Genomic DNA, 72089 nt, shown 5'->3' on the forward strand with positions numbered 1-72089 from the left:
AACCCTCATCCCACCAAGCCTCATCCCCTTCATCTGGAACCCCTAGCAACCAGATCCTTCCCCACTGCGGAACCCCATCCCCAGATTCCCCCTGCATCCAGATCCCCACAGATGCAGCTAGACCACCCCTTGCTGAGCCCCCCCAATCAAACTCCACCCCAATGAACCCCACCCCCTGCATCTGGACTACCCTTATGAACTCCTTGAACCCCCATTCCACTGAGCCCCAACCAGCTGCCCCCAGACCTCCACACCGCCAAGCCCCACTCCAGCACCCAGACCCCCCTGCTGAGCTCCCCACACCTATATACCCCCTGCCAAGCCTCATCTCCCCATACCCAGACACCTCCCCTCCCCCTGCTGAGCCCCAACCACCCTCATCTGGACCCCCTGCAGAGTTCCATTCTCCCTGCACCCAGAACCCCACCATCCCAAAGAGCCCCTGTGCATCCAAATCCCTCTGCAACCAGACCCCCAACCGAGCTGCCCACACCCAGATTGCCCCTTACAGAACCCTCTCATCCGACCCACGACTCCCTTCACTCACCCATGAAATGCAGTCATTGCTATAGTGGAAGACAGCAAACCAGCATATTGCACAACGGCGGATGGGAGAATAGTTCTGCTGAGAACCCTGAGACAGTCTCTTTTTCTTGTGAGAAGGGCCATACTGGTTCCCTGACAGCTACTGATTGTGTCAGAGCAGAGCATTTTCCTGCACTCCTACCTTGCTTCTCAACTGCTGCCCTTCCCACACAACTCTACACTTGAGGACTTGGAGCTCCCCTTCAGAACCGTTTTCTTCTCGAGTGAAATAGCTGCTTCATCTTCAATACCTTTATTTTTATACCCACCCATTTCTCTCTCCCTCAAAATTAAAATACATAGAACCAAGGAGAGACAAGGTGGGTGAGGTAACATCTTTTATTGGACCAACTTCCGTTGGTGAGAAAGACAAGCTCTCGAGCTTACGCAGACCTCAAGAAAAGTCCTGTGTAACCTTGAAAGCTAGTCTCCCTCACCAACCGAAGTTGGTTCAGTAAAAGGATATTACCTCACTCACCTTGTGTCTCCAATATCCTGGGATCAACACAGCTACACCACCATTGCATACATACACCCAAAGACCAGCATTTGTTCAAGACCTTTTAGGGCTGGTGGAGACAGGGACCCAGTGTGCAGCTGGATTCAGGTCACCATACACTGGGTTTCCCAGGCAACCAGGATGCTTAAGGTCCAGGTGGCGGTTACAAGGAGTAATAGTTTTTGAAACCAAAAATATACATATTTTGTTAATTAGCATCGGGATTTCTCTTGAGACAGATGGGTGGATCAAAAGGAAACTCTGTGGAGGGTTGATTAGTCTGTATGTAAACAAGGTAGGCTAGGGACTACGATGAACATACTCTGCTACTTGGGGACTTGCACTATTTTTCTAAGCTCTTATAATAATTTTTCTAGAACCATCTTTCATCTAGGACCTTAAAGCGGTATGCAAAAGAGTAATTAAGACACACAACACCCGAGGAGATGATCAGATATCACGGCAATAGGAAGGAAAGTAAATGGTGTCGGACCTACTCTACAATTGGGGAAACTGGAAGCAGGGGCACATGACTTCCCTCTGGCTATCCTGTGAGCAAATGGCAGATTGAAGATAAGAGACACCCTGTAATTCAGAACTCTAGGATTCTAAACTGCTCAAACCAATAGATAATACTGATTCCCTGGCTAGTCTTTTCTGTAATGTTTTGTGGGTCTTATGGCCAAATTTATCCCTGTGCCAGAATCAAGCTCAGCAGAGAGACAGAGGCGTGTGTGTGGTGACGGTTTACATTACCTTTGTGCCTCACCTATCATGGGCTGGCTGCCTTGTGCCCAGCTACCACAATCCATAACAGCTCTATTGGTAACTAGGAGTAACTAGGACATTGGATGATGCTGGCCATACCTCCCTGCCAACTCCCTTACCCCTGTCATCCCATGCTCCACCCCCTAAAGAGAAGGTTCCTACAGAAGGTGGCCCAGAGCCAGCTATGCCTACCAGGGACTTCCTCGGGGTAAAAGTGAGCCTGTAGGGGCCAGTACTCCATACCAGTAAGAACCCACACTGGCACATACCCTGCCCACATTAAAGTGCTGCCATGGCAACACTTTAATGTCTCTGTCCCTTTTGCCTCCTCTGTCGGGGACCCTGCTGGTAGGGTCTGTACTGGCAGGGTCGCGGACGGGGGAGGCAGGGGGAGGAAGGGAAGGAGCAGCAACGTTAGGGTGCTTTAATGTTGCTATGCTCCCCCCTCCCCGTTGGCGGGGCTGCCGATGGGGGGGACAGCAACATTAAAGTGCTGCTGCGGCAAAGGACCCTGCAGCGCTTTAATGTCCCTGCCCCTTTTGTCCCCCACAGCCGCTAATGGGTGGCGGGGGGTGGGGGGCAAAGGGAGCAGCTGCCCTGCAGCCGGCAATTTAAAAGGGCCCAGGGCTCTTGACGCCATGCAGCAGCCATCTCCGGAGCTCCAGGCCCTTTAAATCAACACAGGAGCCCTAGGGGGTGCAGGCCAAAGGCTGGCTGGGGGATGCTGACCCCCCAGCCCTGTACCAGTAAGTGTCCAGTTACTTTCAGCCCTGGACTTCCTCCTAGGTCAGGAAAAAGGCTGTTTTCCAAAGTGAAATTTCCCTTCTATTCTCAAACAGTTACATGGGTGCAAAGATCCAACCTCTAAATAACACTGGCATAACAGGTTTACTCACTTCTTCCTGGAAGAGGAACAAAGGTGTGAGGTGTGTCTTACAAACCAGGAAGTTTTTAACACAAGCCTCTGAGACTTACAGACAAAGCATTGCTGCGGTGTGGGCCGAAGGTGGCTGTAGCAATCAAACATGTCCATGTTTATTCTCCCCCACCAATTTTTTGCCTCAGAGAAGCTGGACCATGGAGCTGTGCATGTTCATCTTCTCAAAATGGAACTTCTGCATTTTGTTTCACAGCAAAGTTGTTTGGAAATTGATTATAATATTGTAATAAAAGGAAAAAAGTGAGAATTGGGAAAAAATGTTTTATGTGTTGATCAAATTGAAATGTTTCAATTAACATTAAAACAGCATTTTTGGAGTTTCATTTCATGGGAAAATTTAGAAGTTTTGTATGATCCAGAGTGAAGACAATTTTCAAAACATTTCCAATCAGAGATAGTTAAAATGCCTAGCATGTCAAAAAGCTGGCGGCGCTGAACATGTGAAGATGTAGCACTTTTGGACGTTGTCAGCCTCAGCAAGAAAGATAAACAGGCTCTGCGCCCTGTTTGTTCTGCAAATAAACAGGAGCTGAAAGTAGGGATGGGGAAAGCAGCTGGGAAAGCAGTTTGGCAGACAGTAAGACTCCCCTTTAGCCTAGTAAATACTTCACTGTGTAGTACCACAGGCAACAGCGGAGTCTGCAACTTCTCCTTGGAAACAACTGAGATAACTTTAACAGTCTCCATCAGAGAGGCTGTTCTCATGATATTTTGAGATGGTAATGAAGTGCCAGAATTCCCAACAATAAGCCTGTTCTCCAGAGATTCCATCCAACGTAGCTATAATGCTCTGAGCACCCTTGGTTCTGGGACAGAAGAAGTTTGGACAGTTTGGAGGCACATGCCAACAATCTAAGATAAACTCTGAACAGGACCGGACTTAGGGAAAATAGCGCCCTGAACCCAGCTGCCTCCCCACCCAGCCCCCATTGCCCCTGGCCCCCATTGCTTCCCACAGCCCCCCACCCATCCCCCATTGCTGCTGGCCTCATTGCCTCCCATAGCCCAACATTCATCCCCCATTGCCCCTGGCTCCCATAGCAGTGCTTAATTTGTGCCGCGACTGAGCCCTGGCATCTCTAGGCTTGGCAGTTCATAGCCCCAGCACTTTGGGCTCCTGGCCAGTTGTTTGCCTGCCCCCTGCCCCCATTGCCCTGAGCTTCCTTCCATGACCTCACACCCCAGGCCCATCCTGCTCATTGCCTCTTGACTATGGCGCCCCCCTGACCACAGTGCCCTGGGTGGTTGCCCACATTGCCCAACCATAAGGCTGGCCTGACTCTGAACTTATTGGGGTTCACCCATCACAAGCAGGAAGTGCTGCAGAGCTGAAGTGTTATAGTGCTAGGCGAGAGGTAGATAGCATTAGTGAACTTTGAAGAGAAAAGGACTCATTTATGGCTCCTCAACAAGATGGAAGTTTAATCCAGTGTGAGGGACCCCAAGGGAAGCAAAGGGCACCTTCCCCCAACTGCTGGCAGCTATCCAGAAAAGTACATTAAAAGACCTTTGCAATGTGTCCAGGTGACCAGACTCTGGACAGGCACCTTAGTATCAGAATAAGGACTAGAGAGATTTTTGTTAAGGGCATGCACCGTATTCCCACTGGAGAAGTGGAGTAGGATGGGAATGGATCAGGTGTTCAAGTCCCATATCCTGACGGCCACTGCACAGATCACATCAAAGCCAGCAAACAACGTAGGAAGTGCAATTTCCTTAGAGCTAGCCCCCCCAGTTAGTAATTAGCTCCTACTTAGAAACACAGGCCTTAAAAAAGTCCTGTCACACCCAATTCTGAGCACCTGTATGACCCGACAACCATAATCTCGCTTGAGCAGCTTCAGCAGAGTCAGGTGGCAAAGTAAATACCTCAGCAGCAGCAGAGGATTATCAGTCTCTCCCTTGGAGTTCAAACCATGGCATCAAGGCTGGAGGAGCTTTTTATAGATGTTATTAAGTGAGAGTTCTGTAAGGGTATGTCAACATTGCAATTAAACAGCTGCAGCTGGCCATGCCAGCTGCCTCGGGCTTGCTGGGCTCAGAGTTAGAGGCTGATTAATTAGGGTTCAGATGTCAGGGCTCAGGCTACAGCCTGAGCTCTAGGATCCTCCCGGGGTTCTATAGCCCAGGCTCTAGCTCAAGCCTGAACATCTACACCACAAATACAGCCCTCTACTCTGAGTCCCATGAGCCCAAGTCAGCTGGCATGGGCCAGCTGCTGGTATCTAACTGCAGTGTAGACACACCCTAAGTGAATCCAGACAGAATCTGAGTCCAAGCAAAGTGTCACAAACGGATACCATTTAGATAGGAAAGATTAAAACCAAGCATGGACCAGGATTGCATCAGCCTCCCCTGAAAAGCCTCTTAACAGCACCTTGTTCTTACCAATGTCAGGCTCCAATTAACAGTATGCATCAGTGATAGAGGGGTCTGCCATTTAGTTATTTTCTTCATGCCTTAGAAGTCAGGTCTGCACACAGCGATTTGTAGCACAGGACTAATAGTGATACTTTGTGCTTCTTAGCCAAAGAACCATAAAAGTGCACGGCAAACATTAACTGTAACTGCAGCTACCACTGTAAAATACTATTACCCCAACTAACAGATAGGCAAGTAGGCATGACCAGCTGAGATGGCATACCAGCTAGGGTTCCTCCACTCTAGTCACTAATATGCCCTATCACAAGTCTTAGTACCAAGGACATGGACCTGCTTTGTAATGTCTGAATACTATGTGACCTGGCTAACAGCATTGTTACTGCATGGTTATATAGTTATTGGGGTAGTTACTGTGTGAGTATATTGGGTGAAAATCAGCAGGGCTGCAAGGAAACAGGAAGGCAAAATAATGACTCTAGATAAGACACTCCCAAACAATGAGGAGGGCTTTTACAGGACAGTGGGAGAGTCATTGGTGCTAAGGAGACCAGCTTAGCCTCCCTGTGAGCCCATCAAACTGGTTTGGACAAGCAGGGCAAAGAGGCCAGGAACCCCTACGCTGCAATTAAAAACCTGCAGCTGGCCTGTGCCAGCTGATTTGGTCTCATTGGGCTCAGGCTACAGGGCTTTCTAATTGCAGTGTTGATAGGGTGACCAGACAGCAAATGTGAAAAATCAGGATGGGGATGGGGGTGGGAGGGGGAGTAATAGGAGCATATATAAGAAAAAGATCCAAAAATCAGGACTGTCCCTATAAAATTGGGACATCTGGTCACCCTAAGTGTAAATCTCTGGGCTCATGCTGGAGCACAGGCTCTAGGACCTTGCAAGGTGGGGCTGCAGCCTGAGCCTGGAAGTCTACACTGCAATTCAACAGCCCCTTAGCCCCAGCCCTGCTAGCCCGAGTCAGCTGGCACAGGCCAGCTGCAGGTTTTTAATTGCAGTGTAGGCATACACTGAGAAAACAAAGGAACTCTGGCTGGATACAAAGAGAGGGACTGTCAGCTGTGTTTATAGACACAGTTCTGTTTAGAGGGGGAAAAGTATAAACAGCATTTACACAGATCATAAAAAGATTAGCTTACTTAGAACTTAAAAAACTCTTCAATCTGTGTTCACTCTAGGGAGGCTCAGGGCTGTGTTTCCCAAGTTTCCATGCTGATGCTGCAGAGTGGGACAGAGAGTGAGGGGAAAGGCTTGCTTGGCCACCGTTGGAGAAGCAAAGTGAAAGACAGGACTATTGAGTCCCTGGCAGGCAGGAAAAGAACTCACTGTGTGATCTCAGGCAAGTCACTTTGACACTCAGGCAATTTATTCCCATCTTATAGATGTGGACAATGATCCTTCCCCCTCTCTGTGAAGAACTCTGAGATCCAATTGAAAGGCACTGAAGAGGAGTTATTTTTATTATAACTCCTTCTGAGTCATGTTCTCCACTGGCACAGCAGAAGCAGTAGGTGGCATCAGCAGATTGCCCTCCTCCTGGTGTCTTCAGCCAAGGGATTACTGCCAGGCTGCCTACTGACCATTCCCCAGAGAAGGGGAGCTGGCCTCCAAGACTGATTCCAGAATGGAGTGGAAGAGAGGCTCTCTAGGGCACCCCAAAAGGGGGAACTGTTTTTCCACAGACTGCCCCCTGAACAAACCTCAAGAAAGTAACAATAGCAAGCCAAGGGATCACAGGAACTGCCAAGGGGCAGGAGGGGCAATTCTTGGTGATCCTTCTAAGGATTTGAATAGGCAGAGGTTCACCTAACTCTCATATGGCTCACCCCAATCCCTCTCCAGTCATACTCTTCCTTTCTGCCTTTCCCAGGAAGTCTCTCTCTTCTCCCTATAACTTCTTCAGTCTGGTTTTTCCAACTGTAACTCATTCTCCTGCCATGATATGGCTGGTTGCTAGAAAGCCTATTCCCTTCCTTCCACTTCAGTTTTTTTCCTATGGTAGCATCTCCCCTTCCATCTTTGTGCAGCTTGTTGCGATAGCAGCAATCCACCTTCCTTCCCAGGGCACTTTGTTGCCATGGAAACATCTCCTGTTCCCTTCTGCAACTAGCAAGTTGCTGTGGCTCATAAGACTACAATTGCCAAACTTCTCAGTTACAGCGTCCCGCTTCCCGTTGTCTCTTCGTCGTCTCAAACCACCCACAATGCTGCTTGTAGCATTCCTGTTCCCCAGCTCTTCTTCTCAGCCCTCCATGGCTGCTCTGCTCCCTCCCTCTCAAAATATTGGTGCTAAAGTGCCCACAAATGCTATGGCTAGTTTACACCTTATCTTCCACTGCCTGTCATGGTGTTAGACCAGCTGCCCTAAGCTAGATTTACTTGCTGTCTAGTAAGAAGGAGTGACTCCACCTCGCATAGCGTGGTGGGTACACACATATTAGCATCACCAACAGCAAAGGATGCTGATGGAGACACCCACCACTTTAATGGAAATGGTACAAAACTTTGGGTACTTCCAGGGCATGTGCAGGGAGGAACGGCCAGCCTTTCTGGAGCTTCTTGTCATCCTGGTCCCCACACATCTACTTCTGGTCAGTTGGCAAAATGCCCATGGGAAGCCACTTTCTGAAACAGGTTTGCAAAGGAAGGAAATACATTGCAGAACAGTGATGGTGGTGTAGAAGGACTCAATGCAGGCAGGCAAGAGGCAAGTGAACTCTGCAATACATGCAGTGCTGTTTGCCCAGGTAAAAGGTTTTCAAGGCATTTGCCCCCAGGAGTAACAGACCTTCACACAGAGTTCCTGCCAGCATGATGGCAACTGCAGGGATGGAGCTCTTGGTGTCCCTGCAGTGCAGTTTTACCAGTGGCAGAAGACAGCGTTCTCTCTCTGCAGACTTAAGGCAGATTATAGTATGAATATCAACTGAATCAAAACTATACTTTTCTTTCGCTAGCTCATTTCTTCCAAGGATCGCAGAACACTTTATGCAATTCTTGCAATGAAACTATTCTGGGTAGTCTACACTCTTATTTTATTGTATATGGCATCTAGATAGCGCCATGACTGGCATCCCAGAAACACACAGATAAATGTAAACATAAGAATTGCTATATCACATCTGACCAACAATGCATGTGGTCCAGCAGCCTGTCTGACAATAACCATTACCAGATGCTTCAGAGAAAAGTGCAAGTAACCCTATTATGGAAACTTTCTTTGTAACCCCATCGTGTAGCAATTGATTTATGTTGTGATACATGAGGGTAACAGGCACTATAGAAATACCTGAACGTTAAATTCTGTTTATTACATTTGCTATTTGTTCTGTTGATCACAGAAACGAGATCTGGTGGCGGTGAGTTTCACAGGTTAGTTACGTATTGGGTTGTGGCGCATGGCTAGAAAGAGTTAAACATTCTGCAAAATAAATAACCCTCAAAAGACATGTGGGGAGATAATGTTTGTGTTTTTGTATATTTATATTCATATGAGTAGGGTTCCACAATGTAATCTACGGTCCAGGTCTATGCTGTATTCTGTTATTATTTAAATGAATTGTAAACACCGGATATCTCTATATTTATCTCTCTTTGAAATGTGCTATGAATGGTGGAGGAACAAGCAAATGGCCTTATGTTAATTCGTATAGCTAAGTACTGGTGATGGACCTCCTTCAAAGTCATTCTAATTACCTTTTGTTCCCTGAGGAAATCCCAACTTCTCAAAGAGGACATGAAATTGTATAAAAGATCCTTGGGCCCTGATGCTGTCATCTCACATCCACTTAGACTTCATCAGGGGAAGTTTGAGTCAAGACTGAGGTCCCAGTTATGCTGGTACACCCTGAATAGGATATTTGGACATTGGACTTGACCTATGAACTGAATTCTAAAGGAACTCTTTGCAACCACAAAGCTCACCATCTCTGCTATGAATCTGCTCCTCAATGAATTGAACTCATGTCAGTATGCATATAGATCTTTTAATCACTTAATACTCTCTCTCTTTTGTTTTTTAATAAATTTTAGTTTAGTTAATAAGAATTGGCTATAGCATGTATTTGGATAAGATTTGAAACATTCATTAACCTCGGAGGTAACGTGTCCGATCCTTTGGGATTTGTAGAACTTTCCTTTCATATGATGAAATAAGATTTACAGAAATGTTCATCATATTTGACATGGTACCTGGATGGAGGCCTGAGGCTGGATCACTTTAAGGGAACTGTGTTGTTTGGACTGCTGAATGAGGTAATAAAGAAGCTGTCTATGCTGGCTTGGTAAATATTGGAATATCCAGCAGCTTTGTGGGGTTTGGCTGCATCATTCTTTGCAGTTCACCCTAATTAAGTGACCACAGCTGGCTCCCCACTAGGACCACGGTCACACAGGTAAACTAATATTTCCTCCCCCCTTAGTTTTGTGGTATTAAGATGGTAAATAGTTGGCCCCTGATTTATCTTCTATCTTCCATTTATTTTGTTTAGCTCTATATCCCCTCAGTTTTCTTTCTAAACAGTCAGTCTTTTCGCTCTCTCTCTCTCTCTCTTTATATGGAAGTTTCTTCTTGCCTCATGTCATTTGTGAACCTCTGTTTATGAACTTCTGTTTCTGCTCTAAGAAACTTCTGTTTCTGTTACTGTGCACAGTATCGCAGATGGGAGCGGGGAAGGAAGGGAAGGCACCCCATCAATTTATGAAGTAGCAGGACAATATTTTCAGTATCATTTTCAGTCCCATTTCTTATACATCCTGCCATTTGTTTATTTTGAGCCAAAGTTTTCTCTGAATAGTCCACAAGGATGCCCAGGTCTTAATGACTATATATAGTTAATTTGGATCCCAATGGAGGGGTCATATCACTTCTGTATTTCCCTCCAAATGTGCATTACTTTGTGACTGACAATACTGCATCTGCCACGATGGTGCCTATTAACTTAGCTTGGTTAGGTCATTTGAAATTCCTCCAATCTTCTCTGGTCTTGACTAACCTAAATAAATGGTTGCAGTGTTGTTGTAGCCGTGTTGGTCCCAGCATATTAGAGAGACCAACTTCAGTTGGTCTAGTAAAAGATATTATCTCACCCACCTTGTTATCTACACGTTTTGCAACCTCAGTGTTCCCCCTTTTCCTAAACAATATGTTAGACTCACTGTGGAAGCTTGGCTGCTCAGAAGTAAAGCCCTCCCCCCCGTGTGGATTCACACAAAAAGGTTCTATCACCAGGGCACTTCTGAGTCTCCTCTTGTGCCTATTTTATAAACACATGAAGGAGGATCCGAGACTAGTGACACAGATGAGGTCATACAGGAAGTCTGGGGTAGAGTAAGGAATTGAACCCATATTTCCCCACTCACAGGTTTACCACCTGGCCATCCATCCCGTCCCATAGTCAGTCTTCGCAGAAGGGTCTACTACCTCTCTAGTGAAACTGCTAACAAGAGGACGAAATAACAGCGGTGGCTTCTGATGTGCACATCCATCCACAAGTGGCTGGGTTGGTACCGACCAAGATTTCACATAGGCCAGCAGACATCAGAAGGCAACGCCTTTCGGTCATTACCAATCAAGTCTGGATTTGATCCTGAGAAACAAGCCAGTATATTCTTCTACCAGTCCCCTGAGCCATTGGTCACTGCAGTACTCACTCAGTTTCTCTTTTATATGACAGCTGACCCACTGCCCTCGTGCAGTCACCTGCCCTACTTTCAGAAGTGCCAGGAAGCAGCATGCTGGCTGGAACCCTCTTGTCTGACTTCAGACAGCTCATGGTTAATGAATTGAAGCCATTTCCAACAAGTTCTTTTACGTTCAGTCACCAACATACTGTGGCTGGCACGAGCAATAAGGGACTGGCCTGAAAGCTAGTGTATTATAAATGATTTATTGGTCTAATAAACAGTCTCAAATTATCCACCTCCTTCCCCTCCCCCTCACCCCAAGGACTAATACAGCTACTGTACAAACATTTTGTGCCTCACATTATGTAATGTTACAGAGAAGAAAAACAAGAATATGGCCCCCTCGAGATTTTCTAACGCTGACAAGTTCCCTTCCCCCATCCATCCAGCCTGCCTGCCAGTTAAACAACAGCGTTTGAAAGTATGGCAGACACATTTTAGGCAGATCTCAGACACGAACAGATTGCTCCATTCTCTATCATGGAAAACATTTTGCAGCTATTCTCTTCTTGGTAATGCTTTTTCCTCAGGCATCACAGAGAACGCATTAATTACCTTCCTTCCACCCACTGCCCTCTCCTGGCCCTGCAGTTTTGCTCCTTTAGGGGTTTATTTGCCAGTTTCTCACTATGTCTTGCCTTGCAATAGCTAGAAACAAGGCAGACAGACAGTCTGAAAAATAGCCTCTCTGCATTCTAGAGCACTTACTAACTGGGCATTCCTTGCCTGTAATATGGTGCCTCACTGGGGAACTTGCTGTTCACAGTTTGTTCCACTGTAGTGTTGCACTGGGGGTGAGGGGAAAGAGAAAGACATTGTCAGTTGTAGAATGTTGTCCTACTAGATAAGATTTGTGGGCCTAGTAGTCTCAAATCCTGCCTCCTACCCCACCAGAACAGATATTTGGTCCATCTAATCCAGACCCCCAGATGCCTCACCCTATTGGACAAGGCCTTTGATTAATCTAGTCCAATATCCCATCACCTACTGTGCTGGATCAGATTATTGGTCTATCTAGTCCAGTAGCAACCCTCTTGTCTTCTATTTTCTGTAATTCTCCACACTTCAGAAGAAGGCAAAACTTGTTCCTAGGACAGCTATCCAAACAAGCAATCCTGTGCATGGACAGGGGCTAAAGTACCTTCCATCCTGACATACACTCATCTAATGACCTGAAACAGGTTTATGATTAGAAAGAAGTATTCAGTGGTTAAAGCACAGAAAAGTCAGCAGAACTCCGTTCTCTTTCCAGCTACAGCACTGACTCACTTGAGCAAGTCACCATCTCTGTGCCCAAATTTCCCCACTTGTAAAATGAGAATAATAAACCTATTGCAGATGGTCTGAGAGAGTTACCTTATTACCATTTTTAGGTTGCTCTGAGAGCCTCAGGCCAGAGTACAATAGAAAAGCAGAGTACTATTACTAGAGATCTTTATCCTGAATGCTAAGAGGTATGACCGGATACCAAGCTATGAGCTGCCCTAAATATGTGTCCCAGATTTAACCATTTTTGAGCTTTGAAAAAGAGCTCTGGTCACTTTGTTTCCTCCTCGCATTGTGCAGTCTAGCCTCAATTCAAACATTAGCACAAGTGCCAAAACACCAACACAGCCCATTCCCTGTTCTATTTCCAGCTCAGCCAGGCAGTTTGGGTAATGTCACCAGAAAGGCAGATGCTGGAGCTCATGAGTGCAGTTTGCTTACCAAAGAGGTTTGGGCAAGTGTGTGTGTGTCAAAATCTAAAGTCCAGGAAGTTTGTCCAACTCAACCTTTGGAATAGGATCATCTTGTGACAATAGGACCAACAGATCCTGCTTACCTAGCTAAAAGGCGACTAATGTGTTTTGAGGCTTATGGACTAATGAACTCTTAGGGTTTGTGTACACTATGGAGTCTATGCTGGCATAGCTATGTTGGCATAGTCCCATAGGATAAACTCTGTGTACTCTGACAGAAACAAGTGTTCTAATGCTGCAAGAACACCACCTCCTCAAATGATGTTAGCTGTGTGGACAGAAGCACTCCTCCATCAACATAGCTGTGTCTGCAATGGGGCTTTTCTCAATGTAGCTGGGTGTGTGTTTTTTTCATACCCGTGACCTATGTAGCTATGCCAACATAACTTTTAAGTTAGACCAAGCCTTACTATGGCAGAGTCCTGAACCACTTAGCCATTATGAAGAAAGGATCAAACATTCTTTTGTTTATACAGTCCTGCATTGTCTCAAGGTTGCTCTGTTTACAGACTAGTACTGCTTGAGTGAATACAGTTACTGGAAAAACCTGGTAAAGATTCTTCTAAAACAGCCTGGAGTTTTCCCATGTATGAAGTGAAAAGTACAGAGACTGAAGGTGACTGCAAAGCGGTCTTCTACTTGGTGTGTGTTTCATACATGTCCACCCTTCACTCAGTAACCACATAATCTCAGGGATGTTTGTGACTTTTCACTTACCTTTGCTCTGAAGGGATTCAGCTGTGTGTCAGTTTCCCTCTCAGGGGTAGGAGTCTCTCTTTCCGGCTAAGCAAAGGACTCCACCTCCTTGGGCATAAGGAAGAATCCAAATAAAAGAAGAGTCCAAATGAGAGTTGAAAACCTTCGTCCAGTTTCTTTTGGTGGCTCACCTCCTTCTCCAAATTATAACAGTCTTTCTTCTCCCACTTGCTACAGGGAAGCAGAGGGAAGCTTACTCTCAGGAGCTGAGACAAAAGCCCCAGGTCTTGGGCCCCCCCAAAAAGGAAACAAGCACCTGATGTTCCCAAGTTCTTTACACCATCTCTTGCCCTGCTGCACATTTTGTCTCCCTTCAGGATCCTCTCACAAACAGCCTCAATAGCAACCTTCCATCCCTAGGCTTTTCCTTTTCTAGCCACCTGGATCTCTATGAGACTCTTCCAGTAACTGGCCAGACTCCTCCTAGGGCTCTAACACTTTCCCCCAAAAACCCCTATAACAAAACACCACCTCTCATCTTAATCTCAACTAGGGAGGAAGGGGTTGCTTATATCCCCAGACATGCCTTCCCAGCATTCTTTCCTATCACCTCTAACTCCCTCATATGCCTTGAAACTGCAACTTCAGAAATGTTCCTGTTCTGGTCAGAAATCCTAGTCTGCCTTAAAGGGCCAGTACACCATGTTACCATGTAGCCCCTGCCCTTTCCCCTCCCCCTCACCACTCATTCTACTTCCTTGTTACCCCCTTATTGCATCACCTCTGAAATCAGTTTGTAAATTCCTTGGGGCACGGACCATGACTTTTTATTTGAATTGGTTGGTGCTTAGCAGACATTTGGGCAAATTGTTAAAACAAGAATAGGTAGTGGTCTGCATTTCCCAGGTGGTTAAATCACCTGGCCCAATAACACCAATAAGAGTTGATTGCCCAGCCCAGGTACTCACTGCCTGCTTTGCCACGTTTACAAATGAAATTAGTGTAGGTGAGAAGTGTTGGATTGGACCCAGAAGTATTCTGTTTATCCATAGAGCAGATACACCGAGTGGAGCCTTCTGCCGCCCATAGGCCTCAGTATAGGTGGAGTTCACCCGATTTGTTGGGACGGGGTGGGGGAGATGCTTAAATTCCACCTACCCTCAGAAACACCTGATTCCTTCCAGACCACAGACACTCTTACCTCAGTGCAGGCTTCAAGAGGATTCTTCCCTCAGGGAATGTAGACAGACAGGGGTGGGTTCCTTCTCTATTCACTCTAGAGCCCTGACCACCACTGCCTGTGTTCCCAGCTCTCATCTGCTATTGATATGTCAGCTCCTACCTCCGATCAGGCCATGACTACCCACTTGTTAAATTTTCAGATGAGCACCTTTATGCTTTCTCCCCTGCTGCCCTCACACATGGGAAGAGCTCCATGTAGATGTCCATAAAGCTAGTTCATTATCCATCTCCTTAAAACTCTTATTTTCCTTGATGATCCCAAAACAAGTTTCAAGTTTATGGCTGACTTAGAACAATGCTTCCTCAGTTCTCGTCCCCTAGCGCCCCTCCTCTACTTGCGCTACATTGATGACATCTTCATCATATGGACCCATAGGAAGGAGGCCCTTGAAGAATTCCACCTGGATTTCAACAATTTTCACCCCACCATCAACCTCAGCCGACCAGTCCACACAAGAGATCCACCTCCTGAACACTACAGTGAAAATAAGTGATGGTCAAATAAACACCATCCTAAACTGGAAACCTACTGATGCTGTACTTACCTACGTGCCGCCAGCTTCCATCGAGGACACATTACACGATCCATTGTCTACAGCCAAGCCTTAAGATACAACCAGATTTGCTCCAGTCCCTCAGGCAGACACAAACACCTACAAGATCATTATCAAGCATTCTTAAAACTACAGTGCCCACCTAGGGAACTGAGGAAACAGATTGACAGAGCAAGATGGGTACCCAGAAATCACCTACTACAGGAGAAGCCGAACAAGAAAAATAACAGAACACCCCTGGCCATCACATACAGCCCCCAGCTAAAACCTCTCCAGCATATCATCAACAATCTACAACCTATCCTGAAGGACAATCCCCCACTCTCACAGACCTCAGGAGGCAGGCCAGTCCTCGCTTACAGACAGCACCCCCAACCTGAAGCAAATACTCACCAGCAACTACACACCACACCATAGAAACACTAACCCAGGAACCAATCCCTGTAACAAACTCTATTGCTTGCTCTGTCCCCGTATCTACTCTAGCGACACTATCATAGGACCTAACCACATCAACCACACCATCAGGGGCTCATTCACCTGCACACCTACTAATGTGATGTATGCCATCATGTGTCAGCAATGCCCCTCTGCCATGTACATTGGCCAAACCAGTCTCTACGTTAAAGAATAAATGGATGCAAATCAGATATCAGGAATGGTAACATTCAAAAGCCAGTAGGAGGACACTTCAATCTCCCTGGACATTCAATAATAGATTTAAAAGTAGCCATCCTGCAACAAAGAAACCTTCAAAAACAGACTTCAAAGAGAAATTGCAGAGCTACAATTAATTTGCAAATTTAACACCATTAATTTGGGCTTGAATAGGGACTGGGAGTGGCTGGCTCACTACAAAAGTAATTTTCCCTCTCTAGGTATGGATATCTCCTCATCAGTTATTGGGAGTGGACCCCAATAACTGACTGCTCTGACGTCCACCCTGACTGAATTGGCCACATCAACACTGGTTCTCCACTTGTTAGGTAACTCCCTTCTCTTCATGTGTCAGTATATTTATGCCTGCATCTGTAATTTTCACTCTGTGCATCTGAAGTGGGTTTTTTTACCTATGACAGACCTATGCCCAAATAAATCTTTTAGTCTTTAAGGTACTACCAGACTCCTCGTTGTTTTTCCAAAACAAGGTGACAACAATTAGCCAGCTGGTGTGTTGAGATCACTGCCTATCACGCTAACCAATATCGTCTCATTGACTCCTTTGTACTCCCCCAGATGTCAGTCTGCAGACAGCCATTGTCTCTTGTCTTATAGTTAAATTGTAAGCCCTTTGGGGCAGGGACCATCTTTCTGTTCTGTACTTGTACAGCACCTAACACAATGGGGTGCTGGTCCATGACTAGATCTCTGGGGCAATATGGTAATAGCCATTGATTAATAATAACTCACTCCTGTCCACTTTCTCTCCTGGCACTCCCGCATATTGTACTAAGTGGGGAAGGGTGTGGGAACAGCGTCGGAGGAATGAATACGGTGCCGCTGCTATTTAGTAGCCACAAGCACGGAGTCTAGTGGCCAGAGGACAAAATAGAGCATGATAAAACTTTTTGACCCCTTCACTCCCTCTCATGGGAAGGGGAAAAGGAACTCAGTTGAAAGGCAGCTGGCTCCAGGGCCTCATTCACCCCTGCCCTGCAGTCTTTTACATTAGGGCAAAGAGACTGCTAAGTTGGTGCAAAATGCTACCAACCCAAGATGGCAGCATATTACCTTCTTGTTGTGCAGGTGTGTCAGCACCAGGTGCTGTAGAATCAGGCCTGAGAGCAAAGGCGAGACAGCACAGCACAGCAAGATGCTCCCACTTACAACAAATGTTCCTATCTAAACTAGAGGGACACTATACCCACCAAGATCCACCACTGCTTCCAATAATAATGGCTAAGCCCATGAGCTGGATGTTTCAGCTACAATGATTAGCCGTGACGGATGTTGACATTTCTCTTCAAAGTCAACAGCACGTGAGGTGGATAGGCCAGTTCACACCTCTCAGTGCTATTGTTTCAGGCTATCTGCAGACTCAGGCATCCAAATCAACAACCTATAGGCAAACAGCCCTGAAAAGCCATTCTCATGCCTTCCCAGTAACCCCTATTGTGTCTTATTGTTTAATGACAGCCCTCTGGCAACTCTCATTAAGAGCTGGGGCTGTGGATGTGAAGCCCAAAATTGGAATGGGAGATTTTTATCTGAAACAATTTTAATTGGCACAACATTGAATAGCAGTTCTGTAAATAGATGCATAATGGAAGCTGCAGGATGGTTGTTATTATATGCACTTCTGTGTTTATGCTTTTACCAGGAGGGCATCTATCATGTCATGCTCTCCTTGAAGTCCCTCCCACTTCACTAGCAAAAGAGTGTTCGCCTGTATTCATATTACCTAGTGTCACGCTGAATTATGTCACCTCCCGCGATGCTATTCGACATGCTGAACAGCAGCAGAACACAATGCAATGGACCCCCAACACAAAGGAACGTCATTCTTCACTGCACACATATGGCCAGATTTGCTACCCACAAGAGGCAGGTATTCCAGCTAATTGGTCTGTTTTGTGACAGCTGGAATCTTAATGCTCACTTTCCTTTACATAACTCATTCACTATGAAACCCTCTACAGCAGGCCTGGGAGACCTCCTGCAAGCACTGACGCTAGTTTATTAGTATGATTGTTATTATTTATTTGTGTTATAGTAGTGCCCAGAGGCCCCGATCAGGATCAGAGTGCCATTGTGCAGAGTGTTGCACGCACATAGCATGGGATATTAGTTTTAATGGAAGCTGAGTGTCTAAACCCCTTAGTCAGCAGTGATACTCTCAGCCATGAATAAAAGCTAGCCTCTGGCCTCATGAGTTTACAATCTGACCCTCTGCCTTCTTTTGCTAAATTCCCATGGCTTACAGAAGGCACCACCCTAGAGTGTGCCCACTCATTCCTGGAAGGGCTGCAGCTCTGAAGCCAAGTAGACAGTCCTTTATTTTCATTTAACCCCGCCTTTCGGGAGCTCCAAGAGATATTGGCCTTATATACACAGTCTCAGCATCAAAAGACAGCCTAGAAATCCTGGCGCTGGTTTAGGGAAACCCATCTCTAAATTAGTGGGAACTCTAAAACTGGAGCAGGCCTCAAGTTAATAGTTAGGCCCTGATTCTCCCCTGTGAGCCTCTCCCTTACATTGCTCCAGTAGCACCAAGAAGGCAGAAGGCTGGTGAACATGGATGCTGGGGAATATCCCCCTCTCGAGATCATCTTAAGTGTGCTAGGAGAGCCCCTACTGTCTGGCCCCAGCACAGAGGACATGTCAGGGAAGGGAGAGAGCATTCTGAGGGAATGGAGAGAGCATGCTGCCCTCTGGCTATTCTCTGCTTCCTGTGGCTCCCATAAGGGCCTTAGGAAGCAAAGCTGCAGCCCTGAGGTTGCTCTAATTTACACCAAGAAGACGCCGGGATCGCTCAAGAATACCAGAAGCAAAATGTGATTGATTTAACAACACACAACAGCGCCACACTGGTTTAAAAAATGAGGGGACAAACACTGTTTTCCACTATCATTGTTCTTTAATATTTGTACAGCACCATTGGTGTACAGGGCACTTTATAGCACATTGAGAAGGCAAGGTTCTGCCCTGAGGAGCTCAATGTCCAGTTCAGACATAAACAACAAGGATTACAGTAAACAGCACGGGTGTGGTATTGGATTGCTCCTGAAATGGCAATGGGATTTGATGTAAATAGAATGTAATTACACAAATTAGAATTTGACATGGGCTAATATCATTATGCATCAAACATTTACTATGGGATTGTTAATGACCAGCAACATTTCCTGTGAGCTACTGCAGCGCGCCAGTAGCACAATGCCCCTACTAGCAGGCTGGGACACTGATCAAAGGGAAGAGCCCCACCTACCGAATCACTAACAGAACATCCCATAGCAAACTGGCTTTTTCCTTGGCTGTCTCTCCCATCCAAATACTAACCCACCCCTGATTAGCTTATGAGAGCTAATGAGCTCATAGGCTGAGGTGAGAAACATCTGAATTTTGTGGCTTTTTTTTGCCATATGTAACCCAGACTATTTTGTGGTTCCCCCATCAATATGTAGAACTCCCCTCTACCTTTAAGAAGTCCAGTTGTGCCAGTGCAAGCAAATAAAGCTGATCTGGCTTCATTTCTAATGGCTGTCTGTATCATAAAAGTCCCATTTTGCACTCCCAGGACATGCACTCTGGGACTAGTGTATACCTCTATAGTGCAGACCATTATGAAATGTTTAACACTGGGATCTACCAAGCAGGAAAAAAACACCACTGACCTGCTAGGGTCCTTGCAGGATGGACTTTGCAGGGCCGGGACATTCAAAGTGATCCAGCAGGAGAAGGACAAGCTGCTGGCATGGGGGAAGGGAACCCAATATCCATCCAAACTGAGGTTTCCATAGCTTCCCCTGTCCATGAACCTTAGCTGAGACTGTGCATTCAGCTTTCAGCCAGCCAGTTTCAGCATGGACTAAATGAAGCTCACTGGATTCAAAGAGACATTCTCAAGGGTTTCATTTAATCTCTTCCATGCTTGTTATGTCCACATAACAGTTTGTGAGCAGCATTTCTTTCCCCCTCAGGTGTTGCTCTTTTCTTTTCAGCAAGCATCGATTGCCACCCCCCTTGTTTCTCTAACGGAGCTTGAAATTATAACACAGTGATTCAGCTGCCGTCTGTGTCTGCCAGGATGTCAGTGGCACAGCACTGGGAATAGAGCTCACTAGTTAGCTTGTCTTTCCTCAGCTGGCTCTCCAGCAGCATATGTGCACTTAAAAGGAAGGGGGTGACTGTACCACACTCTCTTTGGGCTTCCACAGTGGCAAAGGAGGGCTCATTTCCCATTCATGTTAGTGTACCTCATGTCATGCTGAATTATAGCTCCCTGGGTGATGCTATTCAACAAGCTGAATAGCACCAGAACATAATGCAATGAACTACGAACACAAAAGAATGCTGTTCCTCATTGCTTACACACACACACACACGGATTTGCTACCCACAATAGGCAGGTCATTGGTCTAGTATTGAGATAAGTGTTATTGTATAACTCACTCTTCGTTGCATAGCCTGGTATAGTAATTGTAGCCAAGTTGTGGCAGGCCCAGAACCTGAACCCATCCCCTTCTGCCTCCTGAAGATCTCTACAATCACCAGGGATCTGTGCCCAGGAGGCTTGTAGCGCTGAAACCAAAATATTTTTGACCCTACATAAACAACGGGCAGTATTGTCTTTTATGTCTTTTTAACGTTATAGTGAAAGGCTGGGGGGATGTTTCCATTACAAAATCTGAAGAAAATTCCTTATTCAGCTGAAAGGTCAGTCCTTTTCAAATGTTTGGTAATGAATGACAGTGTATTGTGTGCATGTGGAAAACTGTCCCAGCCTCTCCACCTCTGGGGCTCTGCACCTGACAACCTTCCCACCTCCTGCACTGCCCCTTCCCCCTTTCTATTCTCTTCCCTCTCAAAGTCCTGCTCCAGCTCCAAAAACCTCTCTCCCGATGCAGGACCCCTAGCTCCCTTTCCTAGCACTCACATGAGTCTAGTCCCCTCCCGCTGACATAGTAAACCTGTAGGAGTACACTTCAACCTCCCTGGCCACACTATAGCAGACCTTAAGGTGGCCATCCTGCAGCAAAAAAACTTCAGGACCAGACTTCAAAGAGAAACTGCTGAGCTTCAGTTCATCTGCAAATTTGACACCATCAGCTCAGGATTAAACAAAGACTGTGAATGGCTTGCCAATTACAGAACCAGTTTCTCCTCCCTTGGTTTTCACACCTCAACTGCTAGAACAGGGCCTCATCCTCCCTGATTGAACTACCTCATTATCTCTAGCTTGCCTGCATATATATACCTGCCCCTGGAAATTTCCACTACATGCATCTGACGAAGTGGGTATTCACCCACGAAAGCTCATGCTCCAAAACGTCTGTTAGTCTATAAGGTGCCACAGGACTCTTTGCTGCTTTTATAGTGTCTGCTATGGCCCTTGGCTTCTCTCATTCCCTCAGAGGTGACATCTGTGTCTGCTCGCTAATCCTGCTCCCTCTCTCTCCTCCTCTGTCCTATCACTCGTTCTTTTTATGATCGCTTGTCAATTGACTAGCTACTCTTAGCCGTCTCCATCCCCCACTTCTATTGATTCGAAGGTCTCTATGTGTGTGTGCCCCAACCATGCTCTCTCAGTGCTCTATGTGCCCTCTAGTTCCCAGCCTCGACTCCCTCCCCAGTTCCATTACCTTCATTCTCATCCAGGGTACTGTCGAAGGAAGCCTATGGTTAGCCACAGCATTTTTTGTTGTTGCTTTTAAGCAGCTTAACTTCTCCTCATTGCCTAACTCTTATGCTACCATCTCTTCTTTACCTTTGAGTCTCTTTGACTGACAAACCCTTACCTAAGCCCTACACCTCAGCTCAGATAGGTCCCCCTTAAAAAAAAAACAAAATGGCTACTACCATGAAGAAACCTCTTTTCCCATCCCTGCCTCTCTCCCAAAACTAATTCCACCCTTCCATCCTTGCCTCCTTCACCCTAAACTCAGATCCTGTGGTCTCCTTTCTAGATGACTCTGCTAAGCATCATCTCTTATCACCGTCTCTTCACACCTCTCTCTTTCTTCCAGCCCCTCCCTCTGCCTTACCTTTTGATGCTCTGGCTCCTTTCCCTTTGCCTACAAGTTTGCTCATGTCCCAGATCGTGAGAAAAGTTTTCTGTGCCCCCACTTGCCTCTCTAACTGCCATTTTAGCTCCCAGCTACCCTTCAGCTGCAGAATCCTAGAGTGTGTTGTCCACTCACACTCCTACCTATTCTATACTGCTAATTCTTGCTGTGCTCTCAAGAATAACTTCACAGAGAGAGGCACTGCTTCCTCTTCCCTCTCCCCCCTGAACGTTTTGAAACAGACTGGAGACACTTTGGCCTTTGGTCTTTCCAATGGTCTATAACTTAGGATGGTACATATTTGCTATGGGACGACTAGACAAGCCACCTTCATGCTTGCTTGCTTCACTGCAGTTCAGAGACACTTCCTTTTAGACCCCAGGCTGAATGAAAATTGTTAGGACTAGCCATGATAACTTCTGTTTATTGCCCATTTACTTTTAATGAGAGTTATGCCTGTCAGCAAGCGTGCAGTGCCATGAGCATGAATGGACAGGCAGTAGATGTGTGGCTATGATGGTCACCATCTTGGCTGACATAGGGCCTTGAAGCAGGGCCCACCAGAGCTGAAAGCATGAGCTTTCATGGCTTGAGCGAAAAAGTCAATGTCTTTAGCAGCAAGTTGTAATAGACTCAGAAGCTGTGACTCAGGCACAGAGGGGGAATGTAACGTACACTGGCCGGGGGATTAGCTGTGCATGTCTGTGTGCAATTGTGTGTGCACATGTACAGCAGTGAGCATCTATTTATGTCTGTGGGTATGCAACGGGGCACGAGTGAGGAGGCAGTGAGGGTGGTAACTCGGGGGTCTATCAACACGGCAGCGAACATGTGAGGGGACAATGAGGGTGGCTGTGCGTACTATGGCTTTATGCATTGCTCTGGAGTATTGCAGAGTGTGCATGTGCATGCTTAGCTCTGTGTGTGTATGTAGTTTGGCCTTTCAGGTTAATTGATTTAGGAAGTAATTAGGCTTTGCCTCCATTAGTGAGACAACAATTCTTCCCTAGGGCTTATCAAGGGACACTTTCCAGTAACTCTTCAGATAGTTCATGCATCATTTATTGCTAAAGTCACTACATCAATAAGTGGAGGTTGTATTATAAACTGCAGCTATATGAAGAAAGAAAGAAAACTGATTCATAAAAGCAGGCTCCTCCTTATTCAGTTAGCACGCGTCAGATTTCTTCAGTACACTTGGCATAGTTATGAAGCAAGGGTAGGCACTCCATGGTTGCTGCTGAGTGTCTGTTAAAAACCGGACTTTAATCCCCCCATTTGAAAGCCATAAAAGAGTTATACTGGCTTTAAAATGGATAGCTCAGCTCAGGCATTGAGGTAGAATTTTTCTATCTGTAGTGGGTAGTATCCCTTTAAATAGTTTGTGAGACCTGTAGTGGTGCTCCCTGTGACCTGGGATCCGCCAGAAGCCTGCAGAGTAGCAGTGTATATGTAGCTAGGCCTTGGCTTAAAGTGAGTAAATTTGATCATGTGGACTCCTCGGTACATGGGTGGTTCCTTCATATTACATGGCTGAGTAAAGAGCAACAGCCACACCACTATCTCATTTGAAGTGAATCAGACAAGGGATCTGTAGTTATGAGACCCTAAAACTAGATTGGTTAAATGGAGATGCCAAGTCCTCTCAAGTTTTCTTTCCCTTCGTTATAGCAAAAGGAAAAAAACAAAAAAAGGAAAGTCTAATGCTTTCCCTGGACTCCCCTTGTTGAGCTCTAGGGCTGAAGCTCAACATCTCAGTCACTGGAAAGGAGGTTAGTGTAGATACTCGTATGGTTGCTGGAAACTGAATCCTCAACTGTTTGAGGGAGTTGCACCAGTTTAACTTTACTTATACCAGCATAAACTGCTCTGTGGTATACAGGAGCGGCGCCAGAGTTTCTGGCACCCTAGGCAGAATTCTGGAGGCGGCTTTTTGTGCGCTCTTCACGGGGCGCATGGGAGTTTCCAGTTCCACTCCCATCACGCTGCCGAAGAAGGACCCTCCGCCAAAATGCTGCAGGCGACAGCGGCAGTCATTGAGCTGCTCGATTATCTGCCGCTGTTTTCCGCAGCACGTTGGCAGAAGGTCCTTCTTTGATGGCGCGACAGGAGTGGAACCGGAAGCTCCCGTGGGGAGCACACAAAATGCCGCCCCTTGAATCCTGGCACCCTAGGCAACCGCCTAGGGTCACCTAATGGAAGTGCCAGCCCTGGTAGTATACACAAATTGTCCATACATAGTTAGAGCTCTCTTCTTACATCAAAATCATCAGCTTGAGCACTCACCAGGTAATCTACTCCCTAGACTTCCCAATGGAAACAAGAGAACCTTGCAACAAAAATGCTTGCAGGGCTGGGGTCTATTAGCCTCCCATAGTTCATGGAGACCTCTCCTGTCTTGCACAGCTCAGCAAGTCCTCAGGAAGGGCAAAATGCTCCCCGATCCCCAATGTTCCCTGTTCACCCTGTTCTGACCCAAACCCAGTCCTCTGAGGGCGGTAGGAAGAGAGTCCAGCTGCTCCAGATCTGAGGGGATCTGCAGTGAATGTGACTGGAAGCAGCAGGGGCTTTGTGGAGATACCATGAGAGCAACCTGCTCCTTCCTGTGAGCCCACTGGGAAGGAGAACCCTCTGTTTCCCACTCACTGTGAAAGACTCATTGTTGGGTAGCATGTGCTATTGTGACAGCACAGGTGCAGTCTCTCCTTCATACACCCTTTATTCTCCTCCCACCTTTTCACACTGCTGGGGCTTCCCTCCGGCCCCATCAACTGCTAGGACTGTCTGGTGTCCTCCCCAATAAAAGATAAGGAGCTGATCAACAGGTAAGTCGCTCAATCACAGTTCACCTCTTCCCCTGTTCCATTGCCTGTTGCCTTCTGACGACATTCCTTCCCTTTCTCTTCCTCTCTCATTCCCCAGTGCCATTGACATTGCCCCCTCCCTTCTTCCCCTCCTCTCCCAGGGTGCAAGTGTGGAGAGCTGGGGGGATTGGTTGTGACATCAGAAGAAACCCTCCTCTTGACCAGCACTCCAGAAAATCTGATTGCTGGTGCGTGATGCTTTTCCAGGTTCCACAGTGTTGACATATTTTAGCCCCTGCCCACGTGGAGTGTTTCCATACTAAAGTGACAGGAGACCAGTTCTCATAGGTATTTGGAGGTTCCTCCATAGAGAAACTGCTTACACTGTTTGGTGCTGCTGTTCTCTTTTACTCCACCTTGCACATGTCTGCCATACTCTAGTGAGTTTGCATTGCCCTGTACTAACTGAATTTTTATGTTAGAAGACTGAAGGCCAGATTCTCAGGTGAAAAATTTGCCAGAACTCCACAGACTTCAGTGGAGCTAGGCTGCTCCATACTATCTCCGGTTCTGGGCCTTTAGCCTTGTTGTAAATGTGGGATGATCTCCCAAGTCCCAGGCAAGCTTTGCTGAGACTCTCTCCATGTACTGAAGGTCAGTGAGTGCTTGTACATTTCCTATTCCTGACAACCCATAACACTATTGCCATTTAATCTTTAAATAATTTTTCATGCCTACAATGAATGTGGCAGTAGAAAGTGGGTGTGAAGCTATTGACCAATATATTACTACTCTCTGTGAATTTTTTACAGCGCGTTAGAGGTATATGTCAGATGAGATGAACTGAGACTAGCTCATGGAGAAGACATCCTTACCACGTAAGCAATTATTACTGAACCAGAACTAACTTTATAGCAAGCTGTACTTATTGCTAGTCAAATAGAGTCTGCAATGGCAGAGGCTAAATTAATTTCTCAGGGGGCCTGCAGACTAGAGCGAGACAATAATGCACAGAAAGTATTTGTGAGCATTCATTTGACCAAGAAATATGGATTTGCTTTGATGATGTTCCCAGCCTTTTAATTACTTTTCGATGAATATTCAAAGGAGGTAGGTTTGTCTTTTTCACCAGCACGTTTGCAAAAGCAAAAGCAAAAGCCCCTGCTTGTGAGAATGTGGTCACCTGAAGGGGCGGGGCAGAAGAGTGGACAAAGGATGTTAAATTAGGGCACTGGCCTGGGACTCAGAAGACATAGGTGAAATTCCATGCTGCGCCGTAGTCTCTGTGTGTGACCGTTGCCATGTTGGGGAGTAACTGAGGAACAATCTCTTCCTGAGCTTCCTCTGTGGCAAGGAGGCTTCTCACTAATCCCAGTGCAGGGCTGGGGCCTGCAACATTCACTCTCCTGTGTGAAATCACAAGGCCAATGCTCACACACTTCCTTGAAGGCAATGAGGTTGCCTCAGTGTAACAGAAAGAATTTGGCCCATTGTCCCTGATGCTAATGCCCTGAGTGTTAGGCAACTGCAGTTCACCTCACCCTGTTTATGAACTGTTTTGCTCTGCTGACATTTGCACTGCTGGAGGACAGGCATACCCAGCTGAACTGATGCTAGAGACCAGCTGTAGCATTTTGGCTTGAATCTACTTACAGCTCCTGCACTAGTTTAAGAGTGCCCAGCCAGCAGATGGCTTACGGTTGTGGCTTATTTGATGAAAGCAATCATTGAGCTTGGTTAGCCTCTTGCACTAATGTTGACGCCATCCATGCAGTTCTGTACTGTAAAACCTGGAAGCCCATTCTTTCAATAGACCTTTTTATTGGTTGTTAATGGATAGTGTTCCTTCCATAGTTCCACAGAACAACACTGCTCATTTCATCTTGGCCTCCACGGGATGCATTGCGTCCGACACACAGGGCCATGAGATAGACTAAGATGGGGAGTGGCTTACATGCAACAAAAGTTCTGACAACTGCCTTTGTAACTAAAGCTGTGCCCAGGAGCTATAAAAACCTGAATCTGATAAAAAAAGATGCAGTGTAATCCAGCACAACAGACTCTATAGGACACAGTTTAGCCAAAGCAAACGGCACACAAACCAGCTCTGTAACATGAACACCATCCAGAATTCCAGTTTGAGCTGCTTTTGTAAGAGTTTTGTGAACCCAGGTTGTATAAAATAGACTACACGGGGGATTGTCAAAGTGGAACACCTCACTTCAGACTGCAGAACTAAAAAAACCCTCTCCACATATAAGTTACCAGTTGAGAAAAACTTGAAGTGCTAGATATATTGCACCTGTAAATCTGCCACAAAGGGGCAGTGTTCCTGATTCGCTTTTTGGACTAAACAAACTATGATGTTGTCTCATAAGCTACAAATGTCCCACAGCAAAATTAACTTGGACCACAGAAGTCTAGCGTCATTATTTGTTTACATGGGCCAACATTTTCAAAAGTGGCCTCTCATTTTGGGTGCTTAACCTGAGACAACATGGGACTGTTTTTCAGACCTGCTGAGTGCCCACAACTCCAACTAAAGTCAATGGGCTCATCAGGTGCTCAGCACCACTGGACACCAAGCTTAATGGGCCTGGAACTGGGCATACAAAGCCAGAGGCCACTTTTGAAAATGCTGGCTGTAGTGCCAGAGTGTGCTAGTGTTTGTATGGACAAACAAGTAGATGTAGTCCTTGCCACAAAGAAGGGCTTAGTGTCAGAACACAAAGAGCACCTATATGGACCAGGGATTAGATTATGTAGTCCAAGACTGTAAATGCCTAGGAACAGTCTGGCTGGATTACTGTATTCATGGTGCATTTACTGCATTAGGCTGCTTTAACCTTAGAAACAATGATTTTGGCAATTTGTAACTATATACTGATGGCTATTATTGTGCTAAGAACTGTTCTTTCAGTGAGGACAGATGTAAATTACATTGGGAGCTGGTTAGATGGCACTAAGCACTTAAGACGTCTGTTGCTATATTAGTGTGACTGTCTGGAGTACAGTCCTACTTATTAGTTACACATTCCTACCATGAAGTAGATCTTTCAGCTATAAAGTGCTGTTATGCTATTTTAGACCTTGTCTGTATGATAAGTGTTTTGTAGTATAACCCCAGCTATGAATTTAAAGTGCTATATTTATACTGGTACATCCCATTGTATAAACAAACTTTTTCCAGAATAAAAGAGTGCCTTTTCTTTAGGTTAGGCTTTCCTTGCTTGGGAAGAGATTTAAGCTAAACAAAACACTGCTCTTATACCGGAATAAGAGCTCTTGGCAAATTTTAGCCATTACTATCGTTGGTCTTCCTCATTTGCACCTTTTCATTTCTGTCATCCTCTATTACAAGACTGTCTACCGAGTCATTGATTTGAGGTGCCGTACACAATGAAGGTTCCAGGGTACTGTGGGCTTGGAGGACAGAGAGCAGCTGAAAACCAGGAACTCCTGGGATCTATTCTAAGCTTTGTCACTGACTTCATGTGTGATCTTGGACAAGTGACTCAATATCCCCACCCATCCAGGGAAGACACTAATACTAACCTACCTCCCAGGGCTGTTGTGAGCGTTAAGTAACAACTGTACAGTGACACTGAACTGCTCAGCATTATCATCATAATTGTTTTACATTATACTCTTTGATGCCGTGTGAGATTTGACATTGAACCCCTGTTGCCGTGCCTAACAGAGTCCGCCCACGGTCCCCTGCCAGAGTCGACTTTCAGGGGGCCAGCTGTCATTTGTTTTACATTCTTCCTTTCAAGAGGCAGATGTAACAGAGCATAGCAGCAAAGGCAAAAAAGGGCATCCGGAGAGATGGAGCAGTACCAAGGCAGCGAGGAATAGCAAGGGAGGAGAGTTCTTCAAAGAGGAACATCAAAGCACCAGAGAGACAGGGAAGAGCTGGGAATGACAGATCTGGTTTAAAGAGTCATCTATCTCCCAGCTCTTGCTATGTAAATTACACTTGCTTGCCTGACTCCACCACTGCAGCAGTAATTGTGAATGTTTTTTGGAAGCAATTCCCCACTGCCAGGGCGTTGGGCTCTTCCATGGACATGTTCCTTTGCCATGGGGATGGCACCTTGGCAGCCATGCATCTAGGGCTTTGGTGCTGGCACTCGGGCTGAGACTAATGGACAGTTAACCTGAGCAGACTACTCATTGCCCGTGATCTGATCCCCAAACCCCTTTCTCCTTCTGCCCCCTCCTGCATCCCAGCCTTCTCCCTAGACCCCTTTCCAGTCTGCTGGTCTCCTGTCCCCTTCACACAGCTCTCTTTTCAACTGTCCTCCCTCCTGCCCTCCCACTACCACCAGGCCCCTTCTACATCTCATTTCTTCCCCGGATCCACTGCCAGCCTGTCCCCTTCCCAAATTTTCTGTTCTCTTTTTCTCTAGCCCGCTCTCCATCCTACCCTTCCCCCCCAGCACCCTCTCCCCCAGGCCCTTCGCCATCCCATTCCTCAGAAAATGCTACAGTGAACGTACAATTGTCAGGCAGCAGGTCCTGCAGCAGAGTCAGTCTCCTGGCAATCCAGCAAGCACAGCTGGCCTGCAGCAAGCTACCTGAGGGACTGCACCATCTGATTGGTCAATAAGGGCACCTGGCTGGCTTTTCAACACAACAGCAGCTCTGCAGCTCTGTGCAATGTGTATCATGCTTGCAGCTGTGCTTGTCCTTGTTCCAGCCACTGCTCTGCTCCAGCTCTGGTTCCCCTTCAGCTCCTGCCTCTCTGGTACTGATCCTCAGCTCCACCCTGGCTTGCAACTCTGGCTGATCCTCTGTCTTTGGCAGTTGGCATCTGTGTCTCTAGTATTGATGCATGGCTCTGCCTCTGATCTATGACTTGGCGTCTGTCCCTCTGGCACTGAGCTTTGACTTGTTTCTGGACTCTGCCTACTCTGGACCCAGCTCTAACTGGTAGATGGAACTCTTGCTTTAGGGCTTGTCTACATCAGAAAGTTGCAGCGCTGGTGAGGGAGTTACAGCGCTGCAACTTTGAAGGTGTACACATCTGCAGGGCACCACCAGCGCTGCAACTCCCTGTTTGCAGCGCTGGCCGTACTCCCGTTTTGTCTCGGGTGTAGAGGATCCAGCGCTGGTGATCCAGCGCTGGTAATCCAATGTAGACAGTTACCAGCGCTTTTCTTGACCTCCGTGGAAGGAGGAAGCCTCTGGTAATCAAGCTGGTTTCCTTTCCCGGTTTGCTCTCTCGGTCCCGGAACCCCGAGCAAGCAGGTCTCCTTCCCTGCGGTTTGCTGGCTGGCTCCGGGACCGAGAGAGCAAACCGCGGCGTTCCCGGTTTGCTCTCTCGGTCCCGGAACCCCGAGCAAGCAGGTCTCCTTCCCTGCGGTTTGCTGGCTGGCTCCGGGACCGAGAGAGCAAACCGCGGCGTTCCCGGTTTGCTCTCTCGGTCCCGGAACCCCGAGCAAGCAGGTCTCCTTCCCTGCGGTTTGCTGGCTGGCTCCGGGACCGAGAGAGCAAACCGCGGCGTTCCCGGTTTGCTCTCTCGGTCCCGGAACCCCGAGCAAGCAGGTCTCCTTCCCTGCGGTTTGCTGGCTGGCTCCGGGACCGAGAGAGCAAACCGCGGCGTTCCCGGTTTGCTCTCTCGGTCCCGGAACCCCGAGCAAGCAGGTCTCCTTCCCTGCGGTTTGCTGGGTGGCTCCGGGACCGAGAGAGCAAACCGCGGGGAAGCTGGTTTCCTTTCCCGGTTTGCTCTCTCGTCCCGGAACCCCCCTTGAAGCCGCCCAACAGCGCTGCAGTGTGGCCACATCTAACACCACTTGCAGCGCTGGTTGCTGTAAGTGTGGCCACTCTGCAGCGCTGGCCCTATACAGCTGTACTAATACAGCTGTAACAACCAGCGCTGCAAAATTTTAGATGTAGACATGGCCTCAATCACTAGACTAGACCGCCCACAGCAGTTCTCTAACAGCAATCTCATGCTAATTGGCGGGGTGAGGGGGGCAGGGAAAGCAGGAAAGACTAACTAGCAAGTCCAGGTCCAACAGGATTGAGATGGAGGAGCCGGGGAAAAGACCTGCCACACTGTTTGGATTGACAGCTCTTGGGATCCAGTTAAAATGGAGGTGGAACATTGTGTTCTGTGTCAGTGCTGGACGTAATTTCAAACACTCAGCACTTTGGGATTTCTCAGCCAAGCTGCATTCCAAATGCCAGAGCCTCCTGCCCTCCACAGACAGCTTGGTGTCCTAGAAATGATGCTGCTTTGGAGCGAGCTAAGCACACAGAAGGCACCGGAAAGATCTCTTGTCCCTTCAAACACTGAGTGGGAGTAAACTCAGTTCTGGGCCAGTCCCTATTCCTTCCTGCAAAGATCAACACTGAGATTTCCCCTTCCATGTCTCTAGCATCCCCACAGACCCCATCGCCTGTGCTGAGCAGCCAAAAAACCCTCCCCATTCCCAGCTTCCCCAGCAGCCTAATGCCTGCACGCTCCCAGCACACCATGCCTTGGCCCCCTCCATGCCTGAAGCTGCTCTAGGATCAGTGTCGGTTCTTCCCAGATTGACCTGGATCTCTCCTCATACACCACTTAACCCTCTGCACCTGCTGGCTCTTGTCCCGAGGGAGAGTTCAAACCAGCAGTGAGGATAGTGAATGGAGAGCAGGGGAAGGGAGGGGTGCTTGCTGTAGAGGGCACTAGAAGCATTAGCCCTGATTTACCCAAGAGTCCTGACCCATCTGTGACAGTGTACCCCATAAGGCTTTATGGGGGGTGCTTATAAATGTATGTATGATATAACTGGAATAGAGTTTTGCTACATATGCCATCTAACACATCTATGTAAAGGTTATAATCTACTGGTTATGTTCAACCTAGTTGTATGCAGGTACCATTTGTGTGTTCAGAGTTATGAACATTGGCTGTATAATTGCTTGATTTTTAAGTAGCCTTAGTTAGAACATTTGGTCACTTCTTGGGAAAGGAACGTGCAAGTTAAGTGCTCAATCAGGAAGCACTTAAGGGACAAAAGAGCTTGAAAGACTCCAATCCACATAAGAAGTTTACCTGAGGATGTTCAAAGTAGCATGTGGGTAATGGCTGCTACATGCAAGTCTTGAATCATGCATGGGCATGTGACTGCCCATGTGATTCCGAATCTACATTTTGTGACTGGATTCTACACAGGGGGAGGGAGGGGTGTCTACCCAGAAGAGAGAGTCTATTTAAAACCTGGGGAGACCCCTCTATTTTGTCTTCAGCTGGCTAAAGAGGGAGCCTCTCCACCTCCCAGGATACTTAAAAGGAACTGGAACAAAGGACAGTAACTACAGGGGGTGTGAGTGATTGCTGGACCCAGGCTAAAAGGAGATTAGCCTGTAAAAGGGAGCATTCTGGAACTGGTGAGGATCTTATCTGTATTCAGTTTGATTAGACATAGATTTGCACATTTTATTTTATTTTGCGTGGTGACTTACTTTGTTCTGTCTGCTACTACTTGGAACCACTTAAATCCTACTTTCTTTATTTAATAAAATCACTTTTTACTTATTATTAACTCAGAGTATGTATTAATACCTGGGGGGGGGGAGCAAACAGCTGTGCATCTCTCTCTATCAGTGTTATACAGGGTGAACAATTTATGAGGTCACTCTGTATAAGCTTTATACAGGGTAAAATGGATTTATTTGGGTTTAGATCCCATTGGGAGTTGGGCATCTGGGTGTTAAAGACAAGCACACTTCTGTGAGCTGCTTTCAGGTAAACCTGCAGTTTTAGAGCAAGTAATTCAGATCCTGGGTCTTTGTTGGAGAAGACACGAGTGTCTGGCTCAGCAAGACAGGATACTGGAGTCCTGAGCTGCCAGGGAAAACAGGAGCAGAGGTAGTCTTGGCACATCAGTTGACAGCTCCCAGGGTGGTTTCTGTGGCCCAACCCATCACACAAACCCTACTAGAAGAATGTCCCTCCTCCATCCAGTCCTCTAGGAAATTTAGCTACTTCGCAGACAACAGCCAGCTAAGGGTTAAAGTATCACTATTTTTTTCACGCTCAGCTCACTCAGAAAAGAACCCTGAAATTCACCTTTTGGGCAGAAAAGCAGCATGGGAAATTGCAGCCCAAAGGGTGAATGTTTCAGTAATGTCTAAGTGCCTGAAGCCAGGGGCTCGGCGTAAACCCTCGCAGCAGCAGTGCTGTAATCAAGGTGCTTTTCATGTAAGCGACCTATTTCCAGGGAAGCCAGATCTCCGAGTGCAGAACTGGAAAATGACTAGTGCAAGAGTTTCTTTCTTTAATATGTTTCCATTCTCTGTGAGCAACAAGCAGCTACTGTACCTGGAGGACTGAGGACCTGTCTGCTTTCATCAAGGGAGCCTGCATCCTGGTACCCAGTTGCAACAGGACAGGTGGAGGAAGGAGTGGCTGACTGGGTGGGGCTCTGCACAAACCCGCACCCGGGAGCCCTGAGGCAGAGATTTCCCTAAATGCTCTGCTGGAAAAAAAAGATCTGCCTTTTGGTGCTTTTGCCAGCCGCCCCACCGCCCCCTGCTGTGTACCTGCTACAGACACTGCCAAGAGACTGTGCTAGGACATGGTGACAAGGTGACTGCACTCACCAGCTGGGTCCCGAGCTGCACTGAGGGGAAGGAAGAGGCATGGCTGTACAGAGCCATGGGCATGCTGGCTGTGGGGAAGGTGGAACAGAGTCCAGGTTGGGGTTCCTGGAGGGGTTGAGGGGATGGTTATGGTGGGGTGAAGGGGAGCAGGTTAGTGATGGCAGGTAAAGCAATACCCCTAAGAGGTCAGACAGAAATAGGTAGGTGCACTTTGAGTTCATTACGTGTTTCAGTGCAGCACAAGCGCCAGCTGTAGAGGGATGGGTCACAGGTGTTAAGTGAGCGCTCTGGGAGGAGGCCTTAATGAGCTCCCAGACACTGCATTGCTTACAGGGACACCAGAACATCAGACTCCCACCAAAAAAGATTCTGAAGGCTCCTTATTCAGAGGTAGCTGCCCCAGGGACTGAACTGTGAGGGCCACTTTCCAAAGGTACTGAACCCCTGCAGCTCCGCTGATTTCATGTGAAGGAATCTGAGGAATCAGCCCCTTGCTACCTACTTCTAAGTAAAATGACTCAGTAACAGTGGTATCGACCACGAATACCATGGACCCAATTCCTCCTGAGTGCAATTCCACTGAAGCTACACCAGGGATGAGTTTGGCATCTCTTGGTCAATGGCAGCAATCCCACATAATGCTCAAGACAAGCAATTGTTCATAAAAAGTTAGCTAGTGAGAGACCCTGCTGGAGCCCCGATCCATTCCCACAGCCCTGAGAGGACTGCTACCAAGAGAAAGAGCTGTGTGAAACTGCACTGGAACAGAAAACACTTGGAATTCGCTCCTTTCAAGTGTGTCACTTGCACGGTGTTGCTGTGAAAACCTTGCAGCATTTCTGCTTGGGATGTCCTCGGCCTCTGTGACACTTACAGTGAATGTGGCACAGCATTTTGTCACTGCCTGCTTGCTGCAGAAATGTCAGCTCAGCTTTTTGTAGTGCACTGTGGAGTTGCAAGCTGTGTGGATTGGGACGGGTCACATGGTTTAACTCACAAGCTATTGGTTCTGGTTCCCTGAATGGTCCAGTAGCTCCCATTTTGACTCTCTAACTCTGAAGAAAACTGTATAGTTAGGCTGCTCCCTTTTGAGGCTCAAATTGGAAAAAATGTATTAGTGGTGCTCTCCTGAACATTGCCCAAAACATATGTACCATGCCCTAGTGAGGCTGACATGGGAGATGCCATTTATAGCAGGTTGTGGAGATCATTTTTGATTATTCTCCTCCCTGGAGTGAAGGGTAACTACATTAACTCTCTGTAGGTCTGTGTCCCCTGCTAGTAGCTGGACCACTAGCCTCCAAGCAAAGGTCCTTTGGCTTAAGCAGCTGAAACAGATGTTTTTTGATTCAAAAATCCCTGGTTCAGTCCCTGCAGAGGATCTAGCCAGGGACGTTGTTTCACTTTAAGCAGCAATGAAATCGTTAACAATCTTAACATTTTAATCCTCAACCTAAGGCTTCCGAGCACCTTCAAGATGAATGGGAGCAGTCAGAGCTCTCTCAGCAGCGCCATTTCAGGCTCTCTGCAGACAGCACTGCAGGGATTACATGGTTCACATTTTGAAGGTTCTCTTTGCTAAAAACTTGTATTAATATTGAAAGCGGAGATTCTGGCACAGAACGTGTGTCCTCTGAGGAGAAGTCCCAGATCACCGAGCTGCTGTGAGTCAGCCCACTCTGCCTCACGGCACTGAGAGAGATTAAAAACCATTAAAACAGGGGAAACGCAGTGCCAGGATAATCAAAACATCATGGGAGCAAATGATGATGATTGTTGTTAGTATCTTACAGTTTCTCTTTGTCCATCATTCTAGGGTCCATACTTGAGCAGCCTGTGATTGAGTGTTTGCTTTCTTGAGCCTGTACCATTAATACAGGCCTTATGGCTCTGTTATATGAGTGAGGCATGACTGGCCACATGCCTCATTTAATTCCCCCTGCATTTATTGCTTTGGTTTAATGTTGCTGATTTTTAGCCAGGCTGCTGATTGCAGCTTCCTCTATATGCTGATTTTCTTTTCTTGTATTTGCAATTCTAAATAAGCTGCATGTTTATTATTAGCCTGTCATTTCCTAAGGGAAAGAGTCTCCCTGAGCTGTAAAAGGTCTCTGCCTGGTTTTGCTGCAGTATCGGACATTCTTCATGTCTTAAAGAGGGTCTCTAAAAATGGCAGCTTTAAAAAGCCAGAACTGGACTCGCTGGGCCGGGGGCCAGAAGATGCAGTAGCTTCCTTAGCTTTGACTCCCTCCCAGCCAGGATGTTCTGCCTGCAGACCTAAACAGCGTCCACCTCAAAATATAGCTTTAATTTACACACATTCGCATAAGGACCAAGAAGGCAGGGAGGCACACAGAGCCAGAGGCCGGGTTGCAGGCAACCCTCAGAGAAAATGGTGTATCTGCTGCTCCCAGAGACCTCTGCTGTGTTAGTTCACCTGGAAATACAAGAGCTTGCAGCCATGTGGTGTTGAGGAGGAGGAGGAATAGGAACATAGTGTGGCCAGAAGGAAACTACAAATGGAAGAAAATGTCTTACCCCAATCTACTGTGTCAAGACAAGCACCTCCACTTCTCAGCAGACAAAAATTCTGATGCTGATACAGTTGTTGCTGCCTTGTAATCATGGACATTATGACATCAGTTAACAACATCAATGGAAGGGGTGCTCATTCTCTAGGCTGTGACTAGGTGACTGCAGTGCACAGGTAGATACAGCAATTCTTTATTAACAGTGGGACCCTAATGGGGGATAAGGCCTGTCATTTTTCTTCCACAGGGGAAAAGAGACTCCCTGAAATTCCAGGCTGGGATTCCATGCCAGCAGAAGAGTTTGATCTCTGTAAGGAGATCCTGGCACTGAACCAAGTAGGCAATAAAATAACAGATTACCTGGAAGAGACCTTGGCATTGTCTAGTAGAGTACCTGTGAGAGAGCTCTAAAGATGGTTGAGGTAGCAGACTTGGCTGAACCTGAATGCAGCCAGTGCTGAGACAGCATGCAGCATCAGCAGGCACATCCACTTATTTTTTGATCTGCAGGGAGGCCTTTCACAGGACATCCATCAGCAGGCGTGCAAACGTACCAGCTGGGAAGGAAAAACACAAGGCCCAATTACAAACCACTTTACATCCCTTTCCTCGGGGCTTGCTTTACTCAAGAACAGAGTATGTCAACTCAAATGCCTGGATAATGATAACCACCTGTGTGACTTCAGCCAGCGAGGCAGATAGGGGACATACCTTCCTCAGTCTAGCTTCCTTTGCACCAGATTTCCCTTTCCTTTTGTAGCCCCATCCAGCCCAGTCATGTGACAGGCAGAAGACCAGTAACCCCTTACATGCCAGAGCACCTTTACATCTTGTCACAGCACCACAGGCTGTGGCCGGTATTCCTCAGCTTGGAAAGAAGCACATTGTATTCATTATATTTTCAATTCTGGTGTCTTAAAAAAAGCTTAACAATTAAAAAAAGATGGCTATTGCATGGGGTCAGAATGGATTGAGATAATTAAGACAGTTAAGACTACTGCAGAATTTAGGGGGTAATGTCATAGAACATAGAGGTTCTTGTCTCAGAATGCAGATCCCTACTGCCACCAGGTACATGAAACTTTGTGTCTAAGCTGACACCAGGTGATGTGCTATCACCCTGTCCCGTGCAGATATGCTCTAACTGCCTATCTTGTCTTAGTGTCATCACCCTGAGGTGAGCTGGCACTCAACTGAAGGTGGCTGTTGCCCCTAAAGCATAAAGGTGTCATGTGCATTGCTTCATGGAATGAGGGGCAGCAGAAAGAAATCAAACAGGATGGTGGATCCCCGGGGGGGGCTTGACTGCACCTAGCACCCTGCTGGCTTGGCTAAAGCTCTGCATGCTGAGTTACGCCATCCCACACACATCTTTCCTTGACGAGCAAAGCCCTCTGCACACTTCAGGGACTTGTCTCATGAAGCAAGTAGGTCATTCTCCTAATCTCTTCAGCCGCATATTAAAAAGCTCATCCAAATTTAAGCCTGGGGTGTATCAGCCTTATTACTTATACCAGCTTTGCTGTGCATCTCAGAGGCTAGATCCAAAGCCCAAGGAAGTCAGTGGGAGCCTTTCAGTGACTTCAGTGGGTTTTGAATCAGACTCTAGGGACTCTCCTTCTAAGATGCATACAGAAAAGAACCAAACTGGCCCTGTAAAATGTGCTCAGAGCAGGAAATTCATGAGCTGTTTCATTTATTTCTGAGAACGTGGGTCACTATTTTCCTACAGTGCCTGGCACAATGGGGTCCTGGTCTATCACAAGCCAAATCAATAATAAACATAATTAATAATGATTGGAAGCAGGGGATCTCAGCCTAGGGTCACAACCACACTGCCCTTCCCATGTTGCTAAGTGGGAGCAACATCTTGTCCCAGTCTGGAATGTATCTGAAGAGAAGACATTTACATTCAGGTGTAATGCTGACCAGTTACTGCAGTGGTCCCCAAACTTTTCAGGGCCACCCCCCTCCACTCTTGTCCATGCCCCCCACTGGAGCCAATGCCGGGAGAAGGGCCGTGGCTAGGGGTGGGGTGTGATGCAGACAGCGGTAAGGGGGCCAAGCAGGGTGACCAGATGTCCTGATTTGGTTTTTTTTTCCTTATATAGGCATCTATTACTCCCCACCCCCGTCCCAATTTTTTACATTTGCTGTCTGGTTACCCTAGGGCCAAGGCTGAGGCTGGGGGCAGGGCCAGGGCTGGGTGTGGCGCTGCGGCTGGGCCACAGCTGAGGGACGAGGCTGGGGGCGGGGCCAGAAGCTAGGACCGCAACTGGGGGCAGGGCTAGGTGGGCGCTCCCTTCCCTTCCTGCCCCCTGTGAGGGCTGTCCTGGGCCCCATCATGCCCCCCTGAATGTTCCTCCATGCCCCTCACAGGTTGGGAACCTGTGCACTACGGCATGAGCTAAATGATACATATCTCTTAGCTAAGGCTGCAGCAGGCTCATCAATCTCCAATTGGCCTGGAGGGGAACATAGCACCACTCCCAGCCGCAAGGGGTTACACAAGTGTGAAGCAGTCTGACCATACCATCGCCCTAGAGGCAGTATGTGCAAGAGGGGATACTCAGTGTTGGCCTACTAGCCTCTGGAGACCAAAGCCCATCAGCCAGAGATGAGTGAAGACGCTATCACAGAGTAAATGGAAGTTACTTGCTGTACACAAAGTAATAAGTATATCATAGGCTAAATAAACTCAGAGATTAAGGTTTCTATCACTGCACGATACCCTTATTAAAACTGAGTTAATAGGAAACAAACAAGTACCCTGAGATGTACTCTCTCACCCAGTTTCCTGACAGGGTACTATAAATCGCTCTGCTGCTAGCAGCGATTACCTCCCGAAATCCCCATCTATCTGCCCATGACAAACATGACTGTCTTGTCTGTTGACACCCCACCTCACATTGTCAATCCACCTCAGATCTCTCACCTTCCCAACCCCCCAACACTTAACAGAAACCTGCAAAATAGGTAGCAAAAGCCAAAAATCATAGCAGCCATGTTTTGCCAAGCATATGTACAACTGGATGCTCACTCTCTCTCTCACACACACACACATTTTGTATATATGCTGCAGGCCACCAGATACTGTAAGGGACAAGCAGTTTTGTATTTCCAAAGTGCCCAGAAAATGGTTCTGGTGCTTTATTTTCTTATCATAAAGCTGATTTCCTCGATCTGTCATTTACAATGACACGGCGCTCAGCCTGGCTAACAATGGGTTCAGCCGCAGTAGAGGGAATTATGTAATCCAGTTATTCAAAAGTAAGTAGGTCGGCATCATTATCTCCCTTTTACAAAGAGGGGAATTGAGGCACAGGGCATGTATGTGACTCGCCAAAGGTCACAGAGTGAGTCAGAGTCAGGATTAGAATTCCCAGCTTTCAGTTCACTACACTGCACTGCATCTCTTGCTGCTTTTCAAAGTTCATTTTAAATGCATGATATCACTCAAGCAATTCATGCTCATTACAGAGAGTGCCTGATATTTCAGATGAAGACAGCCCAGAACATATTTCATGTTTCAGATTAACCCGTTAAGGTAAATATTGACTTGGACAATATACACATCTTTCTAACTATTGTCGTTCGTCTCAACAATAGTACATATCTGTTTACTGAGCAGGTAGCTGTGCTCAGATGTAAAACCACTTTAAAAGCATTCAGACAGCAAGCCATTACCCTCTGATCCCACTGAGGGTTACCAAAAGAAACTATACCATCTGCTCAAGAAACTTCTTGAAAAAGCACAAGAGCAAATCCACACAGACACACCCCTAGAACACTGAGCAGAAATATTTTTTCTGCTACCCAAGATCCAAAAACCTGGAAATCCTGGATGCCCTATCATCTCAGGCATTGGCATCCTGACAGCAGGATTGTCTGGCTATGTAGACTCCCTCCTCAGGCCCTTCGCTACCAGCACTTCTAGTTATCTTCAAGACACCACTGACTTCCTGAGGAAAACTACAATCCATTGGTGATCTTCCTGAAAATACCATCCTAGCCACTATGGATGTAGAAGCCCTCTACACCAACATTCCACACAAAGATGGACTACAAGCCATCAGAAATAGTATCCCCAATAATGTCACAGCAAACCTGGTGGCAGAACTTTGTGATTTTGTCCTCATCCATAACTATTTCACATTTGGGGACAATTTATACCTTCAAACCAGCAGCACTGCTATGGGTACCCGCATGGCCCCACAGTATGCCAACATTTTTATGGCTGACTTAGAACAACTCTCCCTCAGCTCTCGTCTCCTAATGCCCCTACTCTACTTGCACTACATTGATGACATCTTCATCATCTGGACCCATGGAAAAGAAGCTCTTAAGAAATTCCACCAAGATTTCAACAATTTCCACCCCACCATCAACCTCAGCCTGGACCAGTCCACACAAGAGATCCATTTCCTGGACTCTACTGTACTAATAAGCGATGGTCACATAAACGTTACCCTATACTGGAAACCTACTGACCACTATATTTACCTACATGCCTCCAGCTTTCATCCAGACCACACCACACCACACGACACGATCCATTGTCTACAGCCAAGCTCTACGATACAGTCGCATTTGCTCCAACCCCTCAGACAGAGCCAAACACCTACAAGATCTCTATCAAGCATTCTTACAACTACAGTACCCACCTGCTGAGTGAAGAAACAGATTGACAGAGCCAGGAGAGTACCCAGAAGTCACCTACTACAGGACAGACCCAACAAAGAAAGTAACAGAACACCACTAACCGTCACCTTCAGCCCCCAACTAAAACCTCTCCAGAGCATCATCAAGGATCTACAACCTGTCCTGAAGGATGATCCCTCACTCTCACAGACCTTGGGAGACAGGCCAGTCCTTGCTTACAGACAGCCCCACAACCTGAAGCAAATACTCACCAGCAACCACAGACCACACAACAAAAATACTAACCCAGGAACCTATCCTTGCAACAAAGCTCGTTGCCAACTCTGTCCACATATCTATTCAGGGGATACCATCATAGGACCTAACCACATGAACCACACTATCAGAGGCTAGTTCACCTGCATGTCTACCAATGTGATATATGGCATCATGTGATAGCAATGCCCCTCTGCCATGTACATTGGCCAAACCGGACAGTCTCTACACAAAGGAATAAATGGACACAAATCAGACGTCAAGATTATAACATTAAAAAAACAGTCAGAGAACACTTCAATCTCCCTAGTCACTCGATTACAGACCTAAAAGTCACAATATTACAACAAAAAAACTTCAAACACAGATTCCAACGAGACACTGCTGAATTGGAATTAATTTGCAAAATGGACACCATTAAATTAGGCTTGAATAAAGACTGGGAGTGGTTGGGTCATTACACAAAGTAAAACTATTTCCACATGTTTATTCCCCCTTCCCCCCCCCCCCCCGTCACTGTTCCTCACACCTTCTTGTCAACTGCTGCAAATAGACCATTTTGATTACCACTACAAAAAGTTTTTTTCTCTCCTGCTGGTAATAGCTCACCTTAACTGATCACTCTCATTATGGTAACACCCATTGTTTCATGTTCTCTATGTATATATGTATATCTTCCTACTGTATTTTCCACTGCATGCATCCGATGAAGTGGGCTGTAGCCCACGAAAGCTTATGTTCAAATAAATGTGTTAGTCTCTAAGCTGCCACAAGTGCTCCTGTTCTTTCTGCTCCATTAGGGGCCAAAGCAAAACTCATCCTGTACGAACAGTTCTGCTCTTCTTATAAAGGAAGCAGAACCTCACTTCGCCCATTAGATACTTCAGCTTGTGGATGTGGAATCATTGTGAGATTTACAGGAAAGGGATGGGCATGGAGATTGCTTAAGTGCTCTCTTACATTTAATTCTCCTTCACAACAGCTCAGGGGGGCAGGAACTATTTGTATAGCGGGGGTGCTGAGAGCCATTGAACTAAACTGTAAACTGTGCGTATGATGGACACCATTGTCTGTCCTATCTACCAGTTCCTAGAGTCAGAGAGTGAAAGAGGCAGTGGTGGGGCAGAGCCTTTCCCATCTGAATAGTCCTCTTACCAATCCCTGTCATGGTAGTGCCTTAACAGACATGTATCAGAGGGGTAGCCACAGGGCCGTCCTTACCCATACACAAAGTACGCAGCTATGTAGGGTACCAGGAAATTTGGGACACCAAATTTCCTGGTGCCTTGCACAGCTGCACGCTGATCCAACCCCTTCTCCGGTTCTTCCCCATGGCACCTGCCCCTGCTCCACCCTGCCCTGCCTTTTCCCCACCTCCACTCCCCTGAGGACTCCAGAATCGGTCGGGCCTGCACTCACCAATAAATAGAGCGACCTGGCCCCAGCCTGCTCCGCTCCTCTGGCTCCTAGCTGAGCTGCTGGCGAGTGCTGGGAGGCAGTTCTCCCCTCCCCCCAAGCCTGGGAGCCAAGGAGGCTGGGGCTGGTTCACTCCACTTCCTGCAGGAAGTGGCCAGCTCCCCTCCCCCCACACCCGATAGAGGCCTGGGGCAGGGCCCACATAGCCCCCTCGTGGAGGCCTGGGGCCAACTCGTCCCCACAGAGGCCTGGGGCCCCAAATAGTTAGGGATGATCCTGGGTAGCCATGTTAGGCTGTATCCACAAAAACAACGAGGAGTCTGGTGGCACCTTAAAGTCTAACAGATTTATTAGGGCATGCGTTTTCATGGATTGTTTACCCACAAAAGCTCATGCCCTAATAAATCTGTTAGTCTTTAAGGTGCCACCAGACTCCTCGTTGTTTTAACGGACATGAGTTCTTGTTAGTTAGGGTTAGGAAACTAACTTGCAACAAGAAGATACAAATTTCAACAGTCTCTTCATTCTGTCCAGAGGAGCCCCATACAGGCAGATCACTCATCACATGCACTACGGATGCTCTTTGTTAGACGATAGAGAGACAAGATGGGTTAGGTAATATCTTTTATTCAACCAATTTCTGTTGGCGAGAGAGAAGTTTTTGAGCTACATGGAGCTTTTCTTCAGGTTTGGGAAAGGTACTAACAGTGTCACAGCTAAATAAAAAGTGGAACAGACTGTTTAGCTTAAGTAGTTAATACATTTCAAGGGACCATTCAAGGTGAAGTGGCCCATTAACACCACACCTGGGGAGGAAAGGGAAAAAAAAGTTGTGGAGGGAAGCTGGGTTATAAATCGATGTAACAAGCCATAAATCCAAGAATTCTTCTGCCAACTCCATCTTTGAATTCTTTCACAACAATGATGACACCACCCACAATTACCATGTCCCCACCGACAGTCATAAGAAGAAAGCTTAATCTGACTGAACACCCTACAGTGGACAAAACGACACTCTTGATTATTACATTATTTTCCTGATGCAATCAATTACCTGTGAAATCCTTAAACTCCACATCCACTACAATCTCTCCATCCCCAAGAGGACAGCTACACTGTTCCTGAAATCCAACCACCAGATAGTGATCGAACCAGCAGAAAAAGGGGGCATCATGGTAGTCCTCAACTGTGATGTGCACTGACCCCTCGTTAAAGTTATCAACTCTCTGAAGAACTCAAAGAAGCCCCCATATCACAATTTACCCATGAATTTAAGAGTTGTTGTGTGTGAGTGGGAGAAGTATGGAACAGGGATTTTTGTTAGGGAGTAAAAAAGCCTCCCCCATGCAGCCCCTGGCGGACCCCATGTGTCCCTATAGCCCCTACCCCCTCTCCCTCATGTTGCCCTGCAGCCTCCTAGCCCCCATCCCCATGTGGCCCTGCAGCAGGGATGCTGGAACATGGAGGGCCATGCTTGCCCCTCCCCTCCCACTTTTTACCAACCATAAGGGCAAGTGACAGGGAGGAGAGGAGCAAGCAGGAGGCAGGGTCTTGGGGGAAGAGGCTGTGCGAGGGCAGGGTCTTAGGAAAGGGGGCAGTGTGAGGGTGGGGCTCAGGAAGATGGGGCAGTGTGGGCTTGCGGGGGGCACAGTTTGTGCACCTGTGTCCCCCCACACACACTTTTAGAGTGCTTCTGCCCTCCCTTCCCTAGACAACTCCAAAAGAAACTCTACAACCTCATCCCCCAAGAACCCTCCCCAGGGTCCTTCCTCTACACACTTCCCAATGTATACATACAAACAAAGGAACCCAGACAGACCAATCATATGTGACCACGGCATTCTGATGGAAGGAATATTGGGACTTGTAGAAGCCATCCTCAAACCAGTCACCACACAAATGGACAGTTTCCTGCAGGACACAATTGACATCCTCCAGAAACTTTGCAATGTTAACAATCTCCCTCAGAACACCATCTTTGCCAACATGGACGTCACTTCCCTAAATACCTATATCCCTCACAATGATGGCTTCTACAAGACAACAGACAACCCACAGATATCCACCCCAAACACATGGCCAAACTCATCCATTTCATCCTCACCCATAATTTTACATTCAACAACAAGCACTTTGTCCATACCACGGGAACAGCCATAGATACTAGGAGTGCTCTCCAATACACCAACCTTTTTATTGGCCACCTTGAAGAAGAATTTATTGACAAATGCACCACAAAACTAATCAGATACCTGTGATACATCAACAATATTTTCATCCTCTGGACTGGCAACCTAAACTCCCTCATAGACTTCCATCACAACATCAGCAACCACCACTCTTCCAGTAAACTCTTTTTAGAACATTCTCACACTAGCATCAACTTTTTGGACACCATGATCAGCTTCAACAGATGACAACTATATTCAAGAAATCCTCAAATCACCCACCTCCCTTCATAGATGTAGTAACCATTCCCAGTACACCAAGAAATCTGTTATGTACAGCCAAGCAGTCATACCACAGAACTGGACATGCCAAACCTGTGAAAAAAAATTCAGAAATTGGGCTTGTTTTTGGCTTAATTGGCTTGTGAGTTGCTTGTAGTTTGTTGCTTTTTTTTTTTTTTTTTAAATCAGCTCCCGGCAAGCAGGGGGAGAGAGTCAGGGATGCACAGTGGGCCTACCACAGTCCCAGACTGCACACCAGGGGGATCTAGTCACGTAGAGTGTTGGGGTTCTTAGGGATTGGCTTGTTTTGGCCTTGTTTTGAAGTGGGATTAGCTTGATTTTTGGCTTATTGTGAAAGCCAGGGTGCTTATTTACCGTGTGAAAGTTGGCAACTGTGCACAGAACATGCTTGAGGAGAAAGTCCAGGATACACACCTTAACACAATTAAAATCACCTTCACAAACAAGGACACTCCACCAGAGAAGTAGATTGCACCATGGAACAGGCCACCCAAATACCCTAAGAGAATTTGTCTCACTACAGAAATAAAACCCACTGCACACCACTAGTTGTTACCTATCACTCTATTCAGAAACCCATACGGGTTATCATCAAACAATTACAACCCATACACAATGGGAACCCCATCCTGAAAGAAATCTTTCCTGAACTCTCTCTCCTAGCCTTCAGACAACCAAGTTCATTCCAAGCTCATCATCAGAAGCAAGCTCCCCACAGACCAGGACACACCAACTTAAAATGGCACCAGATCCTGCCAAAACAACAGATGCAAAACCTATGGACAATCTCTGCAGCACACCTTTCAAGAGCTATGGGTCCTGGACATGTCTATCACAACACGTGGCGTACCTCATCCAGCACATTAAATGCCCCAACATTAACTATATGAGTAAGGCCAGACAATCACTATGCTCACGACCAAACTCTCACAGACAAATAATAAAACAAAAACACCCTCTCACCTGTGAGCAAACGCTTTTCACAAAGTAATCATTCTATATCTGACCTCTCAGTTCTCATCCTCAAAGGAAACCTGCACACCACCTTCAAAATAGAAAGCCTGGAAGCTTAAATTCATAACTTTATTAGACACTAAAAACCATGAACTGAACAGTGACACCAGATTTATGGCTTATTATAAACAAACAATCTAAAATCCACTAACCCCTCTCCCCAGTTTTTTTTATTCCTTCCCTCCCTACGACTGGTGAAGTGTTAGTCGGTCATTTCACCTTGAAAGATCCCTTGAAATATGATTTAACTATTATGCTAACCAGTCTGTTCCACTTTATATTAAGCTGTGACACTGAGTACATTTCCCAGACCTGAAGAAGACCTCTGTGTAGCTTGAAAACTTGTCTCTCTCACCAACAACAGTTAGTCCAATAAAAGTTATTACCTCACCCAACTTGTCTCTCTAATATCCTGGACCAATATAGCTACAACACCACTGCACAGAACTTTGTTAGATCTAACATTTTCCCTTTTTTACTGGTACAGACAATTTTAACATCCAGCTTGGCTTTCTCTGTGGATACTTACCTGCCCTCATTGTAGAGGATGAGTTATTAGATTTACTTTGTTAGTTTCGAGTGCTAATTTGGTAACCCAATTTGGTTATTTTAATTACATTTAAGCAGAGAGGCGTCACGCTCTGATTTTACTGCAGACCACTACCGAGTGTCTATCACTTGCTGAGTTGGGGAAACACCAGGTTGATAAAGCAGGCTCTTTTATTTTCCTAGCACACAATGTTTTTGAGGCACGTGTCTCTAGGGGTCAAGCTTCTATTTAGCTAGGATGTGCTGCAAGATTGTGACCAAGGAGATGATTATTGTTTTGTCTGAATCTGGCCTTTGTTACTATGCAAAACTCAGCGGTGTGATGTGACATATTTAGTCAGGCATGCAATTCTACACTTGCGTGCAGAATAGTGTCCTCCAAGCAGTGTGACTTCACAAGTACAGTGCGTTCCAAGTCACACTGTGAAGAGGAGGGTATTTTGTTCCACAAAGTGGCATCCTCCATGTGCATTCGAAGACTGGATGGAATCATCCCACGGGTACCGATGGTCCTGGTGCATGCCATGCATGCCTTGCTTACACAGCCAGCACACCACTGCCAAAATCTCCTGCATTGAGCATGTGCGATGAAGTAAAAATGTTTCAAGTGTAAAAAGTTCCGAGAAGAGAGAGGCTGGTGATTTAATGCGTGTGCACCTCATACAAACAGCCCTCAAGCTCAGGGCAGAGTGTGTCACAACTGGCCAGCTCTGCTCAGGACGGGTCCAGGATAGAGCTAGCAGCGGTGTTATAGGGAAGCATCTAGGTGCCTTGGCCGATCTGTGGGTGTGGACAACCCCAGCCTGCAGTACGCCTGGCTGTGAGCAGCATCAAATCCCTCACAAAATCACACTAGCCCCTTGTACTCCAACACCCAGCAGACTGGCATAACTGATACAAAGAACTTAGAGCTGTTAGGATCTCAGAGGTCAGCCTCCATTGTATCTAGCATAGTTTATCACCTCCACTGTTCCCTGGAGCCTGTTAACTAATCTCCTTCTGAGCCTTTCCACTGACAGTGCCTCAACGCCCTCTCTTGGTGGCTAAATTTGCATTTCCACAGTTGATTTCTCTACCTTTAGGAACAAGAAATCCTTCTCTGTATAGCAGCCTCCAAGTAAATGTTTACTGCCTCTTTAATAATGTGTATGAGCTGGAACTAGAAGTTAGGTGTGTGTAAGTCCTGGCAAGAATCAGAGAGACAAGGATAAAAGTGCAGAGCAGTGATGTGGGGAGATGCAGGACTGTTTGCTGATGGCTGGTAGCTGAATGGAAGCAAAGGGGGAAAACTGAGGGTTGATTCTCCACTGCCTGGTGCCTTGGGCAAAACATATTCACCTGTGCATACTGGTTGTAAAATGCTACCATCCAAAAATGGTAGCATTCCACCCACTTTGCCTAGGCTTCAAACACTGCAGTAAGTGAAAGGCAGTGGAGACCAAGTCCCTGGCTAAAGAGCATTGGAAACTGCAGCTGGAGGAACTTAGAGCAACAGGAAAGACGTTTATACCTTGTATGTAAAGGAAAAGTTTATCCGAGACTCGTTTGCTGCTTCCCTCAGTTAAAAGTTGATGAGTCACTGTCAAATAGGCTTGCACCAACCCACTGCAAGGGTCCGCAGTATAATGGAATCAAAATGTCATGCTGCCAGAGCCAATGCCTTTTTATGGTCCAGACTGCTGCATCCCAGCACTTCAAGAATACAGCAAAGTTCTTTTTATGGCTCTTGGTTTTCCCATAACATCTCTGAATAGAACTGGCTGGAAGCTGCCAGCAGACCTGTCTGTGAGAAACATCAAAATCACTAGCCCTGTACTCCAAGACGTGGGGATATGACAATTTAGGGGTCACTTAGTTCATAGATTTCCTCTGCATTATAGATTCATTTTACGGGAAACTGTGCAGACATTCCACAGCATCTTCTTAACTGAGACTCAGGTAATTTAAGCAGAACCTAAGGAACCAAATAATTTGTATTAGCAGAAACAAACTTTCCTCTACTTTGATGGGTTAAGGGAGGTGGTTAAGCACTGGAATAAATTGCCCAGGGAGGTTGTGGAATCTCCATCGTTGGAGATTGTTAAGAACAGGTTGGACAAACACCTGTCAGGGATGTTCTAGACTCTAGATGACACTTAGTTCTGCCATGAGTGCAGGGGACTAGACTAGATGACCCCCTGTCCAGTTCTATGATTATATGAAATCTATCAGACCAGCCAGCTATTCAAATCAAAGTGATAGGAGTGGACTTGACTGACACAGGAGTAAGGCCCTGTGGTGAGAACTGCACTGCTCTTATCCTAGTTAGATTTCTTTCTCTGGTTACCTTGGGGTATATCTATGGGTTGAGGAATCATTTTGATAAAAGGGTGGTTGTTGCTTGACAGTCCATGTGTTCTTGTTGCTCATTAACTCAGCTGGAGTCAGAATTCTCAGATATCAGTGTTATTTGCCATGAACTGCAAGTGGGGAACTAGTAGAAAAATCCCTAAGGAACTAAATTTCATGGAAACAACCCCTTGTAATAAAGAATGAGGGAAGTGAAACAATAGTTTACTCATATAATATTTTTCATATCCACAGTCCTTTAATGGCATGCATGAGTTTGCAGCAGCCCTGGGATAGATTATCCTCATTTTACAGACATGAAAACAGAGAAATTAAGTGATCATCCCAAGGCCAGAGAGGAAAGTGGTATTAGAGCTCAGAAGTCTTTGTTCCCCTTCCTGTGGTCAGAGCGCTGTGCTACACTGCTCTCTAGATGAGCGGCAAAACCAGATTGTTTCCAAGCAGAATGTATAATCAAAGTTCTTCTCTGCATAGACTGGGATTAGTAATGGCAGATAGAGCCGTTGTACTCAGCTCTTACTGTAGCTCTGGCCTATGTGACATCCATTAAACGGGCAAACAGTTCTGAGACATGGATCCTGACTGCAGGGTACCTTTAGTCAATGCATTTGCTTTTTATGGTGTAATGCTTGTAACTTGATATCCTTGCTAGAGTGTTCAGTGGATGGATTTCTGTTTAAAAAGTAAAACTCCTATTTAAAGCACCCTGCCACACTTTAGTCTGCTTGTGTGATTTAAATTAAGCTTCTTATTAACACAGTTAATTCTCCACTTTGCCTTCTGCTTCAATGTCTGTTACTCCAAATACCAACAGTAGTGAGTGAAAATTGTTACCATCGGATGCCGGCCATTGTGTGTGTGTGTGGAAATGAGTTGTGGAGGAGGGCACTTAATGCAGGTCCAGTGGACAAGTGTCTTTGCAACACAACCATCCATCACAGCTGGCTCTAGTTTTTGCCAAGGATAGCTGTCTCAGCAGAACTCTAAATGGGCCATGAAGACTCCCCCTTAGAGGTGGTGGCTTCTCTGGAACAGAGCCAGGCAGTGCTGAGGGAGTCTTGCTTTGCCATGTCCTGGTCCTTGATTACCTGGATTGCAAACTCACCCTGTGTATTTTGTAAAGCACTGTGTACAAATGATAATAATGAACAAAGCTTTCATTTATCAAGGCTTGACTGTTGTTACTGTTATGCTGGTGGAAAGTCCTGTAACTCCTATGAAGAAATTGCACTCCCCAGCTCCCTCCAAAATAAAATAAAGTGTCCCCACAGGATGTCAGCTCTCCTCAGCCTCTGTATAGCCTTAACCTGGCCATGACGATGCAGAACAGAATCGTTTTATTGCTGTTTGGATGTTGTGCTGTTCAGTTAGGAAATGCCTTTACCTTTTACAGCATGTGCAGTTTCCTCCCAGTAAATCTGCCATTCCCAGGGGCAGAACACAGTAATCGTTGTCTTTAATTCAGGCCTTCTCTGGAAAAAAAAAAAAAAAAGGAGGAAAATATCAGGTTGGCAAGAAGGATGAGAAGTAATTGGGACCTCAGGCTTATTTGTAAACCATCTAACCTCTAGCAGGAGATTCTCCTGCACTCTGCACTCTCTCCAGCCTGTGTTTGGGGAAATAGCAGAAACTGCTGACTTACCTAAGAATCTCTGAACCACAGGATCTAGTATAGCAGCTGAGGAATTGCCGGCCATTTTTCGCCATCTGCCCTTACACCCCCCACACCTCCATATTACAAATATCTCTCATTGTCTGAAGGTTCCTTATTTTCATGCTGCTTCTGTGAGAGGGAAGCAAAAGCTGATCATTAGACATACAGATGTGCTTTCTGACCAGTATGTATGTAACCCTACTTCCAGGTGTTGTTAGCAGCAACAAGGGTTCAAATAGCCAGAGGTCCCTTTTAAAATTAACAGACACCACCATCTCAAGCCCCCACCAAGGATTTCTGGGATCACTAAATACCATCCCTGGATGCCCTGAATAGGCAATACCTCCCCGTTCACAAGCATTGAATCTGTGTATGAAACAAGGAGAACTTTATTAGGGGTAAAGTGAACACAGCATCAGCTTGCCAAAACACAGCAACACTATAGCTATATGAATAATAAATAAAATACTCCTCACATAGTAACTTTGGCAATAGTCCATTAACTCTGTTCCGCACCTGCCAATGTGAACAACCAATGGTTAAATGTCTCTTCACCACTTCATTTCCCTCTTCTCCATCCACTGCACCCCACTCACAGTTTGGTGTCAGTGAGTAGCATAGTCCTAAGGTGCAGTGGGGAAACCTGTCTCCCATCCCCTGGGAAATGATGTCTGGTTCCATCATGAGGTTCTACCACCTACTCCACTTATACATCATACCAAATGGACTAAAGGTGAAAAATCCACTGCTATCTACATACTACACAGACCACAGTGAGAGATTATGCCATACTCTATCAAAGAAACTGAGGAACCACCTGATCAGCATCCTATACAGCAAACAGGAAAACATCAAAAAAGAGCTCTCCAACCTGGAGGCTCTCATAAATAACCAAACTTCCATACAAACGGACTTCACTAAAATAAGACAGATCTACATTACTCACTTCACCTCTCTACAAAGGAAAAAGGACTGTAAGCTGTCTAAAATCCTACCTGCCACATGGGGCCACAACAGTGGTACCCCAACACACCCAGCAATATCATCAATCTATCCAACTACACACTCAGCCCAGCACAAAAGTCTGTCCTCTCTCGAGGACTCTCTTTCTGCCCTGCCACCCCCACAAACATGATACAGTTCTGCGGTGATCTGGAAGACTACTTTTGCCATCTCTGACTCAAAGAATACTTTCAGGATAACACTCAACAGCCGCTGATACACAGTTACCGTCCCACCAACAGCACAAGAAGAAGAACTTCACATGGACTCCTCCTGAGGGTCGAAATGACAGTCTGGACCTATACATAGAATGCTTCCACTGACGTGCACAGGTAGAAATTGTAGAAAAACAACATCGCTTGCCTCATAACCTAAGTCATGCAGAACACAATGCCATCCACAGCCTCAGAAACCACCCTGACATTATCATCAAAGAGGCTGATAAAGGAGGTGCTGTTGTCATCATGAACAGATTTGACTACCAAAAGGAGGCTGCCAGACAACTCTCCAATACCAAATTCTACAGGCCACTTCCCTTAGATCCCACTGAGGAATACACTAAGAAACTGCACCATCTACTCAGGACACTCCCTACACTAACACCGGAACTAATCAACATACCCTTAGAGCCCCAACCAGGGTTATTCTATCTACTACCCAAGAGCCACAAACCCGGAAACCCTGGACGCCCCATCATCTCGGGCATTGGCACTCTCACTGAAGGATTGTCTGGATATGTGGACTCTCTACTCAGACTCTAGGCCACCAGCACTCCCAACTATCTCCGTGACACCACTGATTTCCTGAGAAAATTACAATGCATTGGTGACCTTCCAGAAAACACCATCCTAGCCACCATGGATGTAGAGGCTCTACACAAACATCCCACACACAGATGGAATACAAGCTGTCAGGAACAGTATCCCTGATGATGCCACAGCACAACTGGTTGCTGAGCTCTGTGCCTTTATCCTCACACACTATTTCAAATTTGACGACAATATATACCTCCAGATCAGTGGCACCGCTAGGGCACCAGCATGGCCCCACAATATGCCAACATTTTTATGGCTGACATGGAACAACGCTTCCTCAGCTCTCATCCGCTCATGTCCCTTCTCTACCTACGCTACACTGATGACATCTTCATCATCTGGACCCATGGGAAGGAGACTCTGGAAGAATTCCACCACGATTTCAACAGCTTCCACCCCACCATCAACCTCAGCTTGGACCAATCTTATGGGAGGTCCACTTCCTACACACCACAGTGCAAATAAGTGACAGTCACATTACCACCACCCTATACCAAAAACCCACCGAACGCTAAGCCTACCTTCATGCCTCCAGCTTCCATCCCGGGCACACCACACGATGCATTGTCTACAGCCAAGCACTGAGGTACAACTGCATCTGCTCCAACCCCTCAGACAGAGACCAACACCTACAAAATCTCCACCAAGCATTCTCAAAACTACAATACCAACACAACGAAATAAGGAAACAGATCAACAGAGCCAGACGTGTACCCAGAAGCCTCCTACTGCAAGACAAACCCAAGAAAGAAACCAACAGAATTCCACTGGCCATCACATACAGTCCCCAGCTAAAACCTCTCCAACGCATCATCAGGGATCTACAACCCATCCTGGACAATGATCCCACACTTTCACAGGCCTTGGGTGGCAGGACAGTCCTTGCTCACAGACAACCTGACAACCTGAAGCATATTCTCACCAGTAACTGCACACCGCACCATAGTAACTCTAACTCAGGAACCAATCTGTGCAACAAACCTCTATGCCAACTCTGCCCACATATCTACACCAGCGACACCATCACAGGACCTAACCAGATCAACCACACCATCACCGGTTCATTCACCTGCATGTCCACCTATGTGATATATGCCATCATATGCCAGAAATGCCCCTCTGCTATCTACATCGGCCAAACTGGACAGTCCCTACGAAAAAGGATAAGTGGACACAAATCAGATATTAGGAATGGCAATATACAAAAACCTGTAGGAGAACACTTCAATCTCCCTGGACATACAATAGCAGACTTAAAGGTAGCCATCCTGCAGCAAAAAAGCTTCAGGACCAGACTTCAAAGAGAAACTGCTGAGCTTCAGTTCATCTGCAAATTTGACACCATCAGCTCAGGATTAAACAAAGACTGAATGGCTAGCCAACTACAAAAGCAGTTTCTCCTCCTTTGGTTTTCACACCTCAGCTGCTAGATGGGGGCATCATCCTCCCCGATTGAACTAACCTTGCTGTCTCTAGCCTGCTTCTTGCTTGCATATATATACCTGCCCCTGGAAATTTCCACTACATGCATCCGACGAAGTGGGTATTCACCCACGAAAGCTCATGCTCCGATACATCTGTTAGTCTATAAGGTGCCATAGGACTCTTTGCTGCTTTTACAGATCCAGACTAACATGGCTACCCCTCTGATACCCCACTTATAGTGATTTCAGCTGTATTTAGGGAGCAGAAGGAGCCTCACCAGAGTTCACTCAGTTCTGCTGATGTCTGCTGCAGTTTCAACAGAGAACTGCATCGGTACCATTTCCTGTTGATGAGTCCTCCCAACAGCACAGGATCTTCAGTTGAGGAGAACCACCAGCAGAGAGGACCTTTGAGCAAAGCCTTTTACCGCTATAGATATACTCCTTACCATAAGATAGGAACCTTTTCTTCTTTGCTCCTCCCTCTTTCAGTTCATTTAACTACTCACTATATTCTGAGTTTGTGTACAGTTATGGTGACACTCAAAGTGTCACTGGAGGAATTTTGGGTAGAAAACTTGTACAAATGAAGGTCTTGCTGGAGCTATATATCCCCCTTGTTTACCAATAGATGGGGGCAGAATGCTTCTTCCCTGTTGGAGGGTCTGTGCATCTGGAATTCTGGGTTGCTAGCCTGTGCAAATGAAGCAGCTTAATGGCCATTTTCCCCCCCATTTACCAAGAGCAAACCTTACCCTCTAGATCTTCAGAGCACAGGGCTTACATGTACATTTATTATCAATAGGCTTGGCAGAATTCAGATTTTATTTTTTGATAAATTTCAACAGATATTGATGTTTATTTTTAAGCATTTTTTTTATTTTTATCTATTTAAACTTTCACAGTTCCAGGAAATTATGATGATGTCAGACAATTATTTAATAACAGTAAATGTTGTGATTTAAAAAGTTATAGCTTTGTTAAAACACAAATTGTCAATATCACGTGTCAAAATATACAAAGTAAATGTACTTAAACCAAACTTGAATAAGTTCCCAAGCAGCATTTTCCTTACTCTGCCTATCTGTAAATTTGGATTATTATTGACGGAAATATTTTGTCTACAATTTGTATGTACGCAGTGAAATCAATATTTTCTGATAAAAATTGAATCCTTCCAACCTTTATTATAAAGCACACATGGCACACAGCTTTCCCCCAATCCTTTGTGGTGCCGGGTGGCATCAGCAATATCTGCGTAGGGATCCAGGAAGCACAGACAGTGCCTAATTCTTCTCACGCACAAGTATTTTTGGAAACAAAGGCCCAAGATGCCACCACCCATTGCACGAGAGTGTGATTTAGGAGTTGATTAACTTTACGTAGGCAGCCAAGGCTTAGTTACAACATGCAATCAGTCTTTCATCTTTTGCTTTTTCTCAAAGATATGAAATGCAAAGAACTGCTTTAATGCAAACATGACGTGGGCTGACCAGGTGTCAGCTCATGCCAGGCCATTGGGCCTCACTGAATACTGATAAATGCATAGCTGGAAACCACTCTGGCTTGCCTGTTAGCTTTGTTGAAACAGATATTAGAGTGATGAGAATGTGTTTAGGCTTTATGAAACATTGGTAGGATGCTGCATGTATTAAGCTTACTTATAATATCTGTATCCATGTAATAAGGTAATGTTTAAGTGTTTGCTCTGTAACTATAAAATTTTTTGCTCAGACTGTAAATCTCACCCATGGCAGGGGAGAAGTATTACTAAGCGTTAAATCCTAGTTTACCACAAGAGGTGTTATCTCCTCCCAACAAAAGGAAGGCCTACAACTACCAGACAAGCCACTGTGGAACCAGTAGACAAAAGACAGTTGCTTGCTTCCCCAACACCCGAGAAGAAGGCATGTGCACAACCCTTGTCCCATCATAGCTTGAATGCTGGGGGAAGGGACTAAAACCCCCTGTTAAGGACACTTTGTTAGCCCTATTCCGCTTGAACCCAAAAGAGAGAAAATTTCTAAGCATAAGCAAGAGGTCCCCAGCTGTTAGCTTGGGTTAGCCCTAAAGGTCATATAAAGCTTGCATATTATAGCAGCTACCATCGTCTTTTGGAATCAAAGACTAACTCATTTGTGTGTGCATGTTTATCTGCATTAACCTTGTAAATAACTCATTTCTTTTTCCTCATGAATACACCTTTAGTTAGTTAATTACGGATTGGCTATAAGCATTGTCTTTGCTGAGAGATCTAGGGCGCACTTAACCTGGGGTAAGTGACTGGTCCTTTGGGACTGGGAAGAATCCGAATATTGTTGTGATTTTTGGTGTAAGGAACCATCTATCACAAAGGCAGGCTTGCCTGGGAGGCGAGCTAAATCAGAGTGCCCCAAGGGACTGTTTGTGACTCCATGTTAAAGCTTGAGGAGGTCACACTTGGTACTTGGTTAGTGAAATCTTATTACAGATTGTACAACCAGTGTGGAGTTTGTGCCCTGGTTTGTAACAGTCTGCCTTGAGGTTGGCACTTGTGGCTGTGGGCCACTCCAGACAGCAACATTACAGCTGCGATTCAAATAGCCCAAATTTCAAATGTAACTGAGCCATGGTGCCTAGTAACATAATAGCAAATATGGAACTAGAGCCAGAGAGAAAAGGCCAGGTTCTCCAGCATGGGGCAGCCAATTCTACCCAACCACTAGCAGGTGCAGGCCCCAAAGCCAGCATATCCAGCCCCATTCAGATCACTGCAGTGTTGGAGGAGTGTCTTCTGGTTTACCACTGGAATAGCCTCAGGTTGCTCTAATTTATGTAGGAACAGTGGGCTGGTACATAGCTAAACCAGGAAATGGGGGAGACAAAAGTGAGGTTTAGATCACCTTCATACCAATCATCCCAAACATGCCCTGTGTGCATCTCCATCATGGCTCTGGCCCAGAGGGAAGATAATTATGGGACATAACTATTTTTATTGCTAAGATGTGGGTTTGGACTCTGCCTCAAACACCCCCCTGCACATAGGGCTAATGATTTAGTCTCCCCAGCTGAGATTACACATGGCCAGGAAAACTCCCTTACTGTTTGCCTGCTTATGCTGAACTATGTCAAAGGCGAATATGAGAGTAAAACAGGCGTAGGACCACGTCTACCTCCCATACACTGGTCTATAGCAGAAAGAATTGGAGCTGCTCCTGTTTCAGTGGCTGGAGGGCTGCAAGGAGAACAGAATTAAGCCCAGGTAATAGTTCAGCTAATCGAAATTCACCAGCTAGAGACCTGTGCTTTGGGGCAAAAAGCGATGAGTTCTATTTTTCTTTCTGTCACATGCTTTCAGTTTATCTGGTGGCTAGTGTGTGGGTGTCTCTCCATGGCTCTTTTCACAGAGAGAGCTTATTAGGCAGCTGGCACAGTAACACTTTGACTCAAGCGTAGCTGATGGAAGATTTATGTATTCATGGGGTGTTAAAAATATTTTGTAGAGCCTGCCCAGTTTGATGCTAAGTCGCAAACTGGAAATGTTGGCCAGCTGCTGTGAAAATGAGGGAGAGTAAGAACCCAAGTTACGGAGTGCTAGGAGAGTCTCTATTTACAACTATATTCATGTGACTCTAGCCAGATCATGGGTAAATCATTGGTCAGGCTTCCTTGAGGGATGCTGCTGCAAAAGAGCTGGAGAGAGATGGAGCCTTTCACCTCGAGGCAGCTGTTCCAGCTTGCCCATATTGAACATTACCAGGGAACAATTTGTGAGTCTCAGCCCAGTTCCTGCCAGATAAGCGTTCACATCCCCAAAACTGTGATTTCCTAAGTATTTCAGGGGTCTAGTACAGAGGTTTTTAACCTTCACTTGACAAGATCACAGAGACTGTATGGACTGAATGGGCTCTGGAAACCGAACTGCCCTCTGACTTCTAGAAGTGCCCTCCAAAATAGTGCGGAGGCACTCTGGAGCAGACTTTACAGGGGAAGCTTGCACCGGTCCGGGACTCCCAGTGCTGTACCATCACTGTATAGAAAGAGGACTCCATCCTGGTAGCTCTCTCACCAGCACTACATTCAATGAACTTGAAGCTAAGAACAAAATCTGACTACAATGCATCTAAACCCCTCACTAGTTCTTCCCAGTCTCTTGTGAGTAATTGCAATAGCTGAGGCTCAAACCTTCAGTGCAAGACTCTGATCCCATCCAGGCCTCCCAAACACCAGTGTAAATTTTGCTTATATGGCATCTGTCATGTGAGGCTCTCTGAAGTTTTTGCAAACATGAAATTCACATAACACTCTCATAAGACACTGGTAAGTATTGGACATCTGAGACTGAAGCCACGGTCATAAAGTGAGTCAGTGGCAGAGCCAGAAAGCAGAAGCCTTGAATTTGCATCCACGCTTCTAGAAACACTGGGCCTCCTTTTCTTTGCTTTACAGCATCTTAACACTGATGTAACTGCATTGATTTTAGGAGAGTTTCTCAAATCCATGGTTGTAAGAAGAAAAGCATCTGGGCCACTGTTTCTATATACAAACCAAAGGGAACGATGTGTTACATGTTTGAGCATATTCTTGAAGAGAAAGTTAGCAGCTACTGAACATCAGACCAGACCCTCAGCTGGTCTAAATCACCCTAAATCCATTGGGATTCTGAAATCCTTTAAGGTGACCACCAATGAAGTCAGTGCCGGAAAAAGCTTCCTTAGGCCAAGTAATCCCACTCATCCAGCTGGTGGGGCGGAAGAGAGAATTTGATAACACACTTAGAAGTCAGCCAGGCTCTGCTTTACAGCAAACATCTGGTTGGGTTTTGTCCAGTGACAAAAAATTACAGCCGTGGGTGTGAAGAGAGAGTAGTGCTGACTACTGTATAGTCCTTTGTTCAGGGGAGAGATCGCTCCCAGATGCTGCTACATATCCAGAGCAAGAGGATTGTAGGCCATTTTAAACTAATGCTTTCTCCTGATTAGCTTTCTCCAGCTACATCCCAGAGAGCAGTGCAGGATGTTGTTCTGGGGGCTATGCTCTTGTTCAAACAAACATTGTTTTGGGGAAGTTCTCTGGCCTGTGCTGTAGATGATCACAGTGGTCCCTTCTGGCCTTGGACTCTATGAATTTCTGATCTAGCAGCACATTGCGCTGTCTTCTGCAGCCCTGGCCTGACAAACCCTGTGGATAGGCCAGCACACACTGTGAGATTAACCGATAGTGACACAGGCAGTGCTCTCGGAGGGCAAGGCAGTTAGCCAGACCTGAACTGTCAGAAGCAGCAAGTGGGGACAGCTGCTCCTTAGCTCTGATGGTGGGATAGTTACTTAGCAGAAAACAATGGCAAGACAATCACTTGCTATACTGATGTGCCAAGCAAGACATCTGGCCACCACTTGATCTGCATATGCTGAGAAGCAAGGAAGCATAGCATAAAAGCCAACAACTTCAGGGCCCTACACCAGCCCCCTATTTCTGCAGGACATGAGAAATTCTCAGGGAGTCATTCATAGGCACCGACTTCCTCTGTTCCTGGGAGGAAGAGGGGATACTAGACCCCTACTCCGCCCCAGACCCTGCCCCACCTCTTCCTGCCCCTTCTCCACCCCACACCCCGCCCTCACTCCACTCCTTCCCCTGAGCCACGCCTCTTCCCGCCCCCTCTCCCACCTCTTCCTGCCCCTGCTCTCTCCCCTACCGTCCTGCACACCGCTGAAGCGCTGATTGCAGTGGGTGGGAGGCGCTGATCCATGGGGCTGTCAGTGGGTGCTGAACACCCACTATTTTTTTTTCCATGGATGCTCCAGCCCTGGACCACCCATGCAGTCAGCGCTTATGGACTCATTCATATGCCAGGTGGGGAGATTTGGGCTCTTGCACTTTTAGGCCCAAGCCCCACTGAAATGCAGTTTTGTCACAGGTTAGAGCCACACTCAGATTAACTGGTTATAAGAAACAGTTAACCTTGCATCTGCACAGTGGCTTTTGAGCATCACAGCTGTCATGGACACACTTAGAACTACGGTTAGGCAGCATAGTGGCAGTGCAGTCCGGGAAAATCTAAGCAGCTGCCCCACAGTGCTTCCACAGAAGACTGTGTCTGGAGCACAGGAGGAGAGATCTGCGCCAGTAGCAGCCCATGAGACAATAGAATCACAGAATATCAGGGTTGGAAGGGACCTCAGGAGGTCATCTAGTCCAACCCCCTGCTTAAAGCAGGACAAATCCCCAACTAAATCATCCCAGCCAGGGCTTTGTCCAGCCTGACCTTAAAAACCTCTAAGGGGAAGATTCCACCACCTCCCCAGGTAACCCATTCCAGTGCTTCACCACCCTCCTTGTGAAAAAGTTTTCTAATATCCAACCTAGACCTCCCCCACTGCAACTTGAGACCATTACTCCTAGTTCTGTCATCTGCCACCACTGAGAACAGTCTAGATCTATCCTCTTTGGAACCCCCTTTCAAGTAGTTGAAAGCAGCTATCAAATCCCCCTTTATTCTTCTCTTCTGCAGACTAAACAATCCTAGTTCCCTCAGCCTCTCCTCATAAGTCATGTGCTCCAGGCCCCTAATCATTTTTGTTGCCCTCTGCTGGACTCTTTCCAAGTTTTCCACATCCTTCTTGTAGTGTGGGGCCCAAAACTGGACACAGTACTCCAGATGAGGCCTCACCGATGTCAAACAGAGGGGAATGATTATGTCTCTCAATATGCTGGCAATGTCCCTACTTATACAGCCCAAAATGCTGTTAGCCTTCTTGGCAACAAGGGCACACTGTCATCTCATATCCAGCTTCTCGTCCACTGTAACCCCTAGGTACTTTTCTGCAGAACTGCTGCCTAGCCACTTGGTCCCTAGTCTGTAGCAGTGCATGGGATTCTTCCATCCTGTCCTTGTTGAACCTCATCAGATTTCTTTTGGCCCAATCCTCTAATTTGTTTAGGTCCCACTGTATCCTATCCCTACCCTCCAGCGTATCTACCACTCCTCCCAGTTTAGTGTCATCTGCAAACTTGCTGAGAGTGCAGTCCATGCCATCCTCCAGATCATTAAGGAAGATGTTGAACAAAACCGGCCCCAAGACTGACCCTTGTGGCACTCCGCTTGATACCGACTGCCAACTAGACATGGAGCCATTGATCATTGTTGAGCCCGACGATCTGGCCAGCTTTCTATCCACCTTATAGTCCATTCATCCAGCCCATACTACTTTAACTTGCCGGCAAGGATACTGTGGGAGACCATATCAAAAGCTTTGCTAAAGTCAAGGAATAACACATCCACTGCTTTCCCCTCATCCACAGAGCCAGTTATCTCCTCATAGAAGGCAATTAGGTTAGTCAGGCATGACTTGCCTTTGGTGAATCCATGCTGACTGTTCCTAATCACTTTTCTGGCCTCTAAGTGCTTTAGAATTGATTCCTTGAGGACCTGCTCCATGATTTTTCCAGGGACTGAGGTGAGGCTGACTGGCCTGTAGTTTCCTGGCTCCTCCTCCTTCCCTTTTTTAAAGATGGGCACTACATTATCCTTTTTCCAGTCATCCGAGACCTCCTCCAATTGCCATGAGTTTTCAAAGATAACGGCCAATGGCTCTGCAATCACCTCTGCCAACTCCTTTAGCACCTCCTCCCTATGCTGTGCTGCCCAGTGCAGGAGTCTGGGAGCTGACCTTGTTCGTGAAGACAGAGGCAAAAAAAAGCATTGAGTGCATTAGCTTTTTCCACATCTGTTACTAGGTTGCCTCCCTCATTCAGTAAGGGGTCCACACTTTCCTTGACCTCCTTCTTGTTGCTAACAGACCTGAAGAATACTCTCTGGGAAGTCCTACTGCACAGAGAGTGGGGAGAAAGGATGACAGACCAAACCAGTTACATTTTAAAAATTCCTTTCCCCTTTGTTTTCTCTTCTTTCTGGAGGTGGGATCCAGCTAGTCTGAACACTGTGCCATGCTGTGGTGCAGGCTGGAGCCAAGAGCAGAGGGGATATGTGGTTTCAGAGCTAAGTGCTTTATCAATAACAACCTGGAAACAGAGTCTGGAGGTAGTGAGAGCTACAAGGTGAATGGCCAGATCTGCAGAGGTTGAGAGCTACAGCTCTCATTGATTTCAAAAGGAATCATTGGTGCTCAAAAATCAGGCCCTAATCGTTTCCCACACCTTCTAGCACAAAATAGAATTTCTGGCATTGTCCCAGCTAAGCAGTAGCCTGCCATTTGTTGTTATTAGCTACTCTGGATCCCTAAAAGACATCCCTCATGGATACCCTGATGGAGCATATGCCAAGTGGAATATACTCTGCGTTTGATCAGTAATATTGAGGAGTGGACAAAGCTGGGCGTGTTATGGTTCTACAAAAACAATAGCTGTCAGATTTTGGGCGTTGTAAAACCAAGACGTTATTCAGATCTAGGTCCCATTTTATCCAAGCCCTAGAGTTTAAGAGGGTCCAGAGAACCGTTTCTGGTTATGCACCTACATGGGTTTACATATCAACTAACCACAAACTCCACCTCTCTCTCTATGTAATATCCTAGCAGCTGAAATCAGGTGGGATACCGATGATGAAAGTCTTCTTGCTCTGGACTTGCTGTTGTTCCCATCCAAGTCAATGAGAGATTTGCCATTGCCTTCTGATGGGTTCAGCATTCTGTGAAGGTACTGAGCCTCCACAGATGCTCCTTCTGAAATCAATGGGAATTGTGATCACTCAGTGTATCTCAGGCTTGGACCCAGAGGGAATGGCACTGGACCCTCAATGGGTGACACTTTTCATTGTCCGATGCTATAGCAATGAACTTTCCTGCCTCTCTCTCTTTTCTGATATTTCTGTTCCACTGCATGCGATTCTTCCTCCCTGCTTACAGAAGATATTTGCAATCCTTTTAGCTTTGAGCAATGTCAGCTGAATATTGAAGCTGAAATGCTTTACACAGATGCAAGTTTTTTCTCCTCTGTATTAATTTTCTCTGGAATCTCCCAGGCCAATTGTTTGAGAGTATATTTTATAGTTGCACGTGACAGTAAGCAGACCGAATATGCTAATAAACTCTAAACAGCGAGAGGGAGAGAAACACCGCGCCTGACTACACAAGGTTTCAAAGAGCCAGCAGCCCAGTGCAGAAAATCAACTTTGTGCATGCAAGGAGGGCAGCTCACATTCCCTGTTCTGTGCTACAGCATGCTAGGGAGAACCAGCCTTGTTTTTTCTATGGCCTATCAAAACACCTGTTTCTCATTGAGGGGAAGGATGGTTTTATGATTAAGGCATTGGCCTGGGACATCTGGGTTCAATTCTCACTTCTGCCATAGCCCTGCTATATGACCTTGGCCAAGTCTTTTCATCTGTCTGTGCCTCAATTATCCAGCTGTAAAATGGGGACAACTGTGCTTCCTTTTCTCTCACCCTGTGTCTGCCTATTTAGATTACAAGTTGTTTGGGGAAGGGATTGTCTCTCAGCAGGTGTGAATGGTGCGTAGCACAGCAGACTCCCAATCTTAATCTTTCATAATAGAAATAGTAATTTAACACAATAGATTAAATTAGATCCTTCTGGGATTCCAGGCTTTTCAAGGAATGAATTTGGCCCTATGTATTTTAAAGGGCACTGAGTGGGTAGTTGGTCTTATTTTAAATTGTTCTTTCTATTTGGTTTTATATACCCAGCCCTAGGATGCTGCAAGCAGGAAATTGTTTCCTTACTGAAATGCTTATAGGCCACCAAGAGGATGCCAGAGCTGCCTAGAATGGTTTCTGACTGCAGCGTTGGGCTAGGGAGATTGGTTCGGTTTTAGAAAATCCAATGCGATAGCATTTGTTTTGAAAATATAATTATTAGTAAATTGCTAAATTACTAATAATGGACTTTAAGAAGAAATCAAGGGGCGCCCTGGGGTTCCCCTCTGATCAGGATGGGACACTATGTGCTATGATACGGGTGTCACAGGCCACACCTCCATCAGAGAGGAGAACGGAGCAGGTCACACGTGTAGGCGCCCCTGTATTAGTTACCCCTAGTCAGCAATGAGCACATTTCACAGTGGACTGCAGCAAACCTGATTGCCTTGCTTGCATTACCCGGCGTTTCCCCCTGGCTTCGCTTAATGCACCGAGATCTCAGATTCCTAAGTGATCTGCAGCTACCAGTCAGTTTTGCTCAATCTCTCTCTCATTATGGGCCAATTTCAACTTATAAACTGATTTATAAGCCAGTCCATTTGTGCAGTCAATGCCACTAGAGACACAGCACTGCATCCTCTCTGACTAGCTCCCGGCCCCCATTACAGTTACTAATAAGAATGGTGGATTAGCGATGTCTGCAGTCTATTGCCTAAATGAAGTAAGGAGACCCTGCCAAAAGTAAGAAGAGACCTAAGTGCGTAGTTTTCAACCATGGGTTCCTCCACTAGTCTCCATCTACTGCAGGACAAGGCAGTATGTCAGGCAGTTTCTTATTAGACAATGGCAGAGATTCCCACACCCCTGTGACAGATATCGGGGAGAGTCCCTCCTCTTTCCTTCAAAGTGAGGACAAGAGTCTAATTCAAGGAGCTGGAGATGAAAGGAAACCATGACGTATGTTTCTGCACTATTTTCTCTCACCCTCAGTTTGGTGTGGTTGATGCAAGCCCTCAGGGAAAGGGTGCTCCTAGAGCTGAATTTGCTTACCTCAGTGTGTCTAGCTCTTTCAGTCTAGACCCTCCTTCCACAGCAGGGTAGCCCTGGGATAGGGAGACCAGGCGTTTCTCCAGTGATCGGAACATTTTTGAGTTTAGGCAGAAAGATGATTGAGGACAGACAGGTTAAGAGGGGTAGGAACAACTTGCTAGCATTATCCCAGTGCTAGCAGTAGATGGCACTTCATTTAGACTAGGAGGAAGATGTTAAGCACAGAATACAGGGGAAAGCAACACAAAGAGAAATAAGATTAACCAACTCATTTTCCCTGGGTGTGTTTGTCCATTATACTCCAAACCAAGGGTATTAGAATGATAGCCTTGGTGGAGCTGGGCAATCTACCATTCACCCCATCCTGTGTGATTACTAGGTTCAACGGGTGGAGCTCAACAAAACAATGGCAGGGCTGCCCCTTACCCTGAGGAGGGGGCCACTGAACCCAAACAGCCACCAAGTATTGTGGTCATTTTAAATACTAGAAAATGCCACATTTCTAACTAGAAATGGGCCAAGATCTGTAAAGCACAGACTCAGAGTTGAACTTCCTTCAAGTTCAGAGAAGGTCACTGTCAGGATTTTTGCTTAGGGCCCATCTCCACTTCTGGAGCTGGATGGCTCAGGGGACTGTTAATGAGATCTGGTGCTTGCCGGCTCTAGATCACCAGCTCACTTGCAGCCCTGCCAGGTAGAGCGCCTAAGTTGCTGCCATGGGCTGGGCTAGTGGAAATGCATTTTGGGGCTCAGTCCAAAGCACAAGGTGTCCACAGCACATAAACCACCACCCCAACTCATTGGCCTGATAACTTCAGGAGGATGAAATGGGCCATGAAGACCAAACTCTTTTCTGGTCCGTGGAAGTCAGGATTGAGGCCTGTTGGTGTGATTAGGAAGTTTGCATTGCTGGTGCATATACACTGTACCTGCTTTCTGTAAATAGAGGCTATCAATCTCCCGGGTTGTCAGCCTTTCACCAGGAATAAATCGACCTGAAAGAGAAAGATGAAAATAAAATAGAAAGGATGCTCCCAGTGGGTGTCAGGGAAAGCACTATCTGATTCTCAACTTTTTAAAATTTACCATAAAATATCCAGCAGATGGCACTGGACTGTCAGATAGAAACTCCACTGTTTCCAACTGCCTATTTAAAAACCATTTTAGTATGTCTGAAAATACCTTGAGCATTTCCATCATGTGAGTTTGTCTTTCTCTTCCTGTTTGGGATGCATGGAAAGGAAGATTTTTCTTATATAACTTGTCCTTTTATTTTTAAAGCCCTTGAATTACTGAATCTTATAGCAGAATATTATTAGAGTCAGAGAGATGAGAAAAACCAGAGAGGTCATATATAGCCAATCCCCCTCAGCTAATACAGGACTGTTTCCAACAATATAGTGTAGTACTGGGTGTCCCTAGCAATGGATATTCTACCATTGCTCTTCACAGACAGAACTGGGCAATTTCTCCCAATCTTCAGAGTAATTTCATCCTATTATGCCAGAATAATCAGGACTAGTTCCCTACCAAACATCAGCTGCGGAGCACCAGAAGAGGAAACATTTCAGAGCTGATAGCAAGTAAAAACAAAGTTAGAATGAAAACTACTCTTCACAGTTAGAATGGGAGTGATCCCATTATAAAAAACTATGCATCTCTCATCTACAGATCTCAAAGTACTTCGCAAATATGAATTAACCCTCACGACACCACTTTGTTGTGAGGATTTTGCCCATTTTAGAGATGTGCAAACCAAGGAGGAGAGACGTTAATGCCCAAAATTTCAATAGCTTGCACAAGCTCGGGAAGCTATTTGAGTACCTGCTTATAGGCAGAAATCAGAGCTGGGTTTACTTGGGGATTTGAAAGGCAGGCGTGGGTATTAACCAAGTACCCTGCATATTCTGGATTGCCTGTGTTCCAAGGGGTGGGGCTGAGGCCTTGCTTTTGGGAAGGAGTGCTCCATTAGCATTTTCAAAAGCCATCAGAGTGCAGAGAGGCTGCTTCGGGTGCCCCAAACTTAGCCCTTGCCTCCTGACTCAGTCATGCCTCTGATTAGACTTAGGTATTTCAGCAGCAGCCCCTCACTGGCTGTGCCCCCTGAAAATGCTCCAGGCAGACTAGATTCCCTTCACCACTGCAAACAAACAACTGAGCCCGGGTGAGTAAGGGGTAGATCCAGGTTTTGATAAGGGTCTGGGAAAGGCTGACAAGGATAGGGCACACACAGGTGCAGGAGAAAAGAGAGTGTTGGGGGTGTGGAGTTGGGGCTGGCAAAGCAACTTGGGAAGTCTGGCATTATTGCATCTAGCCATACTGGGCTTGTATAGAACAAGGCAGCTTAGGGAGAGGCAGAGGCTGCAAGAGAAACAATCAGAAGAGACACCTGGACCCTCCTCACAGTTGAAGCAGTGTTCAGCAGCGGTTTGAATTGTCAGCAGCAGATGCGTTGCTATATAGATCTAACTTACAGGCCACGGGAGGGCGTCGTCATACTGTCCTGGGCCCATTAAATACAAAATGTCAGATCAACAGCTGGTGCCCTTGGAAGGTGCTGTATTAAGGGGGTCACAGCCAGCCAGTGCTCAGCATTTACCCCTACTAATCTTTTCTGGACCCGATTTACAGAGGTGATCTGTGCCCACAACTCCAGTTGAAGTCGGTGGGAGCTGGGGCTGCTCAGCAGCTTTGAAAGCAAGGCCACATTCACCTAGGGCTGGGACCGCTGGATCGCCCAACACACAAGTGTAATATGGGTTTGCCTCTTTTAGCTAGCAGAACGCTGTTGCTGCTTGGCACAGAGCCAGCTGCTCGGTCTAGCAGCCAGAGACATGCCTAGGTTTGGTCTGGAGTGCAAACCTTGTGGGCTTGCTTCTGGCCAGGAGCTTGTGGTTCACACTGGGCATTGCTAGCAGCAGAATCACCCCCTGCACCCTTGGAGACTCCCAAGGCATCAGGTGGCTGTGCACACTGAAGAAGCCCCCTAGATTTCTGACTCCACACACTGTTCTCAATCTAGCCCTGTGCTCTGAAATTCCCAGGACAGTCCACAGTCCCCACACCCTCTTGTGCCCAGCATACCCCTTCCTCCCTTCTGGCGCATTGATCCAGGCATCATTCAATATGTCTTTCTACCTACCAGCCCCTCCAGGGCATGCCATGGAGACACTACCACCTCACAAGTGAGTGCCACTCCCTGGCATCGCGGTGGCACTGGGACATCCATATCCCTCTAGTTTGTTTGGCATTTCTGGGGCACGCGCCTGAATCTGCATCTCCCTCCTGAGGGCTGCTCGGGGTCTCTTGGTTCCCACATCAGGGGGAGTCTTGTTCCCTTTGGCCCCTCTCAGCTGACATGTCTCATCAAGGGCTCAGCTGCTGAAGCAGCCTCTCTGTGGTGTGCTGCACAGACCGTGTGTGCATATTAGTGCACTCAGTCGGCTTGCCGGCATTAATCTGGCAGCAAGCAGACAGCGCCGGCAAGCATGGCATGGATAGCACCCCAGTGGCATCCACAAGGCGTTAACAGTCACCCCTGTGATCCCTCATGGAACCAACCTTAGACATATGCTGCTCTCTGAGGAGAGCTGAGGGCACAGTGCTAAGCCACTGAAGACATTCTGGCACGTTCAGAGCTCAGCATATGTGATCTCTCGACAGGGAGTGATCCTCCAGCATGGGGACAGCTAGCAGACAGCGCTTTGCAGCAAACTTTGCTCTGGTCCCCCCATGGGCAACCAGGGAATTGCTGCAAATTATTACCTAGTGTCACATCTCCTTAGCACCTTCCAGACACGGATCTCAAGCACTTTACAAACATTAGCTAATCAAGTTGCACAACATCCCTACATGCCATTATTATGTATTGATTGTATCGTAGTAGCTCCTGGGAGCCTGTAAACTGACTGTGCCTGCCCTGTTGTGTCCCCTGCTGGCCAAGCATGGCTCTGCGGCACCCTGCCTCAGTTTCCTCTCCACAGGAATAATCCACAGAGGCTTATGTTCAACAACTCCCCTTCCTTGTGGACTGGTTTACTAACATGAAACAAACCCAAACTAAGCCAAACCCAAAATCTCTTCTACCCCAGCTTCCCACTGCACAGAGCCCCTCCTCCCTGAGGTCTGCCTGGCTCCAAATCTCTCTGCTACACTCAGTTATCAGCCCTTCTCTGGCTCTGCTCAGTCTTTCCCCTGAGGGCCAGGAGGTAGCACAGGCCCCCTCTTGGGCATGTATCTTAGACCACTCCTCCAGCAGCTTCCCCAACAGCTTCCTTCCTCAGCCTTCTCGGCAGCTCTTCTCTCTGTAAGGCCCAGGAGCCTTCCCTTAAGCCCAATTGGGCAGCAGGTAGTCAGCAACAGGCACACTGGGCCCCGCTCTTGAGATTAAAGGGCCCATTTTTGAACACTGGAGCATAAATCGCACCTCCAAAATAGTCAGGGTAGCCATGTGCTTGGTGTAACCATCAGATAACACTATGCCTAACTACAAATGTGTGCAGCTGCCCAGTCTGAATTCAAGTGCATGTTGTATGTGTTCGTCATTCTCACACATCTCCTGGGGATGCAAATTAGACCCCACATCCAAAAATTGGGACTATGGGGACAGTTCATCAGCTGATGGAAATTGGTGTGGTCCATTAATTTCAACCGAGCGACCTCAGGTTACACCACCAGAATGTCAGGCCCATAGTAACAGAGGTGCCTGACTTTATAGCCACACAGGTACGGAAAAGAGTTAAGGGTTTTAAAAAAAAACCTCCCCCCCCGACATTCTTGAAATAGTTTCCCTGTAACATACATGCCAGGTACAAAACCCTTCATGGTACACTGGGACACAGGACTTAGTGACATGAGCTCAGGGCCGCCCAGAGGGGGAGGCAAGAGGGGCAATTTGCCCCAGGCCCTGGGCTCCGCAGGGGCCCCCACAAGAGTTTTTCGAGGCCCCTGGAGCGGGGTCCTTTACTTGCTCCAGGGGGCCCAGAAAACTCTTGCAGGGCCGGGCCCCAGAGCTTCTTCCGCTCCCGGTCTTTGCCAGCAGGGGGGTCCTTCTGCTCCGGGGGGAAGGACCCCCCGCCAGCGAATTACCGCCGAAGCGGGACCTGCAGCTGAAGTGCAACCCGGTCTTCAGCGGTAATTCAGCGGTGGGGGGCCCTTCCGTTCCGGGACCCGCCGCCAAAGTGCCCCGAAGACCCGCGGCAGGGGTCCCCCGCCACTGAATTACCGCCGAAGAGCGGGCTGCACTTCGGCGGCAGGTCCCGCTTCGGCGGTAATTCGCCAGCGGAGGGCCCCCGCCATGGGTCTTCGGGGCACTTCGGCGGCGGGTCCCAGAACGGAAGGGCCCCGTGCCTCAGAACAGGGCCAGCTCTAGAATTTCGCCGCACGGGGGGCGCCCTGCCTCTTGCCAGTCCCGCGGCTCCGGTGGACCTCCCGCAGGCATGCCTGTGGATGCTCCACCAGAGCTGCGGGACCAGCAGACCCTCCGCAGGCACGCCTGTGGGAGGTCCACCGGAACCGCCTGCCGCCGATGGCTCCAGGCCCCCGGAATCCTCTGGGCAGCCCTGCGTGAGCTTGGGAGGAGCTGCTTAACTCAGGGTTTGGCTACACTTGCAGCTGTACAGCGCTGGGAGTTAAATCTGTCTTCGTACAGCAGTATGGCCACATTTGCAGCATTTGCAGTGGTGTTGGGAGTGGTGCATAGTGGGCAGCTATCCCACAGAGCACCTCTTCCCATTCTGGCGCCGTGGGTTGTGGGAAGGAGGCAGAGGGTGCGAGTCATTCTGGTTCCTGTCCCAACGCCCCATGAGGCATCGCTTTGAATCCCTGCAATCCCTGTGTTTCCGTCCACATTTGGCGCCATCTTTCAACGGTTCCAGTGCAGCGCAATTCTGTGTTCCATTTCGGTCTGTGGGAATGGAACCCGAACTGCTGAGGACTATGCTGATGAGTCTTGCCAGCACATCACGTTTGGCAGTTGTCAAGGGGGTTGAGTGCAGAAGGTAAGGGTCGTAGTTCTCAGGGCTGGTTGGTGAATGTACAGGTGTTGGAGGCAGCTGGTGGTGGTATGAACCCGGATGTTGGGGAAGGGGATTTGGAGCTGACAATGTGGCACAAGGGAAAGAGCTTTGGGACAAGGGGTACAGAGGGGACACGGGGGCGGTAGTGCTCCGCCTGCATGGCTACGAGTGCCTGGATAGAGTCCGGTTGGAGCTCCAGAATGCTTATCAGCCGCTCCGTGCTTTGCTTCCTGTGCGCAGAATTTTCCCTGTGGTTCCTGCTTTCCCTCTCCCTCCACTCCTGCGCTTTTTGATTCTCTGTGAGAGATGGTGCATCACTTCGTGCAGCATGTCATCTTTGATTTTTCACGGTCTCTTCCGTAGGTTTTGTAGTCTCTCAGCCGGTGATAACATGGACAGCCGAGATCTCAAGGTTGCATCTGTAAAAGGCAAAATGCAACACTTAACAGAGGCAGCATTGTTTATACCAGACAGAGTAATTCTCCCACACTTAAAGAGGGCACATACAGTCTTCACAGTAGCATAATTTTCCCATCCCAAAGAGAGGGCACATAACCCACGGGAGCCCCGAAATGGTGAGTAAGAGGGACTGATTGCTTCAGGGCTGTACTGTCCTCTGGGTTTCTGTGTGTTGGGGAGAGCAAACAGCTGCAGGGGGCACCTACACTGAACATTATCCCAACATTTTCCACAGGAGTTAATCCTGGAAGATATCTCTCTGCTGTGGGTCACCTGGGAAGCACAGGAGGGTCTCCTACTCCAATGCCGAGTCCTCCCTGGCCCGTATGCAGCTTGCCTGTGTGCAGCAATGGTCCCCCCACCCCTCGCGGCACAGTAACGCGGACGCGTTAGCCTGACTGGGACAAGGACCACGGTAGCTCTCCCAATAAACCTGCGCAAGTGCATTGCCCATGCTCTGTCTGAAACTTTTGAAGAGATTACCAAGGCCGATTACCGGGACGTGATAGACCACATCAATGGGCTATTCCACATCTAGGCATGCATGCATGCAGCCCTAACCCTCCCTCCTCTCCCGAAAAATTTCCAGCCTGAAAATAAAAGCCGTTTACTGGGAACCCGCTCCTCTGTTTGTCCTCCACCAAGTACCAGCTGCTGCGACTGGCTACCTTCCTCCTGGCTTGAGAAGAGCTCCTGGCTGCATGCCTCCTGGGACTCCGGGGTGTCTCCCCCACCCCAGTACCCTCACTCTTGCTTTCCTCCTCCTCCCCCTTCCCCCGTTCTGAAGTGTCCATGGTGGTCCTTGGAGTGGAGGTGAGGTCACCCCTAAGTATCGCATCCAGCTTTTTGTAGAAACAGCAGGTCGTGGGGGCAGCACCGGAGCAGCAGTTTCCCTCACGGGCTTTGCAGTAGGCACTCCACAGCTCCTTCACTTTAACCCTACACTGCAGTGCGTCCCAGTCATGGCCCCTTTCCATCATGGCCCTTGATACCTGCCCAAAGATATCGTAATTCCTATGGCTGGAGCGCAGCTGGGACTGGACAACTTTCTCCTCCCAAACACTGATGAGGTCCAGCAACTCGCCGTTGCTCCATGCTAGGGCTCGTTTGGCACATGGAGGCATGGTCACCTGGAAAGATTCACTGATTGCGCTCCACACCTGGCTGAGCAAACAGGAAGGGGATTTTTAAAATTCTTGGGGCATTTAAAGGGCGGGTCTGATGGTTGGTCACCTGAGGCCAGGGCAGTAGAGTTCGAACTGATGAGCAGAGTGGCTAGAACAGGCATTCTGGGATACCTCCAAATACCTCTGGAGGCCAATAACAGCACTTTTGGTGGCCACACTGGCGGGGCAGTGCTGCATTAGCAGCACTATAGTCTATTCCTCTTGTTGAGATGGAGTACAACCAGCACTGCAGCCAGGGAGATACAGTGCTGTATGTGCCTTGCCAGTGTGGACGGTGAGTGAGTTGCAGCACTGTAAAGCCACCACCGGCGCTGCAACTCTCCAGTGCAGCCAAGCTCTCACTCATGGCTTCACCACTCCTGAGAAGTGCACCCACCCCAAGTGCATGTCAGTGAAGTCTTTATATCCCACAC

This window comes from Gopherus evgoodei, chromosome 1 (genome assembly GCF_007399415.2).
Source record: "Gopherus evgoodei ecotype Sinaloan lineage chromosome 1, rGopEvg1_v1.p, whole genome shotgun sequence".
Taxonomy (NCBI): domain Eukaryota; kingdom Metazoa; phylum Chordata; order Testudines; family Testudinidae; genus Gopherus; species Gopherus evgoodei.